Raw genomic sequence first — 72,089 nt, 5'->3', positions numbered from 1 at the left:
AGGTTTCCACTGTGATCCTGACTTCGTCAGGTTTCCTTACTTTCTTGTAGGCTCACTTAATTATTTAAGATATTTCTTTCTCTCATTCTATCATTTAAAATTCTGCCTACACATTTTTAGGTGTCAGTGTCAGGATATTTTTAGCATCTCTATAATACTCCTATGCCAGAAGTGGAAGTCCCATAAGTGCTTTCCAACAACTTTTAATAAACATTTCAAAAATTCAATAATGGTAAATAAATACCGCAAGATAGGGGTCAGCAAGCTAGGGCTCATGGGCCAAAGAGTCTGCTACCACTTTTTGCATGGCCTGCAAGCTAAGAATGATTTTAACATTTTAAAAGGGTGGAAAAACATCAAGGAAGAATACTACTTCATGATGTGTGAAAATTAGATGAAATTCAAAATTCAGTATCCGTAAATAAAGTTTTACTGCAACATGTTCAGAGTTTTATTGGAATACATTCCAGTCCATTTGTTTATGGGTTGTCTGTACCTGCTTTAATACCACAGTGGCAGAGTTGAGTTGTTTTGACAGAGACAGTGCGTCCTGAAAACTTAAAATATTTATTATTTGGTCCTTTACAGAAAATACCTGCTGTAATCTTTCGGGTTCACCCAATTCAAAGAACTTAGAGATACAATTGCTAAGAAAAGGGTAGTTCCTTTGTAATTCATGAGTGTGGGTGTTTATTTACTCCAAGTTATTTCTTGTTCAAACACTCAGCTTCTCTGTGGCATTGTTGATCAATATTTTTATGCTACAAATCACATTATTTTTAATGCTGTATTCTCCTCATTATGTGTTACTGAGATTACCTTAGCTGCATGGCAACCAACAGAATTCCGAAATTTCTAACTATGTTGCTTCTCCCATTTACATTTACCATTTTTTAAAATAGAAAACATCTAAGTTCCATATAGTGTAGGAGTTTTCTATTTACTCAGCAGAAGCATGTGACATGAGAAGGCAGTAAAGTCTACAGCTGATATGCATTAAAGTATCTTGTCTTATTTCTAGGAGTTAAAACCATTTTGTCAAATAGCTCAGCATAACCTTCCTTCTTTGGCAGAAATTGGACTTCCAGCAGCCGATGGCGAAGGTGTTATCCAGAGGAAGGAATGACCTGTATATTTATTGTATACAAGCATCAACCCTATTACAAATGTGCCTGAAATAATCTTCCATAATATATTTTTAAATCTTTCACTCAGCCTGGGTGAGATTTCTAAGTCAATCTGTGTGGATGAACTGAAATTAGAGAAATTAAATCACCTCTTATTCTATACCTTTTGCCTTTCCATTAAACAATAACTGTGGCAATTTAATAAGGTACTTTTGGTACAGAGAGGAGACCCTATAGAGATTCTGAACCACTGATATTTAATTTAACGGGGACCTCACATTCTCCTGAACTTTGATTTAGGATCCCATGAGAAAGCTGGAAGAGGTTTGTTTCCACGATGAGCAGGAGATAATGAAGCATTGGGTCAAACAGAGCCTGGAAAGAAAGCACCAAGGACAGAATGAATTTGCAGAAGGACAGTAACATTGTAGATCCAAGTTAAGAGAGGTAAACAAAAACATTTTTTTGAGACAAAAATTAAACTCATGGCTGTTCGCAGGAAGGATTGTGCATAAAAGCCGTATACATGGTGCTGTCAGTAGTGGGGTATTTTGTGTGTGTATGGGGTCTAGTTTCCTGCTTTTGTTTTTTTGAGTCTGGTTCTTTTAAAATAAGATTTATTTTTATTAGTCAGAATGCTGTTCTGGAAAATGCTACAACAAAAAGTGAATTTAGTAGGATCTCTGAAAAAATTGAGGACTTTCCTGGTAAGTTAGAGAGGGAGAAAGGCAGGAATCCTTCTGGCAAAATCCCAGTAAGGATTTCCTCTCATTGTAACCATCTTTTCCATTTCCTTATTAAAACTAGTTAGCTTTATTTACACCAGTGCTTCACCATCCTGGTTGCACCGTACATTAGAATCACCTGGGGAACTAGGGAAGCTACATGTATGCAAGGTCCACCACAGACCATTTAAGTTCAAATTTCTGGGTTTGGGGTTACCCAAGAATTGTCATTAAAAAGTTCCCCAGGTAATTCTCATGTGCTGCCATGGTTTAGAACTACTGATCTAGACCAGGGTTTCTCAGCCTCAGAACTATTGACATTTCAGGCTGGATAGTTTTTTGTTATGGGTGCTGACCTGTGTGCTAGAGGATGCGTAGCAGCATTCCTGGCCTCTACCCACTAGGTGCCTGTAGCACTTTCCATCTCCCAAGTTGTGTCAATCAAAAATTTCTCCAGGAATTGTCAAATTCCCCTGAGGGATACAGTTACCCCCAGTTGAGAACCACTGATCTATATCAAATCAAACAAAACAAACAAGAGAAAAAAAAACCAGATTTGTGCTCTGAGATGCATTTCAATGCCTAATATCTTAACAAATTCAGATACATTAAATATTGTGGATGGTATGGACTCTTTCTCTATTTTTATCCTCATATTTTTATATTAATCTGTATAATCTAGTGACTCCTTTACTTCGAGATATTCCCACAGGCTTGGCTCATTTGAAGTAACAGGATAATCTGAGGTATGTGTATATCTGGGAAAAGATAAGGAAATACTAAAGTCAGTATCATCTCTTTTACTTATGATATTATATACTGCATGGTATTTAAAACAGATTGAGAATTTCTAGTTATCTACCTTATGGGTCAGGTGAGTAACTTTGATATCCTTCAAAAAATAGCTTAGCAGAGACTGATCAATTTTGAGTATGAAAGACAGAATTCCGTTCTCCACAAGGGTTTTAGAAAGCAAAATGGGACATTGTGATGACGATGGTGATGATGAGTGCTTTTTTTGTGTTAAGTACTAGTCTAAACCTTTTAGATTTTTAATCTTTTTAAAGCAGTCACAAATAACCCTATAAAGGCAAGAAGCCCACATTCACAACTAGCTTGTCCTGCTTGGGAGACACTGTAGTATAATGAGACAAAAACCTTTTGATTTAGAAAATCTGGGTTTGAATCCTAACTATACCAATTGCTATATGTGTGCACTTCAATGAGTAATCAATTCTGAACTCTTGGCTTGCAACCTTTGAGCTGAAAGTATCATGCCTACCACATGTGACGATTAGAAGCCATGTAGGGAAGAAACATACCTAATATCTGGCAATAGTTGTTGACATATAATCAACATTAGATTTCTATATTTCTTTCTTTTTCCTTTTCACTAAATGCTTACTGTGAATTTTCTCATTTAATTTTTACAACTGTGTGAGGAAATTATTAACTTTATTTTATGTTCAAAGAAACCAAAATTTAGAAGAATTAAATAATATTTTCAAAGACAAATGCTAAATCACAACATCAGGATTTGAACCCAGGCAATCACTTGGATTAGAAAACCATCTACCTAGTAGGGCAGTATCACTAAGTCCTCATTCAACAAGCACACGAATACTTTTTGTCTGGACATTCTACTGATTACTACAGGATGTTATACAGAGAAAAATGAAAAAAGTATAGAAATTAAAGACATTAACAAATTGTATCTCTTAATCAGATATAGACTTCAAATAATACCAGAACTGAGTTTTTCATAGCCTATTTCTTGAAATACTTTTCAGATTATTCACTGAAAATCCTCCATATCCACATTCTTGTAATTTTATTCTTGAAGAGAGTGAAAGGAATATTTCAATTTGTCCCCCTTTTTTCCCTTTCTCTTCTCAGAATCTCTTACTGGTTCTGAAAGGAAAGAATGATAAGTGTAAAATCATGGCAATTATAGGATCCATGCCCGGTCAAAGTCTTATTTTTTCTTTATTTTTGCAAAACATATAAGTTCAGGTGTGTAAATAAGTTTCAGATCAGTGATCAAGTTAATCCAAGTCTTGAGAATGTCTAAAGAGAAATTCCTAAATAATCATATATCATTATGATGTTATTTAATGTCAGAGTTCATTAATTGAATATCACAAAACAAAATGCAAGACAGTTAAAGATTCCCACAACAATCTCAAACAGACCCTAAATGAGAGCATGTTGCTAGAAACCACAAGTAAAAGACTGAAAAGCAAGCAAATACAAAGAAAAAAGGGAAAAGATAAAATATGTCATTTTTTCATAGGTTATCTAATTACAATTTTTCAACTACAAGGTGTTGGTACTGCATGTGTATTTTTTTAAATGATCTGAAAAATTTATTCAGTTACCATAGAACTTCACCATACCTCCTTGCTTGCTTAGTAGGTGCAAACTGCAGTGATTACTACTGAACCGCATGTATCTTCAACTTTTGCACTTTACAAACAAAGCCCAAATTTCAACAAAAGCTCAGATATTTGTTTTTGGTTTTCTGGGATGATACGTGTGGCCTTCACATTTAGAAAATACTACCATGGAATATTTTATAACTTGTAGTTGAAATAGACTGAATTAGTGGTAGAAGCAAGAATGTATGTGGTAATATAATATCTTCAAAAATGTCTTAAAATAATGAGGGTATTTTCAATAGACTTTTAATAAGGCAGTTTCTGTATATGTTTATCTACAAAGCTGCCTATATTTTTTTCAGAAAATGAGCACAACAAATATTAATCATAATTACCTTTTAGGAAAAGAACTGAAAAGAATGGAGGTTTTTTGAGGGGAAGGATAGAGAAATAATGCTTAAATTTTTTGAATATTTCTTTAACGTTTGAAGTTTTAAACCACATATGCAGATTAGTTTTTTTAAGTCAACAAAGCAGAATTATGGGTACTGTTTTTGCTTTAAAATGCTCTCTATTAACATTGAAATAACTAATAAGTGTTATGTTGGTATTGTTTCATGGTTAAGGCATAGGCTTTGGAAATCTTAGATTTGTATGTAACAAAATTGACTTAACATTATTTAGATAAATTCACAGAATGTCTTAGTTTAATTTTTCATATGGGTTTTCTATGGAAACGATGGGATATTTTATAATATAACAGCTACCATATCAACTGGAGAAACATCTGATGAGTTATTTGGCATGATGATTACACACATGGCCCTTGTCTCTTAGCCCTAATCCTGTTCTGTTGCAGTTAACTGAAAGTTTCATGAAACTATTCCTATTACCTTTATATTTTGCACTACTGAAACTGGAACCTGTATTATCTGTTGACGTGCTAACAGCCTCATTAACAAATCTGACACTTGAGATTTGCTGATGAGCAAACCTCAGCAAATCTGAGAAGAGTAAATATCATCATTACATTTGTTATTTGCCCCATGTGGCAAGACTCCAAGCTCAGGAATGCCAAGCTAAAATCCACACTTTTATAACATGTTTTGGGAAATTACTTTCTGATATCAGTAGTTAGTAAAACCTATGATAACACTAAGACAGAATTTTCAATTCTTTTCCAAAGTCTTTGGGTCTATGAGGCAAAGATGTTTCTCAAGTGTTGCTTAGGAATGATCTGGCAATGATGTATAAAGGAATTGGGTTTTGGGGTTAGATAGACCTTGGCTTTGTTTTCTATCTACCACTTGGGAGATGCTTAACCTTGAACAATTTGTTTAACCTCTTTTATCCTCAGATTCCTCATCTGTAAAATGCACATAATATTACTTTATAGTGTTGGACTGAAATTAAATGGACAATTAATTTAAAGCAGTTAGCACTCAGTTATTATTGGCTATTAATATTTTCATTGCTCTACACTTTCCTTATATTTATGAAAATTGAGTTAATAGAATGAGAGGGTTGTGTAAAAGTACACTTTAAATGGCTCAAACCTCTGATGATGATAATAGTAGCTAATATTCAATGGGATCCTCCCAAGTACCCTTCTTTCATTAGAATTTTTAAAAATATTGGACTTCTTCTGGCCAAAGTGGACTAGCAACAATGAGATTTACCCTTCTGCTTGAAATAACTAAAAAATAGCAGACATAATATATGATCAGTTTTTATGACATTGTACAATCGGTGGAGAAATACCCCTGAGAGCTAGGAAACAATTGAGGTAACCCCTATCATTTCCCTAGCTTACTGAGAGTGTTTCCATGCCATGGTACAGGAAGAGAAGAATCTAGATATAGCCCGTGATAATTTTTGAGTTGAAAAGCCACAGAGGAACATTTGGTGAGTACACAGTAGCTGGAGTTCACAGCACAGAGTATCAGAGAGGAGGGAGCTGCACAGAAAATTCTGGAGATCTGCAAAGATTCCTTCTTGAGTATTCAACAGGGTACTGATCAGCACATGCATATGAAGAAAACTACTGAGGCAGAGTGAAAAGAACAACTTGAAAGGATTAGAGGGAATCAAAACTGACACCACTCACACAAAGCCAGCAGTAGTTACTGTTTCCACTAGTTGGACTGGAAGACCTCATAATACATGAGGCATTGGATAGAGTAATTAGAAGGGTTTGGCCTCAGTAGTGAGAAATCATTAATCCTAGACTACATGTTACTCTAATTTTTCCCTATAAATCTTAAAAGCAAGGCTCAAAGGACTAAACTAAGTTTAGAACAACTTACAACTTAGAGCATCCTGGAATGAAGTTCAAGAATATTTATTAACATAGAAATATGTAGCAACAAACAAGAATAAGTTTACAAGTCTGGCATCCAATAAAAAAACTATAAGGCATTCAAATAGCAGAAAAAATACATTCTGTAATAAGGAGAAAAATGCACTGACACAGATATTAGACTTAGCAGACAATGACATCAAAACAGTTATTATAACTACATTCTATATGTTCAAAAGCTAAAATGCTAATATTTTAAATAGAGACATAAATGATATTTACAAAAATTAAATTTAACTTCCATAGAGATATGAAAGATATTTTTAAAAATTTAAATTTTATTTCTATACAATGAGATAAAAAATGTACTAGGTGGGATTAATGACAGGCTAGACATTGCAGAAAAAATAGTAAACTTCAATACACAAAAGTTGGGGAAAAAAGATAGTAATAGTAATGAAAAATAAACAGAGCATTAATGAGCTGTGGGACTACTTTAAGTCATCTAATATGTATGTAATTGGAGTTTCTGAAAGAAGAGACGGAGAAAAGTATTTGAAGAAATAATGGCTGAAAAGTTTTCAGATTGAATGAACTCACAGATCTAAGAAATTCAGGGAATCCAGGCACAAGAAACATTGAAGAAAATCACACCAAAGTATGTCATAAATAAATAATCACAATCAAAGATAAAAATAAAAACTGAAAAAGAAAAAGCTATACAATATATAGAGGAACAGGGATAAGAATAACAGCATATTTCTCATTGGAACAAATACATGTGAGAAGATAGTGGAGTAACGTCTTTAATGTTTTGAAAGAAAAAATATGCCAACCTAGAATTATACTCAATGAAATCTCTTTAAAAAATAAAAGTAGGGGAGAAGGGGAGGGAGAACATTAGGGAAAACAGCTAATACACGCTGGGCTTAATATTTAGGTGATGGGTTGATAGGTGCGGCAAACCACCATGGCACATGTTTACCTATGTAACAAACCTGCACGTCCTGCACATGTACCCTGGAACTTAAAATAAAATAAATGGTAAAATAAAGACCATTGTATTCCAAGAATATGAAAGAAAATCCTTCAAATAGAAGGAAAACGAACCCATACGGAAATATGGAGCTGGACAAAATAATATTTGAAATACCCCAATTAAGAGCATAAATTGTTAGATTTGAAAAAGCAAGACCTAAGAATATATTGCCAAAATAAAACATAATTTAAATATAAAGACAGAAATAGTATAAAAGTGAAAGGATAGAAAATGAGAAATATACTAACAATAATCACAGGAAAGCTGAGATTTCAAAGCAGATTTTCACAGCACTCCAATAAGCAGAAGGGTAGGGTTCTCCAGGTTCTCTGGTGAAACAAAGCAATACTGTGTGTGTGTGTGTGTGTGTGTGTGTGTGTGTGCGCTCAGAGAGACAGAGAGACAGAGAGAGAGAAATTTAAGGAATTGATTCCCATGATTGTGGTCGCTGGCAAGTCTGAAATCTGCAGGTCAGGTCAGGCCAGTGGCTGGAGACCAGAGAAAATCTGATTTTCAGTCTTGAGACCAAAGACTGTCAGAAGCCAGAAAATTCCTTCCTCGAGAGATCTGTCTTTTCTCTTAAGGTTTTCAATTGACTGGATGAGGCCCACCTATATTATGAAAAGCTGCCTTATTCAAAGTCTACTGATTTAAATGCTAATCACATCTTAAAAATACCTTACGGAAGCATCTAGGCTGGTGTTTGACCAAACAAATGGGAACCATAGCATAGTCAAGTTGATACATAAAATTGACTAATACAGGTAGGCAATATTTTTAGCTGATGAAATAAACTTAGGCTCAGAGAGATTAGTAACTTTCTCAGGGACATTTGGCTAGTAAGTAGCAGAATTGAGATTCAAACTCAAGGAGGCTACCTCTGATAAATGTGCTCCTTCTCAACATGCAAAGCTGATAAACATAAATGTTACAATACAGAAGTATCTTTTTTTTTGTGGTACAAACTCCATTAGACCAAAATCATCTTTAGATAGTGTGTGTATATACAAAACTTCACTGAGCCTCTGTATATTACACATTTCAGGGCTTACTAGTATTTCTTAGATTATATATGTCAAGTGAGATCAAATTCAACTATAAAGTTTACTTTAGTATTATTCTGCACTTAGCCCATGGATGAATGCAGAGTAAAGGTGAATCCATGGGGATAATAATATCTTATATACATTATGGGTTCATTATGAACAGACACACTTTACATGCATTATATCATTTATTCTTAGAACATATTAGGTGCTTCGTAAACTTTATTTCCATCGTAACTCTGTATATTATGTCAAATGTGATAAAAATGGATATACTATTTAGAAAAAGTATACCTTTTCACGTATTGTATTAGAAGATTTCTCTTATGTATTTCTGCTCACTTTTTTGTATTGTGCAATACAATAATGAAATATTTTGAAACATACTTGATAAAAATTTGAACTGCAGGAATGTAATTTTGTGTTTTCTCCAATACCGGTTACTTAGCTTTTTATGTGCTGTAGAATTCACAGAGCTTAACTGGCATATTGTACATTTATGTTTTATGGTACTGGTCTCAAAATAGTTAAACACTAAAATTCCTGAGCTAATTCATGCAAAGAAAATATTTAATAGAGAGTTACACAAGAGGAATAGTGGTGACCTTATTTTTTCTAGTGTGTTATTCATTTTCAGCTCAGAGTCAAACTTGAAGTCCCTCTTCCTGCCAAAAAGAAGTGGGATAACCCCCTGTCCATCACACAGCAGAGCAGAATACTGATTCTGCAGAACATAGGCAGTCAGCCAAAGAATAAAGAAACAGAGAACAGAATCTGCTCAGCCATGCTAGGAGAAACCAAAATGAACTCCCATGGAAAAATTCTGTAGCAGACATTTATTAGATGGTATTGGAAGGTTTATAAGCACTCTCATACTTAAGGTGAAGTTCTATCAGGTAGAGAATGAAGCTATGGATTTTCTGCAATTAGTAATAGGTATGCTGATGCAAGGGAATATCATTCAGTTACAGGCTAGTATGAGTCAATAATGGAGCTGGACACAAAGACCAGAATCAGCCACAAGTGAATGAATGAGCAAAATCTAGAATAGACTGGAATAGACAATATCTTAGTCAAATCAGGTGAAAAGTTTTCCTAGTTCATTAGAAAAATGTGCAAATTAATCTCCTTCATTTATTTAATCATTTGGTATATATATATATTTTCTGAGCATTCTTGGTCTAGATGCTAAGAGCAAATTGAACAAAGCAAATGTGGTTCTTACCTTTTTTGGAGATACTGTTTAAGGAAGGAGGCAGATTAATACAATGATCAAAATACAAATGTGAAATCACAACTGTGAAAAATCCTTTCATCCTAGAGCATTTGCTCCAGCTGTCCCCTCTGCCTGGAACATGCTTCCCCAGCTGTCTGTTTAATTCTTTCACCTTTTTCAAGCAGTTGCTCAAATTTTATCTTCTAAATAAAGCTGACCTTGATCACTCTATTAACACTACAGCCTTACACTTTTCTCTTAATGGCACTCTGAATTCCTTTGCCCTACACTACTTTTTTTTGCATAAAATTTATCACCTTTTAACATCTGATGTGATTTACTAATTTACAAGCCTATTGGTATCATCTGTCCACTGCTAGAATATAAGCTTCTTGAAGACAGTGACCTGTATTGTTTCATTAGGTTCATATTCCAAGCACCTAGGGCAGTGTCCAACACATAGGAGACGCTCAATATTCATTAAAGGAGTGAACAAGTGAGGTCACAAGACTCTATCAAAATATCTTACAGTGGTCAAAATAGTAAAAGTTGTAATAAATTACTATACATAACTTCACAGTAAAATGTATATTGTTTTCTTGTCATGTAATTCACTGTTTTCAATTTTCTCATGAAGTTCTAAGAATCATAAAGCAAACAAACAAACAAAAAAACAATAAAACAAGACAGTACCTATCTGACTCTTCATTTCAATTCTGATCCTCACATTGTGCCAACCAGGAAAGTGGCTTCCTTACAGAATGTCCCTTTAACATGATTTATTTTTATGTGAGGGTGCCACATGTTACACACATTTAACATGACATACGTAGATGTATATGACATGGGATAGTATACTTTGTTTTCATGATATGTCACAATGCTTCCTTGGCCTCTGATGTCTCAGTTCTTTTGTGGTATTCATCTTGTCACATCTAAAATTTTACTACAATACTTAACTTTCTTGATCTTCTCCATTATTGTTTTCACAAAATTGTAATTTATGAAACATTTCCGTGGTTTACAGAGGAGAATATTTGAAATCACAATTGTCCTGGAAAATGTAGGTTATATGAGCACAATCCCTGTGAAGGATCTGCAGCATAGAATTAAGCATTGATTATGTGCTAGCATCTGGGGATTTAAAAAATGAGAGGACATAGAGGATCCTCAAAGAGTTGCTTGGGTCTATTAGCCTTGGAATTGAGCCATTAGAAATGCTTCACTGCAGCCTAAATTCTGGGCCAGTCATGTGTAAGTGTTGTCATAATTTAAGGAGCCTGGTGAAGCTAACATTTTTTTTTTCCCCTTCTTCTCTAGTGGTCCCCTCAGGAATTACCTATATTCTGTAGAAATCAAACCTACATGTAACTGGTTATCTTTATGCACAAAAAATGGGGTTTATTGACATAGGTTTCCTTAGAAACCCCATCCTTCACCCCAAGACACTTATTAAGAAAGTCCTTTAACCTTAGATACAAGTAGAATTATAACTATTTCATGACATTTGTCAGTCATTGGTCCCTCAGCGGTTTGGCATGAATGGAGCATACTGGTGTTGAGAGGATGAGAGATGAGGTTGGAGAGTTAATGAGGAACCAAATCAGAAGAGTATGTTATGCTACACTGAGGCATGTGAACTTTATCCTGAGGGTAGAAGAGTTTCACCAAGCATTTTATTTCAATGTTTTAAAAAATCAGGGTAATGATATAAGCAGGTACATATTTGGACAGTCAGGATGGATGCGGTGTGAAGAATGGATTGAAGGGGTGGCAGGAGGAGGTGCAGGACAATGAACTTGAGGAATAAAATGGTGACAAGTTAGAAAAAGGGCAAATGGAGAAGGAAATATAGAAATTGCCTTGAGGCGGGTGTGCAGAGAAACTGGAGAAGGGGGAATAAGAGAAGAAACCTGTATTTCTGGCTTGAGCATTTAGGTGTCACTCTCAAAGCAAATAACTCATTTGGGGAAAAATAATGAATTCATCTGTGGACAGATTGAATTTAGATGTCTGTGAGTCATCAAAAAATATCTATTTAGATGGTTAATTATTCATCTCTGGAGTTCATGAGAGATATTTGGATGAGATAAGGATTCGGTATTTGTTAGCACATAGATGTTAATTGAAGCCACAGTTAACTGAGACAGTATTTACGAAGGAGAGGGTGTGGAGTGAGGGGAAAAGAAGTCAACATGTGATTTGCTAATACAGGGATATATAGAGAAGAAAATCTTGTAATGAGGTTGAGATGGGGATGCCAGAGAGTAGGAGGAAACCCAGAAGAGTTCATATTCATAACCAATGAACTCACTGGAGCTCCCATCATCTGTATGGATCTTGAGTTTCCCAGGCAAGAACAGAGTGCAGAGGTGGATAGTTCTTGCCAAGGTCTTTAAAGAAGTAGGAGAAGTAGATTATGTTGACTCACAGAGACTAGAAGAAGAGAGTGTGCTATGACTTGATGGCACATTCTTCATGGTGGTAATAATGAAGAGTTTGCAGCATGAGCAAATGAGAAACCTTTTGAGAGAACTGCAGAAAAAATAATATTTTGAGAAGAGAAACAAACTTAAAGGCATGAAACAGATGAAGAAAATAGAAGACTGGATATAAAGGATTTTTTTTTTCCCACTCAGGATTTGACATAGGGAAAAGTTTGGGATAGAGGGTAGCAATAGGTGACTGTGTTAAGCAAAAAGCAGCACAGAATATTGTGGGTGCTGATATGGGAGATGATAGCAAACCAGAAGGTTTTCCTTGGGTACTGTCTAAAGATAGCAGGGATTTGGATGGGTGGGTTTATCTGTTGGTAAAGCTGATAGATAATCAGTTTTGACACTACCCTGTATGTGGCTAGAGTTCCTGTGTTTCTTATGGCATTATGTTTGCCCAATAGTCCTAGCCTTTGATAGATGAGTAGGTCTAGAAGTGAGATAAATGACCCAAGGTCTGGTTTGATGGCGTGAGCTACATGAGGGACACAATTTTCTCCAGAGTGGCAAAGAAATGTTGGGTTCTATGTGCCAACCCTTGAACTACATGGAACACCTTTCATCTCAATTTTCAGATCACAATCTGAGGTCTGAAGCTTTCCTTGTCCCTTAAGTCATAGTTAACGTAACCCTTTTAAGTGCTTCTATAGTATCATAAAATTTCCTCATCACAGCACTTGTCAAGATATATTATTTCCAGTTCATATAGATATATCCTCCACTAAGTCATACTATTTAATGGACATGAATTTTCTCATCCACTCATCTACTTCAAAAAATCGGCAGAGTGACTGACATATTTCCACACACACACATACCCACACACTTATATACATATATATTTTTGAAGTATGTGGGTGGAACTGGAATATCCTGCAGGGAATGCACCTTCTATCCGAGGAACTGTTATGTGCCTGTGCTTGGGGCACGTGTTTTACAGTAAGGTTAAAGTTTGCTGGGCTCAGGGTCTAGGGAGATGCATGGAGCAGAGGAGTTGAGTGTCTTGTCAGCAGCTCACATGGATTATGGTCAAAAGAGGGCAGCAGAGGGTCACAGACAAGAGGCGATTTGATGTGATGCAGAAGAGTGGGTGGAAGAAAATACAAAATCAGAAGTGAGAGTTTTGGGTGCCAGGGACAAGGGTGGTGCTCTTTATAGAAGCTAATCCTGTTGGAGGGAGGTTTAGTAAGGAGAGAGCTGAGGACTCTCCAGGTGTAAAGAGGATGCTTAAAGGAAAACTACAGTCTTAAAACCAGGGAATGAACCACCCCTCCCCTCTGCTTGTTATGTAGCAGATATCAGAGGTTGACTCTGAAAGTGTGGTCTGCCAGTCATAGGAAGGAGGTATAAAAGGATGAGGAAGTATAGTGGAGTGATATACAAGAGAGATGTGTCCAGGAAATCTTGGGAAGTTTGCCTCTTAGAAGTAGATTGAATCTGTCTGTTCTGAATGGTACAAAGGGGGACAAACGGCCTCATAAGTGGGGAGGCAGGGAGAGCAATTTCAATTCTAAACAAGAACTCTTTACTTCTCTAGTCTTGTCTCATGCTACTGTCCTCCTTTGTGAACTCTGCTGTAGTCACACTGGCTTCCTTTCAGTTCCTTAAACAATTTTCTGCTACTTCACTATTAGCATGGTTGGATTTTTGTCATCCTTCAGATCTTGACACAAATGCTATTTCTGAAGAGAGTTTTTTCAAACTATCCTTTGCTTTTCACTATAACAGCATCATGCTCACTTCCTCTAAACATTCATTATCATTTTTATTTACGAATTCATTTATTTTTCTCATGTTTATTGTCTGCTTCCTCATGGAGAGCAAGTACCATGTGTGTTGTACTCTCCAAGGCATACCCAGCATCTAGTATAATATCCAACTTGTGATAGTGGTTTAATAAATATTTTCTGGACAAATATACTGAATAAGTTGCCTTTGGAGGGAGGAAGTTGACCATGATGGAAAGTATTTAATATGGACTGGACGTACAGTTGTCAAGATATTGTATAATGATTCAAGGATCAGATAGATTGTTACTGAAATGACATTTAAAGTTGCTGTCATTCCAGTCTATTATTCCAAGAAATGAAGAATATAAGATTAATGACTCTAAAATGGAGGCAATAATAACTCCATTGCTCATCAATATGAACAGGAAAGAGAATAAATGTGGCTAATTAGAAGGTAATGAAGATCCTACCAACTCATTAATAAAAGTAGAAAGTGTAATTTATAAAGAATCTGGACCTTGAATAAGTCAGTAGTCTTGGATAACTTTCTAGGTAAATATTTAGGTGCTAATCCAAAAGCAGATTTGAAAATAGTATACACATGTAACAAACCTGCACGTTATGCACATGTACCCTACAACTTAAAGTATAATAATAATAAATAAATTTAAAAAAAAAAAGAAAATAGTTACCTTATTCTCTTTGTAATTTTAATAACTAGCACAGTATCTGGCACATAATAAATTAACCTAGGATTAGAATGGTAACTAATATAAGGGTTGTGCTTATTATTAGTGTCAGGTTGGTTGTTTGAAGGGCTAATGGCAGGGGTAGTAGTAGAGTGATCTCTAAGTCAAACAAGAGGAATATGATGGCTACTAGGAAGAATTTTATGGAAAAGGGGAGGTGGGCAGAAATTATTGGGTCAAATCCACATTCATAGGGGTCGGATTTTTCCATATAAACATTAAGTTGTGGGAGCCAAAATGCTATTATTAGTAGTAAGAGGGCCAGTAAGGTGTCAGTTACTAGGGTTAGTGTCAGGTTGATTACTCTCTTTTGAATATTATCAAAACTAATTGATTGGAAGTCAATGCTACTGTTAACTAAAAAAGAAAGATCCTCTTCAGTAGATAGAGAAGTATAAGAATAGTCATACTACATCTACAAATAACTATTTGTTCAATAAATAAATAAATAAGTGAACTTTTGGAAACGACATCCCTACATTTTCATAAACCTTTTCAGGTATTCCCTCTGCTCAGTATCATCTGCTCTTTTTATAGCTTAACACCTTCCTATAGACAATATATTTACAATGTTACCAAAGGGAAGGGAAAATGAAGCAGGAATGAAGATAGTCGTGCTCCTCATTGCTGCATAGACCATTGTTGCAGGACCAACTCATTGCTGAAAACATTTTTAGTTTTTTGAAATTGTTTATGAGGTGCTGTTATGCTTTGTTGAAACTGATGTTTAAATAAATGCAATAAAAACTAATGCTCATTGAGATGGTAGACATGATTTGGATAAGTAACTTTCCTTCAAGTTTTTTTAGCATACATATATCACTAAATATAAAATATTATTAATAATAAAATTTGTATTTATTTTAGTATTATCTATTGAGATAGAGTTTAAGGTGGCCCCCATGATTCCCATCTCCTGGTGTTCATAAGTTTGCATAATCCTCTCCTGAGTATGAGTAGGATCTGTGACTTTCTTCTCACTCATAGCATGTGGTAAAAGTGATGGAATACACCCCTGTTACTATGTTGTTATATAAGAATTCATCTTGCTAATAGACTTGCTATACAGTCTGTCCCTTGTTTACTAGCTTTGAAAAAGCAAGTTTCCATAAATCCTGCAGGCACAAGTAAATGAATTCTGTCAACAACCTGAGGGAGCACAGAAGAAGATCATCCCCAGTCAAGCCTCCAGATGAGAACCACATTTTGGCTGACATCCTGTTTGCAGCCTTGCTGAGAACTCAAGTGAAAAATACTCAGACTCTTGATTCACAGAAATTGTGAGATAATAAATGTGTGTTATTTTAAGTCACCAGGTTTGTGGTATTTTGCTATAAAGCATTGACAACTAATATAGCTATGAGCACATAGAGCAAAATATACAGCAAAACCCTAAAAGAGCTATTTAGTTATGCTTCATAGCAACAAAGAAACAGTACTGTATCCCATTTTAATACCTGAAATATATTATTTCTACACCTCTGTTCCATGTTAAATCATTACTAAAGTTGTTTGATGGTCTGTTTTCTAGGATCATTCACACCTGATGGCTATGTCTTTCCCTAAATTTCTTACTGTCTGACTGTTGTCTCAGATTGCTACACAAATAGATAGGGAGTTATTAGCATTTGCCATGAGTCAGACTATGTGATAGGCATTGCAATTTGTTGATTTTTGCAATAGGCCTATAAAACTGCAGTTTTCAAAGTCCCAGGGCACTGTGAAAAACTATTAGGGGCACAATTAGATATTTAAAATTTTTGAGGGGAAACACAGTAATAACCAAAATCTTCCAGAAACAATATGAACTACTTGTTCAATATGGTTCATTTTCCCCATTAGATTGTGCAACATTTCTTCGATGACATCATATCTTTAAGAAGCAGGAATTTGAGGGGGATTTCTGTGATTAAATGTTAAATACTGCAGAAACATCAATATAGACCAAAAAATGAGGGTGGGAGTTTTCAATCTGTTTCCAAAATTTGAGAATTATTGCAATGTCCAATAAGCACATTGGATAGTAATAAAATGAACAATATTGTTTGTCTTTCAGTATATATATATCCCAAACGGCTACTAAATAGGATACAAATACTCATTAAGTTATTTGTACTTAACGATTTAATAAACAGAACTGATAGGCGTTTCTTTTGGCTTAGACATGTCATAAAAAAATTAGGACACTGAGGGTTGTGAGCGAAGGAAGATTTAAAAACTTCAAAGCTACAATATCTCTTCCCATCCATTAGAATGGCTACTGTTAGAAAACAAAAACAAAAAAAAACAGAAAATAACAAGCATCGGTGAGGATGTGGAAAAATTGGGTAGTTTTTGCACTGCTGGAGGGAGTGTAAGATGGTATAACTGCTATGAAAAACAGTATGGATTTTCCTAAAAAGTTAAAATAGAACCACTGGCCTACCATAGTGCTCATGCCTGTAATCCCAGCACTCTGGGAGGCTGAGGCGGGCAGATCACTGGAGCCTAGGAGTTCGAGACCAGCCTGGCCACCATGGAGAAACCTCGTTTCTACTAAAAATACAAAAATTAGCTGGGTGTGGTGGTGCATGCCTGTAATCCCAGCTACTCAGGAGGCTGAGACGGGAGAATCCCTTGAACCTGGGGGGTGGAGGCTTCAGTGAGCCGAGGTCACGCCACTGCACTCCAGCCTGGGCAACAGAGCAAAACTCTATCTCAAAAAACAAAACAAAACAAAAACAAACAAACAAACTTCAGGAAGTGTATCCCACAGAACTGAAAGCAGAGACTTAAAGAGATACTTGCCTCCACATATTTATAGCAGCACCTATTCACAAAAGCCAAGTGGTAGAAGCAACCTAAATGTCCATCAGTGGATAAGTATGTAAAATGCAGCATATACATACACTGAAATAATATTCGGCATTAACAAGGAAGGAAATCCTGTCATGTGCTACAACATCGATGAATCTTGAAGACATTATGCTAAGTGAAATAAGCCGGGCACAAAAAGACAAATAGTGTAGGATTCTATTTATATGAGATGTCTACAGTAGTCAAATTCATAGAAACAGAAAGTAGAATAATATCAGAGGCTAGAGAGAGGAGGAAAATAGTTGTTGTTGTGTAATGGACACAGAGCTTCAGATTTGCAAGATGAAAACGTTCCGAAGATCTGTTTTCCAACAATGTGAATATACTTAACACTACTAAACTGTGCACTTGAAAATAGCTAAGATGGTAAATTTTATATTATATGATTTTTTTTACCACAATAAAAAAGTCATCACTTAAATGTCTATTCAGAGAGGCTGATTTCAGATTCCAGATTCACAATATGGAACATTTTAATTTATGAAACTTTTGGACGATGCTTCTTTGCTCACCTATCATTACTGTGCTATGGGAATAATGCAACGGAAGGTCAGGCTTGTTTATGTAGCAATAGTTTTAAGAATACCCACTGTTTCTTCCATGAATGTGTGTCAAAACCAAAGAGAAAAAGAGAAGTATTCTGTATTTCAGGTTTCTTGTTTGAGTTACATTAAGATAAGCAAGATTTTTTATAACTGCAGGACTTAACCCAATGTCTATGGTCATGCTACTATAACTCCCAATTTTAACTTTAATTTAATTTTAAAATTTAAGTTTTCATTTATTTATTTATCTTTGAGACACAGTCTCAACTCTGTCACCCAGGTTGGAGTGCAGTGGCGTGATCATGGCCCACTGCAGCTTTGACATTCTGGGCTCGTGATCCTCCCACCTGAGACTCACCAAGTAGTTGGGATGACAGGCACAAGCCACCATGCCTGGCTAATTTTTTCTTTCTAGTTTTCGTAGAGACTGGGTCTCCCTTTGCTGCCCAGGTTGATCTCAAACTCCTGGGCTCAGGCAATCCTCTTGCCTTGGCCTCCCAAAATGCTGGGATTACAGGCATAAGCCACTACACCCAGCCTAAAATTTAAGTTTTTAGAAAAGTTTTAGAAAATGCATTTATGCTATAAAAGGTTAAAGCAAAACTTAAGAGTGTGGAATGAAATGTGAAAACTATGCTTTCCTTCTACCCATCCATGCCACTCCATTGTGTTTAATATATATCTTTAATAATAAATAGGCATTTACCTGTATATTTCATATATACATATGTACATACAGGAATTTGTGTTTCTTTAAAACAGAGAAGACATAATACACTCATAATTCTGAGCTTAATTTTACACTTCACATAATTATTTGAGGCTTTACTATGTTTCTGCATAAGAGTTACCTAATTCTTGCTTAAAATGGCATTGTATCCAATTCAATAAGTATATCATAATTTAATTGATTACTGCTCCATTGATGGGGTTTTCTGGATGTTTAAAAGAAGACTGTATCTCAGTGCAGCATAGTGGAATAGACATACATTTTCTAGAAACTGGAAATTGCATTGAAAATTGCTGGTCTGTCTTCCAGCTGTAGGTTCCAAGAATGGAACCTGACTGTCATATAAGTGACAAAGGGATCAAAGCCAAAGGCAAAACCCAAACTTTCTCTAATGACATGAATTGAAATTCACTAATCTTATTTTCTTTGAATATGAATACAGAGAAAAAGTAAGTCTATTAATTAATGAAATAAATCACAAGAAAGGAACCATTCTAAATACTCAGAGAAGAAGCATGCTTTTGAAAATTTGTGCTGTAGCACACAGATGATTGGTCTGCCAAATATGATGATATATTAATACACATATGATCAAAAAAGGGCAGAAAATCACAAATAGAACATTTTAGTTAAAAATAGAGATTAGTGAAATAAGAAATCATTATTTGTGATCTAAAACCACAATGTATTTTTGATAGGAAAAAGCAAAATGGATAATTTGAAAAAAATTATATCAATGATAGGAGAATAAACTGAGAAGTTCTACCTGAATCTAGAGGGGAATTAAAAGAGTTAAAAACAATTAGAGCCAATGGATTTGATTGGATTAGAGCCAAGTTTTATACTTGAAGATGGGGGCCATATAGCTTTTTACTCACATTTAACTCAGCACTTCGCAGAGTTCAATAACCATTCGTTGAAGAAAAAGAAATAACTTGGACAAATAATTTTTTGAAAAATATTTAAAGCAAAAGTTTCTGTAGTAATTTAACAGCTAGCTAGCAATCTTTGTGTGCATAAAGGATCTGTTTTCTTTTTCAAATCCCATAGACAGTTGCAAAAATTCCCCTAATTAGGGTAAAAAAGCATCAATTAATTTTTCAAACTAGGAATTTTAAGGCCATATTCTTTAATCATATGTATTACCATTTGAATTTTCCATACATACAAATGGGAAATTTTATAAAGGCATTCTCAATAAGTATTGAGCCAGAATAAATATCAAATGATTATTTGTAAAGTAAATAAGTTAAAGTTATAAGTAAAGACTACTTATAACGAGAATGCTTGCAGAGAAATTTTTAAATGAGATATAAAGTTATAATAGTTAAAAAGTATGTTATTGGCCTGAAGATAATCAGAAGGTCAGTGGATTCAAATAAAGACTAGGTATAGATCATATAATATGTAAATGTTGTATGTGACAGAAAAGGAAACATAATAGGCAGATCTGATGAATGGACAAATCAATAGCTTTTCAAATTAGTGGGATTATTAAACAAATATTATCTCAATAATTGATAAAAATTTTGGAACTAATATGAAGTTAATTCTCTTCATTTCAGATTCTATATCAGAATAAATTCAATGTAGCAGAGTTAAATTAAAAAAATGAAGGAAATAATGCTGAATATGTTTCTGGTCTTAAGGTTAGAAAGTACTTTCCAAACATCAAGTCAAAGACAAAAACATGTGAAAAATAATGAGATTTTACTGAAAATATCTGAAAAATAAAAAAATACTTACTAAAGAGCACGTGGCACACTGGTCTAACTATTTGCTTTGCGATATTTAATGGTATAAGAGTTTAACATCCTTAATATAAAATCAGTGCTAGCAATTGATACATAGCATAGGAATATCCCAACAGAGAAATAAGTTAAGAACATGAGCAAGGCTGGGCGCGGTGACTCATGCCTGTAATCCCACCACTTTGGGAGGTCGAGGTGGGCAGATCACGAGGTCAGGAGATCGAGACCATCCTGGCTAACACGGTGAAACCCCATCTCTACTAAAAAATACAAAAAAATTAGCCGGGAGTGGTGGCGGGTGCCTGTAGTCCCAGCTACTCGGGAGGCTGAGGCAGTAGAATGGCGTGAACCCAGGAGGCGGAGCTTGCAGTGAGCTGAGATCGCACCACTGCACTCCAGCCTGGGCAATAGTGCAAGACTCCATCTCAAAAAAAAAAAAAAAAAACCCACGAGCAAATAATCTACAAGAAGAAAACTAGCCAATAAAATATGGAAAAAAAAGTTCAACTCCAGTAGTAATCAAAGTAAAATAAATAGAAACATATTACCAGTTCTAAATTTTCAAATTTGCAGGCTTTGAAAAACGGTAATACCCAGTTTGGGCTAGGGTGTAATTATGACCATTTTGGAAGAAAATTTTGCAATATTTCATAGGAGACTTACAATCTTTGCACTTTTTGAGTGGGTAATTTTTCCTCTAGGAACATATTTTTAGATCTAAAGAAATCCATGAAGACTTATGTACAATAATCTTCATTGAGGCATTATTTACAATATTGAAATACTCAAAGTAAACTAAATATCTTAACATAAGAATTGGATAAAGTATTGCACAATGATCAAAATCATGGTAATAATAGAATTTAACAACATATTTAAATGCTTAAGATATATTGTTAAATGAAAAAGTAAGTTATAAAAGAATATTTATAGAACGCTCAATTTTAAATAACAAATGTATACTATTTTTGTAGAAAATGTCTGAATGATGTTCTTAGTTAATATCTCTAATCTTTGTAGAGTCACCTGAAAGATTGTGAAAAATTTTAGTAAAATATTGTAAACATATTATTTACATAGAAAAACAGGAAATATACATTAAAAAGCCTAATGTCTTTCAGATAAAACCTTTAGGTTGAAAAATGAAATTCTAAGAGATAATGAGGGTATTTGTGAAGACGTTAATGAAAATATTTTAAATTTATTATTCTTGGCTGCACTGTGAAAATTCTAACTGCTACAGGCAGGATAATTTTATCACAGAATCACATTTGGTGAATTATGAATTGAGAATGTTCATAATTTTCAGTTACAAAACTTTCAGTTACCACAATTATATAATGTCTTTTCAGTATTTTTTTGGAAGGCCCTATGGTTATTCGTCAACTAATCTTGGAAATGTCCCAGTTTTGGAGTCCTAGAGAATCTTAGAGCTAGAAGGAACCTTGGATCATTTGCTTCAATTCTTTTCATTCCACAGCTGAGAACTCAGGTCCATTATATGACCCCTTTACTGAAACAAAGCCAGAAGGCAATGATAGACTTTTATTCTTCCCTTGTTCTATAATGTGCTATGTACATATACCTGAAGATGATTCTGCAAGCCTGTTTAATAGCTCTTGTAGTTGAACTTCTTTTTAGGTAGGGAGGTACATTTCTCATGATTAGAAAGAAATACTAGACCTATTTTTGCCTAATAGTCTATGTGAAAACCAAAGTGTTACTGTATAACATACGGTAACCCATTTACTCAAAATTTCTACATAAGATGTGCTGATCTACCTGGGCATACACATTTTTTTTTTGAGGGAGTATTAAATCTTTAATATTGTACTAATTGCAGAGAATTCCCCATCTTTAGCTGTAAGTTCTCAACTATAAGGCTTGAGGTAGTCCTCATCAATTCTTTATTTAACTCTTACCTTTTTAAATTAGAAATTGAGGTGGTTAATTTTCCTTTGCTACAACCTTTGAACAATTCTTGCAGCAGCTACCTTTGATCCAAAGTGTTTCTGTCTCCTATATAGTGGTATAACAGGACTTAATAAGCTGAGATAGCTTTTGATTAAATGAGAATGACTTCCAGATTGAGTAGCGGAAAAGGTTTTGCATATGATTTGCAAAAGGTATTGGTTTCATGTTCTTCCCTATTTTTATTATTAAATATTGCCCTCAACCTTAGATTAAAAATACTTGGAATTTAACTTAAATTATGCGTGTGTATAGATTATTCTTTTACTTAAATTCTTCACTATATATAAACTACGTATGCTTCTTAATTGCTAATGTGATGAACACCTTTGGTAAATGCATGAACTTAAAAATATTACGAGAACAAATAAGATGCATATGAAATTCAGAGGGCAAGATGTGTTAATTTCCCAGCTTTGTAATGCTGCAATGTCCATTAGAGATCTTGGAGCCATTTAGTGATAGAACCTGGGGACTGAGTCATCACACTTCAGGCTTTAGTCCTCTGCCTTGCAAGGCCAGAAATTTGGTCTTGTCAGAAATCAGAGATAATTAGGCCATATAAAATTGCTTCATTTCGATAAAAGAAAGAAATATATAAACTAGAATTTCAATTTACTCATTTGTAATGAGAAATATATCTTAGCTAAAACTGAATAATTACTCTTTACAGGTCAGCATATTCTTTCCCTATAGTCTATAGACAAAGTCTACAACATTTAATCAGAAGTCTCATCTGGTGAAAATAGATATGTCCAGTTTTAGGGAGTGCCTTTTCTGGATTAAGGATAGATTAGATTAAATTAAGACTTGAAAACTGGTTTTACCCACTAGAATACAGAGAGCATTATCTATTGAATCTATTGGCCTGCAATTTCCATCTCCTGGCTATGCACTGACTATATTTTTATCACTAGTCTTTCTCTTTCTGTAGGCATCCGTGTTTATCTTTCATAACTTCATATCATATTTTTGACTTTTTATAAACATTTCAAATATCAGTTCAGTGATTGATATGCTAGCACAAGATAAACTTGCACAATCTGATTTCCTCACTGGTCATAGCTGTGTTAAGTTGTTGCCTAAATAAATGATTTTTAGCTCAGTATTTTAGGATATTTCACTATATACTTTATATAACCTTCATACAAAAACATAATTTATATTTTGTAGGTCAAACCAGTTTATGGGTCAAACCAGGTTCCCAAATGTGGTCACACCTACGTTTTTAGATTTATCTTCACTCACTATGTTGAGTTCTCCATTCTTATTTACATTAAATATCTGTGCTACTATTTCCAGATGTCTCTGGAAGTTTTGCACTCCCAAGGGCTCAGATGCCCATGAAAGAAGTGTTGCATTTATGGAGATGTCCATCAATCTGGACACTGCGGCTGACCCCGTCTGATGGCACTGGCACTGGTTCCTGCCCTCAAGATGGATGCAGTCTTCTGCCTGCTGCCTGTGTTACCGTTCACTGCAAGCAGAACTGTGCCTATTGCTGCAAGAGCTGTGGCAAAAGCAGCTGGCTAGGCAGATGCAAAAATAGTGGGGTTAAAATATGTCATTAAAGTGGTCAACACCAAAATAAGAAACTTCTGGGAAAAGTCAGACCCTGAGGAAATGGGTCAGCAGGATCCAAAGAGAGAGGTCGACAACTCAGAGTTTGCCTTGGAATAAAAGAGGATTTTGGACGTGGATAGATGAAAAGGAGAGCGAAGAAAGAGAGAGGAGATTTAGTTATCATTGTGAGCGACTGGTGCAGGTCTGACGTCTATAGGTGAATTAGAAAGACTTCCCTCCTTCCTGGCAGAGGCAGCTCCTCCTGAGGGCATGTGACTTGAAAAGGAGAAAGGGATGGATTTGTTTATATTTGCACCTCCTTGGCCAAGTGCATTTATGCAGGGCACAAACTGTACAGTTGTTTAAAGACTTAAACAATTCATTTAGCAAGAATATTAAAGAATGATATAGTTAAAGAAGATGGAGTATTATTAAGAATGTAAAGTTTTTGGTGTTACCATTCATTTTTCTTACTTCCTTATAAAAATAAGAAGGGAAGAGAGTTTTAAATGTTAAATGTAAATTTGATTAGTTTAGTTATCTAGTTTATATTGTACTAATCTTGTAATTCCTGGTACCAAAGGAATCTTAATAGGAAGTTTATTGGTTCACTTCCCTCAGGAAATATAATCTTATAGAATTTCACATTCTGTTGTGCTCTGTTTTCACAATTGTAATTTTTCCTCTTCTTTGTAACTTTAGGTGTGCTTGTCAACTACATCCAAGATGCTACTCTTATTCAGAGTCAGCAATGCCTGGCTTCTGGGCAGTATTCCTGGATAGTATTACTTTTCAAACGTTTGAGGTTAGTGCTATGTTTATTTAGGTCAGGATGAAACTATTTATTCCCCTGAAACCCATTTGAAATGGAGCTTCTGGATTATCTATTTCCAGTTTTACCTAGAGGCAGAAAAGTAAGTGGTTTGGATTTAATCATATCTAAAGGAAATAGAAAAATACTTCAAACCTTTTGATTCTGTAACTTCTTTGAAATTTTCTAGCATGTGTGTGTGTGTGCACAGTTAGATGTGTGTGTATCCACGTATATATGAGTGTGTTTGTATACACACACGCGCGCCAGATTTGCTGTATAGATTTTAGACATTTAAAAATTATAAAGAATCTTATTGCTTCTCCATAGGTAGTTAGTGCCCTAAGATAAATTAGTATTACTGCTTTACAAATTTAAACTGTGAACCTTTTCATTTGAGGTGAATTCAGAATTGACTTTCAGCAGTGTGTGCTGGAGGTGTGACACAATGGAGAGTCTTTGGAGAGAACATGGCAATAGAAGAATTTTAAAGCAGATGCATGCCAGTGGTCAAGTTGTAAACCTTGGCAGAAAACAACTACTTCACCTTTCTAGAAAACTGATTTTCCGGACTCATTTCAAATCAATTTCTAAAATGTCTATGCCCATTTTTAGGCTGCCAGGACTCCCCTGCATGCCCCACCCCCAACTTTTCTCCATCTAAGTCTACCTTTTAGATTGAGACCCTTATCTTCTATCATCCATTCTAACCACTGGATATCTGCTTCCGCAGGAATTGGCTATGAAGTAAACAGTCTCCCTAGCCCTCCCTAGCTAGTTGAAGATGACAACCAGTACTTTATGGTTTTAATATCTTAGCTGCTGATCATAGAGGAAAAGGTAAAATAAAACAGTAGTATGTATGAAGAAAACATAATGTTTCTTACAATCTTAAAAGTTCCCACAGGGATAGTGCTTTATCCAGAGGTGGTATCTGGTGACCTAGGGGAGCAACTAATGTCTTATTCCTAAGTATTGGGCTACTAACAGCATCCCTACCTCCCTGTCACCAATTATAATATTTTTTTGGCCAATTCTCCTTTTAACAACAAAAACAGCAATAATGACAACAAAATATAAGGTTAGAAGCCATTATTTTTCAATGTAATCAAATAAATTTTATTGCAGAACAATTGCCGCAATGGTTAATTTTAGGTGTCAACCTTATTGCATTAAGGGAGACCCAGATAGCTGATAAAACATTATATGTATCAGAGAGCTGGTACATTTGTGAGGGTTTTACAGAAGACATTAGCGCTGAGTTAGTAGACTGAGTAAGGAAGGTGGATCCTTTTATGTGTCTTTAAACATTTCTTTTACCATATACAAAGGAATGAAACTAGAACCCTGTCTCTCTCCATATAAAAAATTCAACTCAAAATGGATTAAAGACTTAAATCTAAGACCCAAAACTATGAAACTACTACAAGAAAATAATAATGGAAACTCTCTGGGACATAAATCTGGGCAAAGAGTTTTTGAGTAAGAAACCCAAAGCATAGGCAACCAAAACAAAAATGGACAAATGGGATCACATGAAGCTAAGAAAACTTTTGGACAGAAAAAAAAGTGAAGAGACAACTCACTGAATGAAAGAAAATATTTGCAAACAAGAAAAACAAATAATCTTATTTAAAAATTGGCAGAATACCTGAATAGACATTTCTGAAAAGAAGACATACAAATGGACAACAGGTATATAAAAAATGCTCAACATCACTATCATCAGATAAATACAAATAGAAACTTCAATGAGATATCACCTCACCGCGGTTGAAATGACTTTATCCAAAAGATAGGCAATAATAAATGCTGATGAGTGCATAGGGAAAGGAGAACACTCATACACTGTTGATAGGAATGGAAATTAGTACAGTCACTACAGAGGACAGTAGAGAGGTTCCTCAGAAAACTAAAACTGGAACTATCATATGATCCAGCAATCCCTCTGCTGGTTATATACATCCAAAAAAGAGAAAAAATAGTATGTCAAAGAGATATATGGATTCCTATGTTTATGATGGCACTACTAACAATAACCAAGATATAGAGTCAACCTAAGTGTCCATCAAAGGATAAATAGATAAAGAAAATGTGGCACATATACCCAATAAAATATTATTTAGGCATAAAAAGAATGAAATCCTGTAATTTACAACAAAATGGATAAACTGAAGGACATATGTTAAGTAAAATAAGCCAGGCCAGAAAGACAAATATCAGATGTTCTTACTCATATGTGGGAGCTAAAAAATATCGAATCATGGAAATAAAGAGTAAAATGATGGTTACTGGATGCAGGGAGAGTAATGTGGTGGGGCGGGGGGAGGGCAGGAGGAGGGATAAAGTGGAGTTTATAATGTGAGGATGATGAATGGGTACAAAAATATAATTAGAATGAATAAGACATAGTATTCAGTAGCACAATAGGAAGACTATAGTTAACACTAATTTATTGTATATTTTAAAGTAACTAAAAGATGGGAAATGACATGTTCTTAACACAAAGATATGATAAATGTTGAGGTGATGGATACCCCAATTACCCTAACTTGACCATTACACACTGTATGTTTGTATCAAAACATCACATGTACCCTATAAATGTGTACAAGTATTATGTATCTGATATGGTTTGGCTGTGCCCCCACCCAAATATTAACTTGAATGATATCTCCCTGAATTCCCACATGTTGTGGAAGGGACCCAGGGGGAGGTAATTGAATTTCTCATTGTATCTGGAAAGTAACTAGCTTGCTTTTGATTTAACAGGCTCATAGGTGGAAGGGACTTACCTTGTCTTAGATGAAACTTTGAACTGTGGACTTCTGAGTTAATGCTGAAATGAGTTAAGACTTTGAGGGACTGTTGAGAAGGCATGATTGGTTTTGAAATGTGAGAACATGAGATTTGGAGGGGCAAGGGGCAGAATGCCCCCAACCAAATCTTAACTTGAATTGTATTTCCCAGGATTTCCATGTGTTGTGGGAGAGACCCAGGGAGAGGTAATTGAATCATGGGGGCCGATCTTTCTTGTGCTATTCTTATGATAGTGAATACATCTCACGAGATCTGATGGGTTTATCAAGGGGTTCTGCATTTGCTTCCTCCTCATTCTCTTTCACTGCCACCATGTAAGAAGTGCCTTTTGCCCTCCGCCATGATTATGAGACCTCCCCATCCGTGTGGAACTGTAAGTCAAATTAAACCTCCTTTTTCTTCCCAGTCTTGGGTATGTCTTTATCAGCAGCATAAAAAATGGACTAATACAGTATACATAATAATTCAAAATAGGCCAGGCACGGTGGCTCATGCCTGTAATCCTAGCACTTTGGAAGGTCAAGGTAGATGGATCACCTGAGGTCAGGGGTTCAAGACCAGCCTAGACAACATGGTGAAACCCTGTCTCAACTAAAAATACAAAAATTAGCTGGGCGTAGTGACACATGCTGGTAATCCTAGCTACTTGGGAGGCTGAGGCAGGAAAATTGCTTGAACTCAGGAGGCGGAGATTGCAGTGAGATGAGATTATGCCACTGCACTCCAGCCTGGGTAACAAAGTGAGACTTCGTCTCAATAAATGTTTTTTTAATTAAAAAAATTTTTTACAAATTAAAATTAAGAAGAAGATGAGCCCTCACCAATGTGGGCATTATACAATCTGTTGAGGGCCTGGACAGAACAAAGAGCAGGAGGAAGGGTAAATTTCCTTTATCTTATGGAGCTGGAACATCCATCACCTTCTCCTGCCCATGGACATCAGAACTCCACTGTGATGGTTAATACTGAGTGTAGATTTGATTGGATTGAAGGATGCAATATTGATCCTGGGTGTGTCTGTGAGGGTGTTGCCAAAGGAGATTGACATTAGAGTCAGTGGGCTGGGCAAGGCAGATCCACCCTTAATTGGGTGGGCACCATCTAATCAGCTGCCAGCAAATATAAAGCAGGCAGAAAAATGTGAAGTGACAAGACGGGCCTAGTCTCCCAGCCTACATGTTTCTCCCATGCTGGACACTTCCTGCCCTCAAACATCAGATTCCAAGTTCTTCAGTTTTGGGACTTGGACTGGCTCTCCTTGCACCTCAGCCTGCAGACAGCCTATTGTGGGACCTTGTGATCATGTAAGTTAATACTCTGTGTGTGTGTGTGTGTGTGTATATATGTGTGTGTGTGTGTGTATATATGTATCTCCTATTAGTTCTGACCCTCTGAGAGAACCCTGATTAATACATCCACATTCTCAGGCTTTTGGATTCCTAGACTTATTCCAGTGGACTCACAGTTTCTCAGGACTTCAGCCTCCGATTGAATTACACCATTGGCTTCCCTGGTTCTCCAACTGGTAGATAGCATATTGTGAGACTTCTCAGCTTCTGTAATCATGTGAGCCAATTCCTATAATAAAATAGCTTATTGCTTCTCTTTTCCTGGATAACCCTAATATAATTGGTATCTTATTTCTTTAGATGTAGGCTGATATGGTTTGGATCTGTGTTCCCACCCAAATCTCATGTTGAGTTGTAATCCTCAGTGTTGGAGATGGGTCCTGATAGGAGGTGATTGGATCATGGGGATGGGGTTCTCATAAATGGTTTAACACCATCCCCTCAGTGCTGTTCTCATGATAGTGAGTAAGTAAGTTATCATAAAATCTGGTTGTTTTAAAAGTGTGTAGCTTCTCCTCCCTCTCTCTTCCTTCTGCTCCAGCTATGTAAGATGCCTGCTTTCCCTTCATCTTCCACCATGATTGTAAGTCTCCTGAGGCATTCCTAGTAAGGGAAGCTGCTTTGCTTCCTTTACAGCCTGCAGAATTGTGAGCCAATTAGACCTGTTTTCTTTATAAATTGTCCAGTCTTAGTTATTTCTTTATAGCAGCAAGAGAATGGACTAATACATTGGCAATAATAGATGTTCTTTTTTATGTACTCAACTATTCTTATTCCTTCCTTTTTTCCCTTCCAGTTACTTCTGTAACTGGACTTCAGGTGTGGTGACTTGTTTTGAATAGAATAATTGAAACAACTTGAGCTCCTGGATCTGCAACCCAGGAAAACATCTTTTCATATCCGTGAGCCAATGTGCCAAGTTTGAAATTTCCTGCTGCTTCTGTTTTTTGTTCTTTTCAACACACTTATCTGTGTGACAAAATAATCTGTACCCTAAACCCCCATGACACTCATTTCTTTTGTCTTTCAGTCTTAAAATGGTTTATTAAATCATGCTGGTTGTAATTATTATCTCACCAAATTTTTATTTGTTTCAGGGACATAAACATTTATTTCAGGCTAGAATCAATATTAAAATAGATCTAGCTTCAGCTTCATTACTTCCTAAGTTGCTGCTTATCTGCAGAAAGCTCAGTATTTAATAAGTGTTAAGAGGTACTTCTAATAGCTGCTCACTTTTTGAGTTGCAGAAAGAGCAAAAGGTTTTGAAAGGAGTTGGAGGGGACATTGTTTGCTTATCTATCTGTTTTTTCTTTCCAACTTTTATTTTAGGTTATCAGGGGTACATGTGCAGTTTGTTACATAGGTAAATTGTGTATCATGGGAGTTTAGTGTACGGATTATTTCATCACCCAGGTAATGAGCATAGTGACTAGTGACTAATAGATATTTTTTTGGATGTCAAGTAGACCCTGATGTCTATTGTTCCCTTCATTGTGTCCATATGTACTCAATTGTTTAACTCCCACTTACAAGTGAGAACAGGCGGTATTTGGTTTTCCATTCTCACATTAATTTGCTTAGGATAATGGCCTCCAGTTGCATCAATGTTGTTGAAAAGGACATGATTTTGTTATTTTTCATGACTGTATAGTATTTCATGGTGCATAAATACTACATTTTATTTTTCGAGTCCACTGTTCTTGGGCATCCAGGTTGATTCCATATCTTTGCTATTGTAAATAGTGCTGCAATAAACACATGTGTGCGTATCTTTGTCATAGGACGATTTATATTCCTCTGAGTATTATCAGGGGAACCAGCCCCCAGTATTTCAGTGTAGGTCCTTTCCATTTTCCCTACGTGTCAGCCAGTCTGAGAAATAAAGAGAAAGAGTACAAAGAGAGAAATTTTGCACCTGGGCCTCCGGGGTGTCATCACATATTGGTAGGACCGTGATGGTGACCCCAAGCTGCAAAATCAGCAAGTTTTTATTAGGGATTTTAAAAGGGGAGGGGGTGTATGAACATGGAGTAGGTCACAAGGATCACATGCTTCAAAGGCAATAAAGATCACAAGGCAAGGCAAAATTAGAATTACTGATGAGGGTCTGTGTCCCATTGTGCATGCATTGTCTTGATAAACATCTTAACAGGAAGCCAGGTTTGAGATCAGACAACCAGTGTGACTAGAATTTACCAGGCTGGAATTTCCCAATCCTAGTAAGCCTGAGGGTATTGCAGGAGACCAGGGTGTATTTCAGTCCTTATCTCAACCGCATAAGACAAACACTCCCAGAGTGGCTGTCTATAGACCTACCCCTAGGAATGCATTCCTTCCCCAGGGTATCAATTATTAATATTTCTTTCTGGGAAAAGAATTCAGTGATATTTCTCCTACTCACACATCTGTTTATGGGCTCCCTGCAAGAAGAAAAATATGGCTCTATTATGCCTGACCCTGCAGGCAGTTAAAGCTTAGGGTTATCTTCCCTTGTTCCCTGAAAATCGCTGTTATTCTGTTCTTTTTCAGGGTACACAGATTTAATATTGTTCAAACACACATGATTTACAATCCATTTGTACAATAGTGGTCCTGAGGTGACGTACATTTTCAGTTTACAAAGATAATGTGATTAAGAGATTAAAGTAAAGACAGGCATAAGAAATTATGAGTATTGATTGGGGAAGTGATAAATGTCCATGAAATCTTCACAATTTATGTTCAGAGATTGCAGTATGGACAGGCGTAAGAAATTATAAAAGTATTAATTTTGGGAACTGATAAATGTCCATGAAATCTTCACAATCTGTGTTATTCTGACTTGGCTCCAGCTGGTCCTTCCATTTGGGGTCCCTGATTTCCCACAACAGGATATATACCTAGTAATGGAATTGCTGGGTCAAATGATAGTTCTAAGTTATTTGAGAATTTACCAAACCACCTTCCACAGTGGCTGAACTAATTTACATTCCCACCAGCAGTGTATACACATTTCCTTTTCTCCCAAACCTCACTTTGACTTTTTAATAATAGCCATTCTTACTGGTGTGAGATGGTATCTCATTCTTGACATCAGTTTCAACCTCATTATTACCACAAAATATTTCTGATGGTGATGAAGTGTAATCACTTAAAATATACTTCATTATTATACATTTGAAACATTTATACAGGAAATCTCATTTTCTTAGTCTTTTTCTAATTTTTGTATACACAAATCCTTGTTGTTACAACTTATGAAGTCTCAAAGAAAAATATCCTAGCACTATGCTGTTGCCACTATTATTCCATAATGATACTATCTGCTTATGCATTTCATTTGGTCCCTGCTGTTGAAGAGAGGAAGTCTGTTATTTTTCAATCTGCACTTTGGAAAGATTTTTCTTAGTTGTTATGCTCTTTGTTTTCAGGCACTTGAATTGATTGAGGCTAACTCTGAACTCAAAATTATAGTGTATACATTGTCCTATTGTTGAAAATAATCTACTATTGAAGCCACCCTTTGCTCATATTTTGTATAGCAGTCTGGTTTGCCTGTCAGTATCAATCAAGGTTTCCATATCTGCAACAATTCAGCCCATGTCATTTTGAGTCAGAGGGAAATAGCGTTATCTACAGACATTATTGCAATATGTTTCAGAAATTATACAACTATTTCAGGTAATTTGAAGCATTCTTCACCTGTATAGCCACTTAATTGTTTTTTAATAGAGAAGTTAGTCTTGACTATGAATTGGATCCTTCTAAGATGCTTATTTATGAGGAAGACAAGTTCCCCTTTTTAAGGATTTGGAGGTATCAATAAACTTTGTCTTAATTTTGAGTTGTCCCCAACTGAAGATCTAAAAATCAATATTAAATAATTTGTTTCAATTGAAACTTATGAATTGATGACTACCTCTTTTGCCACTATAGTTTTTCCTTTGCCTATACATGTATTATCTGGTATTTTCCTTTAGTACTTACACTGCTAAAAGAGAATGATGTTCAGGGTTTTCACAGAAATTTATTACATTAGCTTCTTGTTCTCTTTTTCCATTTTCTGAGGGTGACTCGAACATGATAAAAGGGCAAACTGACTTAACCAGAAACAAAAATATTGACAAAATTTTACATATCTTTAAAGCTTTACCTCCTCCAGGTATGATAAAGTTATTAAATAAAAAGTCTTTATAGAGAATGACATTAACCCAGCTATCATTCAAAGTACAGTAAAAAAAATCTGAATTCAATTTTTGTAATGGAAAAGTGAGTACCTCATTAAATCCAACATTTGTGATGGTTATTACAATGAATAAAACAATTAGTTCACTGATTAGCACTTGGCAGTTCACCACAGCTGATTTTCAACTCTGAGTCAGAGCAAATAAATGAAAGGGAAGTATTCATATATGTTAGCTGGCATGAAGATTTTGAAAATAAAACATAAATGTATTCCTTTTTTCTTTTCTTATATAGGCACAGTTGGAATTCTCCCTTATCCTTTATTCAATCCAATATCAATTTAGCTGTTTCCTTTTAATTTTTGCTTCTCCAACAGGAAACTTTATCAAGGTGACATTTTGTTCTTTTAGTTTTATCAACCAAGTGGCACATCTACTACTTGAATAGCATTATGTTAGGCAGTGGGAAGAATACAAAGACAAAGAACTTGAGGTTTCTGTCTTGGAGGAGGTGATAATTTAGCTGGAAGGACAAGCAAGGCACACCCAAAGGTTCCATAACGTTCAATAATAAAGAGCAGTGTGAACTAAAAAGATTTGCATTTATCCAGTTTATAAAAAGGATAAATAATCTGATGGGCATTCCAACTTTTGTTTTTGGAATTTCTGAGGTATCATAGTAATAAATGGTTCTGTTTTTTAGAAACAATAAACTCAGCATCTGTGAATATGAATCAACAGGCCAGACACGGTTGGAGGAAAGAACATGTTTAGAGTCAGAATACTCGAGCTTCTGGTGCATTCACTAGATTCTTCCTCTCTGGGCAGGGCATCTCTGAAAGATGATGCAGCCCCAATCAGGGGCTTATAGATAAAAATACCATCTCCCTGGGACAGAGCACCTGGAAGAAGGGGAGGCTGTGGGCACAGCTTCAGCAGACTTAAAAACATTCCTGCCTGCTGGCTCTAAAGAGAGCAGTGGATCTCCCGGCACAGTGCCCAAACTGTGCTAGGTGACAGACTGCCTCCTCAAGTGGGTCCCTGACCCCCATGCCTCCTGATTGGGAGACATCTCCCAGCAGTGGTTGACAGACACCTCATACAGGAGAGCTCTGGCTGACATTCGGCAAGTGCCCCTCTGAGATGAAGCTTCCAGAGGAAGGAGAAGGCAGCAATCTTTCCTGTTCTGCAGCCTACCCTGGTGACACCCAGGCAAACAGGGTCTGGATCCCCCAGCAAACTCCAGCAGACCTGCAGAAGAGGGGCATGACTGTTAGAAGGAAAACCAACAAACAGAAAGCAATAGTGTCAACATCAACAAAAAGGATGACCACACAAAAACTCCATCCAAAAGTCACCAACAGCAAAGACTAAAGGTAAATAATCCACAAAGATGAGGAAAAACCAACACAAAAAGTCTGAAAATTCCAAAAACCAGAATGCCCCGTCTCCTCCAAAGGATCACTCCTTTGGAGTGAACTCTCCACCCCAAATCAACAGAATATACCTTCTTCTCAGCACCACATAGCACTTATTCTAAAATTGACGACATAATTGGAAAAAAACACTCCTCAGCAAATGCAAAAGAACGGAAATCATAACAGTCTCTCAAACCACAGTGCAATCAAATTAGAACTCAGGATTAAGAAGCTCACTCAAAACCGAACAACTACATGGAAACCAAACAGCCTGCTTCTGAATGACTACTGGGTAAATAGCAAAATAAGGGTAGAAATAAATAATTTATTTGAAACTAATGATAACAAAGACACATCATATCAGAATCTCCAGGACACAGCTAAAGCAGTGTTTAGAGGGAAATTTATAGCGCTAAATGCCTACAGCAGAAAGCTAGAAAGATCTAAAATCGACACACTAATATCACAATGAAAAGAACTAGAGAAGCAAGAGCAAACAAGTTCAAATGCTAGCAGAAGACAAGAAGTAACGATCAAAGCAGAACTGAAGGAGATAGAGACATGAAAAACCCTTCAAAAAATTGATGAATCCAGGAGCTGGTGTTTTGAAAAGACTGATAAAATAGATAGACTGCTAGCCAGACTAATGAAGAAGAAAAGAGAGAAGAACAGAATAGACACAATAAAAAATGATAAAGGGGAGATCACCAATGATCCCACAGAAATACAAACTACCATCAGAGAATACTATAAACACCTCTATGCAAATAAACTAGAATATCTAGAAGAAATGGATAAATTCCTGAACACATACACCCTCCCAAGACTAAACCAAGAAGTCAAATTCCTGAATAGACCAGTAACAAGTTCTGAAATTGAGGCAGCAATTAATAGCCTATCAACCAAAAAGAGCCCAGGACCAGATGGATTCATAGCTGAATTCTACCAGAGGTACAAGGAGGAGCTGGTACCATTCCTTCTGAAACTATTCCAATCAACAGAAAAAGAGGGAATCCTCCCTAACTCATTTTATGAGGCCAACATCAGCCTGATACCAAAGCCTGGCAGAGACACACACAAAAAAGAAAATTTCAGGCCAACATCCCTGATGAACATCAATGCAAAAATCCTCAATAAAATACTGGCAAACCAAATCCAGCAGCACACAAAAAAGATTATTCACCACAATCTAGTCAGCTTCACCCCGGGGATGCAAGGCTGATTCAACATATGCAAATCAATAAATGTAATCCATCACATAAATAGAACCAATGACAAAAACCACATGATTTTCTCAATAGATGCAGAAAAGGTCTTCAATAAAATTCAACACTTCTTCATGGTAAATACACTCAATAAACTAGGTATTGATGGACCATATCTCAAAACAATAAGATCTATTTATGACAAACCCACAGCCAATATCATACTGAATGGGCAAAAGCTGGAAGCATTCCCTTTGAAAACCAGCACAAGACAAGGATGCCCCCTCTCACCACTCCAATTCAAATAGTATTGGAAATTCTGGCCAGGGCAATCAGGCAAGAGTAAGGAATAAAGGGTATTGAAATAGGAAGAGAGGAAGTCAAATTATCTCTGTTTGCAGATGACAGGATTGTATATTTAGAAAACCCTACCTTCTCAGCCCCAAAACTCCTTAAGCTGATAAGCAACTTCAGCAAAGTCTCAGGATACAAAATCAATGTGCAAAAATCACAAGCATTGCTACATACCAATAATAGACAGAGAGCCAAATCATGAGCAAACTCCCATTCATAATTGCTACAGAGACAATAAAATACCTAGGAATGTAACTTACAAGGGATGTGAAGGACCTCTTCAAGGAGAACTACATACCACTGCTCAAGGAAATAGAGGACACAAACAAATATTCCATGCTCATGGACAGGAAGAATCAATATCGTGAAAATGACCATACTGCCCAAGGTAATTTTTAGATTCAATGCTATTCCCATCAAGCTACCATTGACTTTCTTCACAGAATTAGAAAAAAACTACTTTAAATTTCACATGGAGCTAAAGAAGAGCTCATATACCCAAGACAATCCTAAGGAAAAAGAACAAAGCTGGAGGCATAATGCTACCTGACTTCAAACTATACTACAAGGTTACAGTAACCAAAACAGCATGGTACTAGTATCAAAACAGATATATAGACCAATGGAACAGAACAGAGGCCTCAAAAATTACACCACACATCCACAACCATATGATCTTTGACAAATCTGACAAAAACAAGCAATGGGCATAGGATTCCCTCCATAATAAATGGTGTATGGTCATATGACTAGCCATATGCAGAAAACTGAAACTGGACCCCTTCCTTACACCTTACAAAAAATTAACTCAAGATGGATTAAAGATTTAAACATTAGACCTAAAACCATAAACGTCCTACAGGAAAACCTAGGCAATACCAGTCAGGACATAGGCATGGACAAAGACTTCATGACTAAAACACCAAAAGTAATTGCAACAAAAGCCAAAATTGACAAATGGGACCTAATTAAACTAAAGAGCTTCTGCACAGCAGAAGGAACTATCATCAGAGTGAACAGGTAACCTACAGAATGGGAGAAAATTTTTGCAATCTATCCATCTGACAAAGGGCTAATATCCAGACTCTGCAAGGAACTTAAACAAATTTACAAGAAAAAACAACCCCATCAAAAATGGGTGAAGGATATGAACAGACACTTTTCAAAATATGACATTTATGCAGCCAACGAGCATATGAAAAAAAGCTCATAATCACTGGTCATTACAGAAATGCAAATCAAAACCACAATGAGATATCATCTCATGGCAGTTAGAATGATGATCACTAAAATGTCAGGAAACAATAGATGCTAGAGAGGATGTGGAAGAATAGGAACGCTTTTACACTGTTGGTGGGAGTGTAAATTAGTTCAACCATTGTGGAAGGCAGTGTCGCAATTTCTCAAGGATCTAGAAGTAGCAATACCGTTTGACCCAGCAGTCCCATTACTGGGTATATACCCAAAGGATTGTAAATCATTCTACTATAAAGACACATGCACATGTATGTTTACTGCAGCACTATTCACAATAGCAAAGACTTGGAACCAACTCAAATGCCCATAAATGTTAGACGAGATAAAGAAAATGTGGCACATGTACAACATGGAATACTATGCAGCCATGAAAAAGAATGAGTTTATGTCCTTTGCAGGGACATGGATGAAGCTGGAAACCATCATTGTCAGCAAGGTAGCACAGGAACAGAAAACCAAACACCACATGTTCTCACTCATAAGTGAGAATTGAACAGTGAGAACATATGGGCACAGGGAGGGAAACATCACACTCTGGGGCTTGTCAGTGGTTGGGCAGCAAGGGAAGGGATAGCATTAGGAGAAATACCTAATGTAGATGATGGGTGCAGCAAACCACAATGACATATGTATACCTATGTAATAAACCTGCATGTTCTGCACATGTATCCCAGAACTTAAAGTGTAATAAAATATATGGAGAAGTGGTGGGAATAGGTGGGGAGGCCACAATGGTATGCACAAGACTGCAAAGGGAGAAGTAGGTGAAAGATGAGCGGGAGATATGAAGCGATGACAACTAGTCCCCTTTTTGGAGATGGTGGCTCACATCAAGGTAAATGACAGGAAATGACACATAGAGTTTTCTGTCTTATAATGTGCTTTTGTATCTCAATGCCTTTTTCTCCCTTCAGAACATACATTACTGAAAGGCAGGAAATATGTGTTTGCTTGGAGATAAAATACAGGGGCTTCCTAGTGAGCTAGACTAAATTACTCAAAATGTCTTGAGGATGTTATCTCATATGAGGTGACAGCTTTTTATAGTGGGTGGCTGTTGCCTATGAAAATTCCCCAAAAGATAATGTCTTAATAGAACAATTTTATTTTGCTCATGATTTTGTAGGTCAAGATCTAGGCTTTTCTGGATCCAGAGAAGTCGTTTACATGATAGCTCACTCTCTTAAAAGGCAAATTGGTACTGACTGTTGTCTGGGAACACAGCAGGACTTCAGTCTGGAACTTCCAGTTCTTCTCAATGTGGGCTTCCCCATGGGATGCTTGGTCTTCCTCACAGCATAGTGGCTGGGTTTCAAGAGCGATTATTCTAAGAGACAGGTAGCGGAAGCTGTCAGTTTCATAAGGCCTAGGCACAGAAACAGGTACAGTGTCACTTCTGTAGTTTTGTATTGATTAAAGCAATTGCAGAACATACACACAATCTAAAGGGAAAGGGCATAAATCCCCTACACCTCCATGGTTAGGTTGAAATGCTAAATGAAAAAAAGTGTGTTATTCCTACTCGATTGTCAATAATTTTTATATTTTAAGACCCTCTTGGGTTTACTCCACCTAACACAGTACCTTAAGTTGTCATTGTTAAAGTTAATTCAAAGTTAAATTGAACAATGATTTTATATGGCTCGATATTTGAGGGAAAGTGTGAAAGATGTTTTTCTAAAATTGACAGAGAATAAACTGGATAGGATCTTTCCTATCTTGATTGTTTTACTCCAAGAAGTCCATGTTACTTCCCCAAACACATTTTCCTTTCATTGCAGCCATGGTTGACTGGCCAACTAGACATTTGCTGTAAAAATCAGAGAGGAAGAAATTGCTTTAATAGATTCAAAGTCAGGCAAGAATATTTCCTGCATCGTGAGCCACTAAGCTGCAGGTATTCCATACTGCTGCCTGTTGGAGATCCCCAAACAAATCTGATGGCCCATAAAGGCGAGACAGGCTTCAGGCCAACCTACAGGGTAGAACTGTCAGAAGAATTTTAAAAATGAGTCATGCAGTGTTGATTTTAACTCAATGTTGTGCTTAGGTATGGAAAAACCACTCATCATTATTTCACTGATAAAACCGTGCTCAGTGCTCAGCTGGTGTACAGCCTTCTGAGGCTCATGGGACATCTATCATTCATTTTTGTCTGTACTGGTTAATGCTGTCCAGAGAAGAGTATTCTAAGATAAAAATTTTGTTTTAGAAAACAGAGGTTGATAAACAACTCTGAAAGCAAAGTAGGACTAACAGCTTATGGCTACCTAGAGACAGGGCTTAGTAATCCCTGCATAGTGTGGCAATTCTTCCTTTATCCAGAGGGTCAGGAACACTTTTCAGAGTGAAATGGGTCTCTGAATTTGGGCAAGATTAGGAAAGCCCTGTCCCCGGGAACGAAAGGGATATTTGCATTTAAACATATTTTTAATTTTTGTGGGTACATAATAGGTGTAGATGTTTTATGGGTTACACAAGATATTTTCACGCAGGTGTGCAAAACAATAATCGTCACATAAGGGTAAATAGGGTATCCATCACCTCGAGCATTTATACTTTGTGTTTTACAATTCAATTATGCCCTTTTAGTTATTTTAATTGGATCAGAAATGAGATGAGGAAAAAGGCATTAATTATGAGGCCTGTGATACTATCTTTCGGATGGCCTCAGTTAAAAGTTGGAAACTTAACCTTATGAAAAATGAAACCTAAAAAGATGAAATGCAAAGAAAGGAAGAACTGATATCTAACTTCAGCTGGAGATATTTCTTCCCTGCCTGCGGCCTTTCCTACTGTTAATGAACTGTTTATCTCCCAGCCTTGGCGTTATAGGACTGTGTTTGGAATTCTGAAAACTACTGTCTCCCTTCACCAGCTGGCTCCTATTGGGCGCTATTATTATGGGCAACTAGAGAAAAACTGAAAGGCTGAAGGAGGAAAAGGAGATCGTGGTTTCTTTTTGTTTCTTGATCCTTTCAGGACTACAATAGCAATGGAGCTTCACTCTGAACGCAGTAATTGCTTCCAATAGCACCAGGTGGCTCCAGTTTCCATTTGCCTTTTTATATTCTTGCACCAGCCTAGTTGCATCTCCCCAGATTACCAACAGTAAATGGATGGTCCTCTCCTCGTAAGTCTCAGTCCTAGCTCTGCAGGGGCCCTCCTCTGAGCTCTGGAGGTACTAGGCCAGCTAGCAGCTGCCCTTCCTCAAAGGTTTATGTCCAGGTGGTCAGTATTTTTCTTCCAAGCTTCTAAGTTCTTAGGACCTTTGGATGAGTAGCTGCTTTTGAAGTACCATTTCTTGGTGTCTCACTGTTTGCTTTTTGCCTTATTCTTTTTATCCTATTCACAAATTCTTTATATTAAACCTCCATTAAGATCACTGATGCATATGACTGTGACTGATATCTCTATTTTGTGGGAATGTTTACAGTAGGCCCTAGTGCTACACTGATTTTGCTACAGAGGTGCAGAGCCTGAAGCTTTCCTTTTTCACTAAGATACAATGGTAATGTTAACCCATAAGTATTGCCATAGTACAGTTACTAATCAACCAGCTAAGCATGCTGAAGGAGGGAAACAGGTTGAATTATTTAGAGGGGTCATTATTTAATTGTTTTGAACTTCTGGACAGACCTGGCACTCTAAGGGCCAGCATTTTTCCCATGAAATTCTCTTTATAAACATTTTACTCCTGCTTCCACTCCCCCGCTGTAGGTGCCGCCCCATGGTTGCTGGCTTATGTGTATGACTCTAGGACTCCATTTTGTCCTTGAGTCCTATTGGTACTCTTCCTTGTATTTAAGAGATGGATGAAGAGAAGTGGAATAGGGAAGGAGAATGGGCATAGATTTCCTGAGTCATTAAGATGTGGCACCATTAGGAAGACAAAGTTTCCAGACTACAGATCCATAGTGCGTACATCAAGAAATTCACAGGAGGTACATCTGAGTTAAATCTTGAATGATGAACTGGAGTTTACAAGATAAAAAGGGAGGAGGAGATAGCTTGGTTCAACTAGAAAATATATTTCCAAATATCTGGATAGAAGGAGTAAGCCTGTAACATTTTGGCAAATTGTTGCATAGCAGAGGGTAAGGACAAAATTAAATTGAATTTCTGTCACATCTGTTTTCCAAACACAGAAGACATGCTGGGAACTGACTATTGTTTGTATAAAATGTACTTTTAAGTAGGCTTCAGGATATATAAAATTTTAATTGACTTCCATCACAGTATATATATTTCCCTGTTTACTAATTATTTTGGGTAGATATGTCTTACTTTCCCACTTAGATTTCAATTAGAGACAGTATTAAATACTATTTTGTATCCATCTAGCAAAACTTTACACAGTGACACATAAACGACTTAGTAGATGCATATGAATTTAATAAATAAAAAAATTAATGAAACTTTAAAAACCCCATATTGTGTCATGAAAATGGCCTGTTGAGACTAGTATTCTATTTTGGAAAAAAAGGATTCTGTTTTATTTTGTGGTACAGGTCTCAAAAGGTAAGGAATATACCACTTCATCCAAAGTTCTCAAGAGTTCTCTGAAATACATCCTTACCACAATGTGAACATACATGTAGTTAATGATTGAATCAGGAATGATTTTCAAAATATAATTGGAAGACAGTTTTTTTTTTAACTTGTCATAGAGGGGTTTGAATATAGTAAAATCATTTAGTTAATCTTTGCCACTTCGGGGGTGTTCAGCTTCCACATCTGCTTCATAATGTTATCTTCATCTTAACTTGGAGATCACTTACTTGAAGGCAGCATCCATCTCCAGGTGTGGAAGCCAAAGATGTTTCCTCTTTCTTCATTTTGATGGAATCAGGTGGTAAAACTATGACATACACTTGAACAACAGGTATTCTTTTGTAAGATTTTAGATCTTGAGCAAGTGATATCACAATACAGAGTCTGTTAGAGTTGTCTGACATCCCCTGGTTATCTTCTGCATAGCTGTCCAGAGCTTACTTGGGACCTGTCAGGTTTTCAAGCTGGTCTTCTAGTAGTCCAATATAATTCCAATCAATTCTCTCTCTCTTGTTACTTCGGATGATTTTGTCATGTTCTGTTGTTTACAACCAGATGCCTAGATGATATAGATGGTGTTTAAAATATAAGAGAACATACAGGTCTATGTTCTCTTATAATTTTATCCTTATTTAAACCTGATTATTTTAAAGAAGTATAAATACTTCAAAGTAGAATTTTGACCCACAAAAAGAGTATTTCTGTCTTTAATTTCAACCATCTGTGACAAGCTTCCCACTGGATGCAAAGGTTGTTGAAAGGTATTGTAAATGTCTGCAAGTGACACACACGTTTTTGGATGGAGATTTCGGGATTTCCCCAGTGAATGTCATGAGCTGTCCAGATGGTACCTTGATAGCCACTCAGCAGAGTCCTCTAACGATAACAATTAACAGCTAATTACATTTAATGCCTTGAAAGGAGTCCAGTCACATTTGTTTGATCAGAAATCAATCCCTGGGTAGATCCAGAAGAGAGAAAAGAGTTCCAGCACAGCCATCTGGATACTCTTTTCCCTGCCACTTTTGCCACTGAAGAGGGTTTAGGGATGTCCATGACTCCTCTTGGAATATATATGCTGCTTCTGGAAGCTGTTTAAAGAATGGGACTTGCTGAATTAAAAAGAGAAAAATTGGTTTTTGTCCCATCAAAGGCAAGAGTCAAGTTGGATAAAAATTCTGTTTAGATGGAGAGGACAAGAGAAAAAGCTTAGAAAACCTGCCCTAGACATTTGTGGTGATTCTAGGAGTTACGGCATACAAAACTATGCCGAAACAAAGTTGGAGCATAATTACTGCAAATGATGAATTCAAAGAAACATATGTTGCTTCTTCCCATATCATAAGCACAATCTCTCTTTACATAGCATATACATGGGAAGTGAGCATTATAATGAAACTTAATCAAGTTATAGACTCATAGTTTAATTCTCATAGAAGCTAGTATGGAACATACAGCTTTCAATATATGTCATTTACTTCCCATTCAGAGTGCTAACTCTGCCTACTTGACCCGCATAACTAAGGCCAAGCTCTTCCTCACTGGGAAACAACTGACCATGTAGAGATCATCCATCCAGGAACCATGTCTTGGTGTACCTCATAACTGAGTCCAGAATCTAGATAGTTGAATCATTGTAGGCAGCATATGACTGAGGGGTGAGATGCAATCAAATTATAGTTATTCCCCTCTGGAAATGGCCTCAAAACACAGTGGAGGGCCCTCAAACCCTAAGAGGCCATGTCTGTGTTGCTGAACCCCATGCTTTTGGTCAGATAACTAATTCAAGGTGGACCAATTAGATGTTATTTTCTGGAAATCTGAATCTTAGAGAAGGGAGGCAGAGAGACTTAGGGGTTTTGGAGCTGGGTCACCAAAATGGCAATACTTTAGAAGAAAAGTTCTTCCTGTATATTTTTATGTGTACTTCAAGCATAGCTTTTTAAAAAGCATATTTTCATGGGTACTGATGTTTTTATCTTTTTGAGGGGGCTAGAGTTCTACAATTTCAATTTTAATTTTCAAAAATTATTAAGGTTTATATCAGTCAATTCAGGATAGGTTAACACTAACTTCATAGTACATATCCATTAGGGTCAGTTGGGAGCTGTGCTCTATTGGTCCTCAAACAGAACCATCTGGAATGATGCCAGTCACTGCAGCACACCCTTAAATACTTCTGTTCAGGTTTTATTAGTTAATGCAAGTCCCATAAGCATGAATTCAAGAGTGTTAGGGAACACAGTCCTATTACGTCCTGTAATGACAAAAAATAGAAATACTGGAAATATTGATTAATGGCACTAATGTAATGTATCAGTAGCAGGATTTTTTGTTTCCTGGTTTATCTATGGTCAGAGGATATTTCCTGTAATCTTTAAACTTTGTAAATTTGGAATTTATTGGAATTTGCTAAGTGGTTGAATATATAGTCAATTTTTGTGACTGTTTCATGGACAGGAGGGCATGTTACCTCCTGTTCATGAAACAATGCCTCCTAAAAGAAAGCATATTTCCTATATTTGGGGTATAGAATTATATCTATATATAAATTACATCTACTTTTTATATGTGATACTTAGTTTTAAAAAAATGTTTTCTGTCCATTTGATTTGCTGTGAATTAATAGAGGAAATGTAAATCTGTGATTTCATTTTTTTTTTTAAGAGGTGGGGTCTCATTCTGTTACGCAGGCTGGTGCTATCATAGCTCAATACAGCCTCGAACTCCTGGGCTCAAACTAAGTGATTATAGTCGCTTGCCACCACATGCAGCTAATTTATTTTATTTTTTGTAAAAGCAGGGTCTTGCTTTGTTGCCCAGACTGGTCTCAAACTCCTGACTTTGAAGCAGTCTTCCCACCTTGGCCTCTAAAAGTGCTGAAATTACAGGCATGAGGCACCACGCCCAGCTTCAATCTGTTATTTTAAATGTATTTTCATTTATTGATCTTTGTATCTTCTTTGATTGCTGCTTTATAAATATTATTTAGAGCATATATTTGTAACTCATATATCTTCATTATAAATTGTGCATTTTATAATTATAAAGCACTCTATTTTTATAATTTTATGCATTTTACCTTGAATTCACTTATTTGATACTAAGATCATAATCTCTAATCTCTTTTAAACATGTGCTTGCCAAGTGTTCTCCCCCACTACTGATAGGTTACCTATAATTTCCATCTTGATCCATTGATTATTCTCTCTTTCTTGACATATCATTTTTTGTCTTCTAGAGTATAATATTAGGTAGTTTTACTTCTACCTTACTAGTTGCTAATTTTTTCCCATCTTATTTTTACTATTTTCTTATCATCTCTCTAAACCATTAGATTAGTTGGCGTGCTTGAAGGCTCAGTTCCTGAAACTCTTGCCTTCTCTATTTTTACTAATTCTTTTGGTTGATGCCTTTTAGCCTCTGACTTGAATGTCAGCTATCTTCTATCAGTCAAGGGTTCAATCAGAAGACAGATATCATAGCAGTTATTTCAACAGAAGGAATTTAATATAAAGAATTATTAACTAGGCAAAGATTTATTGACTATATCACCAGTGACTATTATTTTGAGATATTGGGCCACATTTTCAGCAAGTATTGCTTTCAAAGAAAGGGCTAAGTTTGAGCAATTTAAGGTGTTATTTCCCAATGTAATTTTTATTTTCTCACATGTGAGCTATATTGATGCCTGAGAAAGCACTGAGTGTGTTTGAGTATGTAGATTATACCAGCTATCCTCTATGCACTGGCACAAACTCTCTTGCTCCTTTTTCTTTTTTCGTTCATCATGCTATCTCATCATCAGTGTCTTCTTTTTAAGAAGATGAAATCCAAAAGTTACATATTCTTCAGCTATTTTTATAGATACACAAATCATAACCGTGTTTGACTTTAGTGACAACTGTAGTCAATAATCTAATGTTCAGAGTGGGAAAAGTAGAACAGAAGCTTCTCTTACAAAATTGTAACTTAAGACTGGCTTCTATCTGGGCATGCTAAGGGGTGATATTCAAAATATGTAATAACTGATATGATAATACAAATTAATGTGTAAATAAAATGCATTTAAAATTCTTTCTATTCTCTAAATTAGACGTGTGTGACACACATCTATAATTATACAACTGTGTACTTAGTTATATAAATCATTCATCCAATTTAATAATTTCAAATCAGTTATTATTTGTTTAGAAGGCAATAGCATAATCTTTTGTTTGTTATGATTTCACTGAGTTGCTCCTGTCTGAGTCCAGATTTAATATTATGAGCCACATAGCAGTGTTCCAATGACTTCTCTGATAGGTAGTTCCCCTTATCTGTCTGAAAATATTAAATGGAAAATTCCAGAAATAAATGATTCATATGTTTTAAATTGCACACTATTCTGGTTAGTGTGATGAAATCTTGTGCCATCCTGGTCTGCCCTGCCCGGGATGTGAATCATCCCTTTTTCCAGCATGTCCACACTATATAAACTACCTGCTCATTTGTTGTCAATACTGTCTGCTCCAGACATCCAACCATCGACCCTATCATGACTCCTTCAACTAGACTCACCCAAAGCAGATGCTCCTACTTCTGATGTATCATCACAGGGTCAGTAGTAGCCTAACACTATGTCTCAATGCCTACATCATTCACCTAACTTCATAGCATCACACAGGCATTTTATCATCTCACATCACCACAAAAAAAATGAGTACAGTAAAATAAGATATCCTGAGAGAGAAAAAGAGAAAGACCGCAGTCACATAATTTGTATTATAGTATGCTGTTATAATTGTTCCATTTTAGTATTAGTTACTGTTGTTAATCTCTTACCGTGCCTAATTTATACATTAAACTTTTTTCTTTTTCTTTTATTCTTTTTTTTTTTTTTTTGAAACGGAGTTTTGCTCTTGTCACCCAGACTGGAGTGCAATGGTGTGATCTCGGCTCACTGCAACCTCTGCCTCCCGGATTCAAGCAAATCTCCTGCCTCAGCCACTCAAGTAGCTGGGACTACAAGTGCCTGGCACCATGCCTGGCTAATTTTTGTATTTTTAGTAGTGACGGGGTTTCACCATGTTGGCCAGGCTGGTCTTGAACTCCTGACCTCAGGTGATCCACCTGCCGCGGTCTCCCAAAGTGCTGGGATTACAGATGTGAGCCACCACACCCAGCCAAATTTATAAATTAAACTTTACCATAGGTATGTATGTAGGTATAAGAAAAAAACATAGCATATGTAAGTTTCAGTACTATCCACATTGCAGACATCCACTGGAGGCTTAAAACATATCCCCCACAGATATGGGGGATAAGAGCTACAGTAAATGGAAAGTAAGTAGGTACCTGGCACCTGTTACTTTTGTATCTTTTGTGCTGGCTGCCTTGCCTTCATGTGCATATCCGGAGAGCCTGAGTTTCAATCAGACTCTAGCTATCACTGTCATCAACTAGTGACGACAATGTTGCTGCCAGTGTGTGTTTCTGCCATCTGCTCTGCTACCTTGTCCTTGCAAATCTTGAGCTACTTTAAAATAGCAGGTGGGACCAGAAAATGCTACTGGCACTATTGCTGCCACCAGCTCAGCAGCCACCAGGAGTGTCCCATGTCTATACTGGCAAGACTTGTAGGCTCAATTTCCTGCCTTTGTTGATGCTATGTGAGATTATTAGATGGAGTTTTTCCTCAGTAACCTATGTGGCAGAATTTTAGATTTCAGTATAGCATGACTTTACTGGTATAAACTGGTTGAATAGCAGTTCTAGGTATATTGCCTGTGTCAATTAGAAGGAAGTTCAGCTGCATGTAACAGATACATAAACAAGCTAGACATTTACTTTTTGTTGTTGTTGTTGAGAAAGTCTAGAGATAGGGAGTTTGGGGCTAGTATAGTGGCCTGAATAGTTTATACAAATCTCAAGTTTTTTCTTTTGATGTTCTTTCATCCATGGCATTCTGTTCATGGTTCAAAATAGCTGCTGAAGCTCAAGTCCTCATGTCATATTCCAGGCTTCAGGAAAGAGGAAAATGGAGAGGAGACAGACGTGATGTCTCCTTTAAGAAGACTTCACAGGAGCCTCACACAATATACGTCACAGGTAGGAGCAAGGTAGGCTGGAAAATGGAGTCTTTAGGATGCCAAGTTTCTAGCTCATAATCAAGGTGATAGCTAAAGACTAAGTTTGGAGACAATTTGCATCCTGTTACATCGCTCTTTAAATCATGCCCCTGTTTCCTTAAGGTTGATATAAAAAGCACAAGGGAATGAAGATGCAGATGGAAAACATGGAATGCTCATTCAAGCTACAGTTTCAAGGCATTTTGATTCTGGGTCATGAACTTTTGAAAACGTTTTTTCCAATGCCCATATCAGAAAGCTAGAAAGATCTCAAACTGACACTATAACTTCACAATTAAAAGAGCTAGAGAAGCAAGAGCAAACAAATCCAAAAGCTAGCAGAAGAGAAGAAATAACTAAGATCAGAACAGAGCTGAAGGAGCTAGAGACATGAAAAACCCTTCAAAAAATCAATAAATCCAGGAGCTAGTTTTTTTGAAATTATTAACAAAATAGACCACTAGCTAGACAAATAAAGAAGAAAAGAGGAGAATCAAATAGACACAATAAAAAGTGATAAAGGGGGTATCACCACTGACCCCACAGAAATACAAACTACCATCAGAGAAAACTATAAACATCTCTCTGAAAATAAACTAGAAAATCTAGAAGAAATGCATAAATTCCTGGACACATACACCCTCCCAAGACTAAACCGGGAAGAAGTCGAATCCCTGAATAGACCAATAACAATTTCTGAAATTGAGGCAGTAATTAATAGCCTACCAACCAAAAACAAACAAGAACAACAACAACAAAAACAAACAAAGAAACAAACAAACCCCAGGACCAGGTGAATTCACAGCCGAATTCTACCAGAGGTACAAAGATGAGTTGGTGCCATTCCTTCTGAAACTATTCCAAACAATTGAAAAGGAGGGACTCCTTTGTAACCCATCTTATGAGGCCAGAATTATCCTGATACCAAAACCTGGCAGAGACACAACAAAAAAATAAAACTTCAGGCCAATATCCCTGATGAACATTGATGCAAAAATCCTCAATAAAATACTGGAAAACTAAATCCAGCAGCACATCAAAAAGCTTATCTACCACGATGAAGTCAGCTTCATCCTTGGGATGCAAGGCTAGTTGAACATACGCAAATCAATATAACGTAATCCATTACATAAACAGAACCAAAGACAAAAACCACATGATCATCTCAATAAATGTAGAAAAGGCCTTCAATAAAATCCAACATCCTTCATGTAAAAAACTCTCAATAAATTAGGTATCGATGAAATATATCTCAAAATAATAAGAGCTATTTATGACACACCCACAGTCAATATCATACTGAATGGGCAAAAGCTGGAAGCATTCCCTTTGAAAACCTGCACAAGAGAAGAATGCCCTCTGTCACCACTTCTATTCAAGATAGTATTGGAAGTTCTGGCAAGGGTAATCAGGCAAGAGAAAGAAATAAATGTTATTCAAATAGGAAGAGAGGAAGTCAAATTGTCTCTGTTTGCAGATGACATGATTCTATATTTAGAAAACCCTATCATCTCAGCCCCAAATCTCCTTAAGCTGATAAGCAAATTCAGCAGTCTCAGGATACAAAATCAATGTGGAAAAATCAATTCCTCTACACCAACAATAGACAGCATAGAGCCAAATCATGAATGAACTCCCATTCACAGTTGCTACAAAGATAATAAAATACCTAGGAATATAGCTAACAAGGGATGTAAAGGACCTCTTCAAGAAGAACTACAAGCCACTGCTCAAGGAAATAAGAGAGAACACAAAGAAATGGAAAAACATTCTATCCTCACAGATAGGCGGAGTCAATATCGTGAAAATTGCCATCCTGCCTGAAGTAATTTAGAGATTCAATGCGATTCTTATTAAACTACCATTGACATTCTTCACAGATTTAGGTAAAACTACTTTAAATTTCATTTGGAACCAAAAAAAGACCCTGCGTAGTCAAAACAGTCCTAAGCAAAAAGAACAAAGCTGGGGGCATCATGCTACCTGACTTCAAAGTATCTACAATGCTACAGTAACAAAAACAGCATGGTACTTGTACCAAAACAGACATATAGACTAGTGGAACAGAACAGAGACCTCAGAAATAACACCACACATCTACAACCATCTGATCTTTGACAAATCGGACAAAAACAAGCAATTGGGAAAGGATTCCCTATTTAATAAATGGTCCTGGGAAAACTGGGCTAGCCACATGCAGAAAACAGAAACTGGGCCCTTTCTTTACACCTTATACAAAAATTAACTCAAGATGGATTAAAGACTTAAATGTAAAATCCAAAACCATAAAAGCCCTAGAAGAAAACCCAGGCAATACCATTCATGACATAGGCATGGGCAAAGACTTCATCACTAAAATGCTGAAGCAATTGCAACAATAGCCAAAATTGATAAATGGAATCTAACTAAACTAAAGAGCTTCTGCACAGCCAAAGAAACTATCATCAGAGTGAACAGGCAACTTACAGAATGGGAGAAAATTTTTGCAATTTACTCGTCTGACAAAGATCTAATATCCAGTATCTACAAGGAACTTAAACAAATTTATAAGAAAAAAACCAGACAACCCCATCAAAAAGCGGGCAAAGGATATGAACAGACACTTCTCAAAAGAAGACATTTATGTGGCCAAAAAACATGAAAAAAGCTCGCCATCACTGGTCATTAGAGAAATGGAAATCAAATCCACAAGGAGATATTACCTCATACCAGTCAGAATGGCAGTTATTAAAAAGTCAGGAAACAATAGATGCTGACAAGGCTGTGAAAAAATAGGAATGCTTTTACACTGTTGATGGGAATGTAAATTAGTTCAACCATTGTGGAAGACAGTGTGGTGATTCCTCTAGGATATAGAACCAGAAATACCATTTGACCCAGGAACTGCATTACTGGATATATAGCCAAAGGAATATAAATCATTCTACTATAAAAACACATGCACATTTATGTTTATTGCAGCACTATTTACAATAGCAAAGACATGGAACCAACCAAAATACCCATCAATGATAGAATGGATTAAAAAAATGTGGTACATATACACCATGGAACACTATGCAGCCATAAAGAGGAAGGAGATCATGTCCTTTGTCGGGACATGGATGAAGCTGGAAGCCATCATCCTCAGCAAACTAACACAGGGACAGAAAACCAATCACCACATTTTCTCACTCACAAGTGGGAGGTGAACAATGAGAACACCTGGATACAGGGAGAGGAACAATGTACACTGGGGTCAGTCGGGGCATGGTGGTCAAGGGGAGGGAAAACATTAGGAAAAATGGTTAATGCCTGAGGGGCTTAAAACCTAGATGAAGGGTTGATAGGTGCAGCAAACCACCATGGCACACATATACCTGTCTAACAAACCTACATGTTCGGCACTTGGATCAGGGAACTTAAAGTGAAATAACAAACAAAAAGAAAACATTTTTTAGGAGCAACTTTCTTCCATCAGTGCTCTAAAAGATCTTCATTCTCTAGTCCTTCCCTCACAGAAAGCCTTGCCCTGGACTTGAATGCTAATTATAATCATTACAATATTTTCAGTGTATGTACTTTGAAGGCTTTATGGAAAGGAAATGGAGACTTGAAGTTCTGGATATGGCTGAGTGTGTCTGGTGTGCTGGAGAGAGTCACAGTGAGAGTAATATTGAATATACAGTTGTTGACCCATACCCATCATTCTAGACATATCAAATTGTGAAGTTTTTTTTTTTTTAATTTGAGATGAAGTTTCTCTCTTGTTTCCCACGCTGGAGTGCAATGGCACTATCTCCGCTCACCACAACGTATGCCTCCTGGGTTCAAGCAATTCTCCTACCTTAGCCTCCCAGTCAGTGGGATTACAGGCTTGTGCCATCACTCTGGCTAATTTTGTATTTTTAGTAGAGGTTGGGTTTCTCCACGTTGGTCAGTCTGGTCTTGAACTCCTGACCTCAGGTTATCCACCCGCTTTGGCCTCCCAAAGTGCTGGGATTACAGGTGTGAGACATAGCGTCCAGCCGAGATTTTACAAGAAACTACATTTTCCAAAGATTATCATTCTGAAGAAGAAAAATGATGAGAATAAATTTATATACATAAGCATATCAGACATTTTCAAGAAGCTCTCTTACTGATGTGTTTTAATCGCCTCCTATTCACTCAGTTGGTGAGAGAGGAATTACCACCCTAAGGTTATGGGGATGGCTGAAGATACGACACTTGACACTAAAATGATGAAATGGACAGCATTTATTAATCACATACGTTCACAGCTTGCGGGGAGGAGGACATCGTATGTCATGCAGGGTCACACAGGGGTTGAACTCAGAAACAGAGTGAACAGCCAGGGGCTGCAGAAGGCAGATTTTGTAGAATTAAAAGGGTGATGTGTCCCCTGGTTCCTGTGGAAGATGTGATCAGCTTATTTGAATAACTCTACAAGTTGGCAGGAAATTGAAACCCAGTACTCAGGAATAAGCAGAAACTGTGTCTGGTGCCTTTGATAAGGAGGGCCATTTGGCTAGGAAATCTTATCTGTGGGAGCAGGTTTGGGAGGAGACATAGCAGTTAGGCTATTCAAAGCCCTTCTGATTTCACCAGATGTCAAGGCAGTACATAATATTGAGCCTCAAGTTTAGACCTTGCATCACATACTGAAGATTTATTGGGCAGGGGTTTTCCTTCTGCTTCTCATTGGAGATATATTTAAACAGGGAGACTAGATCTTTGTAATTTTTCCCTTTGTTTAAGTACAGTGGCCATTCAGTGCTTGACTAAATTTCCTTTTCTATGAAAAGTATATTAATATTTACAAAAATCCAAACTGATATTGTATCAGGTAAAGAGAAAACATTATGTCACTATTTTTTTTTTTTTTTTCGCTCTCAAAGGACAGGTCAGCAACAGGACAACTATCACCATGAAGCATGTAGGGACTTTTGTAGTATGTGTCTCTGGCAAAGGAAAGAAAGCTGGACTGGGGTAGGGAAATTGACATAGCTCTAGAATTGACCCACAATGAATATGATTGAACAATTCAACTGCAATATCCAAAAAGGTATGACAGGGGCACATATATTTTAGGATTGACATTTATATCCTTGGGAGTAAACATCAATGATGGTTTCCATCATGGGTGATTTCCAAACTCAGGCAGGTGGTAGTACTTTGACATGGGTAATTAATCCAATAGTTCAGGTCAAGGGGAAAAGTTCAGTCCTTGTTGATCTGAAAGGTATTTGGTATAGCATCACAGTTAGTGCTTCTTACCTAACAGGAAACACTGGCAATACTCAGCCACTGAGGATTGGATGATCCCAGCAGATTATGGACCAAAAAGCTTAGGGAGAGTTTTGGGTGTCCAGGTTTTATCAGAAACTTTTCTTCTTTTAAAAAGTGTTGAATGGGATCCCCCTCCTGATTTTCTGGTTTTCTTTTATTGTATTAGTGATACAAAATGTAATTAAACATACTTTCTTCTTTTAGAATTTTACTTTTTAAAAATATCTGTCAATCGTACAGGGAAAAAATATCTATGTTTGTTTGGAACATAGAACCTGTTCTGAAATGAGTTAGGCTTATTTGACAAAAAACATTAATTGATCACCTACTATAATTTAGATATTGAACTACATGTTAAAAGTCCTATAAAGAAATATACATGACTGTCCCCTTTGCTATGCTCATAAAAAATTGAAAGTAAAGTAGCATGTTCAAAGTTCTGTGAGAATTGTTGTGCAGTGCTTTAGAAGTGAAAGAGCAATATATAATGTTGGTCTGATAAAAGAAAGAAAAATCATAGGGGAACCAGTATTAAGGTGAGACTTGAAAGATGAGTAGAATATATATATATATATAATATATATATATTTAATATAGCTTATTTTTACACAAGATAAATATGCACTCCAAATAAAATATTTCTAAACTCTGAAAAGAAAAAATAAAATAGAAAAATAATGTCATCACTTCTGATCACTACTGATAACATTTTTATGTGTTTACTGTTGTCTTGTACATTACCTATAATTCTCTAATTTGCATTTTCCAAATTCTAAAAGCCTCTAGGATACATAGATTTCACAAAATATATGTACCATAATTTAAATCACTACCCACTCAGACAATCTGAACTTTATATAAATATATACAAATTTAAATGGATAAGTTAATCAAATGGCAAATGGCAGATTACTTTTTTTTTTCTTTTTTTAGACAGAGTCTCCTTCTGTCATCCAGGCTGGAGTGCAGCTGCCCAATCTTGGATCATTGCAACCTCTGCCTTCTGAGTTCAAGCGATTCTCATGCCTCAGCCTACCGAGTAGCTGGAACTACAGGCATGTGCCACCACACCCGGCTAATTTTTGTATTTTTTTCAGTAGAGACGGGATTTTACCATGTTGGCCAGGCTAGTCTCGAACTCCTGACCTCAAGTGATCCGCTCGCCTTGGCCTCCCAAACTGCCACTGAGCCCAGCAGGAAGATTACATTTTCAGTGCTCTTAGTATGTACTGCCAAAATGCTCTATAGTAGAACTGTCACTTTTTAAAGTCATTGTTAAGGAAAGTGTTCCACTGCGTACTTGACATTATTATTATAATTTTAAATATTTACTAATTTATAGGTTAAAATAATGTATCATTATTTAAATTGAATTTACTTAGTTGCATATTTATCCTTATTTTTTTCAGTTAAATTTTCTTTTTAGATCATTTGTACATTTATCCAAAGTCGTCTATGTGTTTGTCATTTATATTAATTTTATAATTAGACATTAACCTTGTAAAAATATTCTTTTGTTGTGCTTGTCTTACATATTTCTCCCCATTACTTTTAAGCATTCAGACAGTTGAATATTTTATATATGTAAATCTATTTATTTTTTTATTAATGTTTAGAAACCCTCTCAGATAAGAGAATTTTATTATGCATAGATGTATTGGAGATATTAACTTTCAAGAAAAACGTAGCAATGTAAACTAGGCAAAAACTCAGTCTAGTTGGAATAAATATCTGTGTGATCAGTACTGATGCCTAAGCTTGGGAAGGTGACTGGGGATAACGTTAATAATTATAATTTCTAGCTCAAGAATAGATTTTTCCATTTGAGGATTGAGGGACCACTGAAAGTTTTAGACAAGAAGTGCTAGGATAAAAATGACTTTTTAGAGAGGTTAATTAGACATGATGTACTAGGTCAACTGGGGGCTGAAATGAATGAATGGGTGGGGACACAAGGTGGATGAGTTTTCTATGTCTGCTATAACAAATTACTGCAAAGTTAGTAGCTTAAAACAACACAAATGTATTATCTTACAATTCTGAAGGTCAAAGGTATGAAATGGATTCCACTGGTCTGAAATTAAGGTGCAGGCAGGGCTGTGTTTTCTCTGGAGGCTCTGGGGAGAATAGATTTTCATGCCTTTCCTTTCTTCTAGAGGCCACCTGAATTCCTTGGCCAGAGTCCCCTTTCCTCTAGCTTCAAAACTAGTAGCAAAATACACTGCATTTTTTCTGACTCTGACCCTACTACCATCATCACATCTCCTCTGACTTTGACCCTTCTACCTCCTTCTCAGGAGGACTCCTGTGATCACACCGGACACAACGGGATAATCCAGGATTATCCCTGCATGTCAAGATGCTGAACTTAATCACATCTGTAATCTTCCTGTAATATAGTTGTAGGTTCTGGAGATTAGGATATGAATTTCTTGGGGGGCGGCATTATTCTGACTGTCATACAATGATGCAATATAAATTCATATATGAATTAGTAAAGAAAAGATCTATAGTGATATCCATGAGATTGGAACCCCTCTGCACCTCTCTCTATAACTAATCAGACATAAAAATCTATTGTCTCTTCTTATGTGAGATTCCTTGAAGATGCTTATTTCTTCCTTTTCGTTCTTGTGGAACTATTCTTGAATTTACCATTTGTGCTTAAACTGTTCACTTCATCTAACAATTACTTTCTACATTCTCTTCTGCTGGCCAGATTATTCATTATTAAATTGCATTTCATCATGTAGTTAAACTGCAATGAACCATATTTAGGCTGTTTTCTTCCCTGTTCTATGAGAATTTTGTAGAATTTTTATTGTTTTGTCATTTTTCAGAGTATGAGGCTTTTCCACATACATGGCAGGTGATCAGACTGAGTTAATTCATTACAAATCACACAGGAAATTAATCCAAATGGCCAATTTTATCTTAAAAAATAAAATGAGCAAATATATTTCCAAATCATACTCGTATGCAAAATCCAAGCTCGGAATCATTTTTTTTTTTCACTGCCCTCTAGTCAACAAACCATTTCCATTAAAACAAAAACAAAGAATCCGAAAAGACAGCTAGCTATATTTCCTCATTTTAGAAAGGAAAATCTGAAGAGTGGAGATTTCATGATGAAGTCACTGAATTATTAGGTGACAGTGTAACATTGAAACAAAGACTCCTGACTCATTTTTGTAACAAAGAGCTTGCTGTTTTTCTACACTGCCTCATGTCTGAATCACTGAAATTAAATCCTCATATATCTATCAAAGAATTCCTTTCTTCAAAGCTTTGTGAAGAGAAGTGAATTTATGATAATTTTTATTTGTTACTTTTCAATCAGTTGTGCTGGGATTTTGTACACATAAGATGTAGTATCTAAAAATGTCGAGAGAAAACATTATTAAATTCCCTTACTTTATCGTGAGCATGTACCACTAGGATGAGGCTTGTTGAAAGCAGCAATTTGATGCCATCCTTCTTCCCACTGACAAAAATCAAGTAACAAATCCAATATTTGCCACTGAAATAGGAAGAAGTTTCTTGGACTTATCATAGCAGATGTTTAGAGTTAGTAACACTTTTTGGCTTTCCGTATCTGTCCCTGACATCCAATAGTACCCGGTCTATGAATCAGCCTGGTCCATTCCACAGAGCGCAGCCAGGTAAACAATGTGATAGTGAGTCTTTGCTGGTTTGTGGACAAATGGATATTATTCCTCTCACTCATTTACCAGATCTAGCTTCAGAGTCCTGCACATTTGCCAGTGGACTTCTAAAACTGCTAGTCTGAGATTGGGATGGAATCAAACCTTTCATCACAAAATGTATAAGAAGGAGGTGATAAAGTGAAGGGTGAAAAGCGGCATCTTGTAAAGTCTAATGTTGGTTTCATTCTCATTGAAAAACAAGGCAGTAAACAACTTAGAGAGATAGGCAAAATAGAACATCCACAATTTGTTACTGATGAATGTCTTCCAGAACATCTATGTGGTCAGGAAAGGATCATCAACTGACTAGTGAGGTACTTAGAAATAAGGTTACATCTGATATCTCTCTATCGTTATCTCTTTATACACACTGCTTCATTTTTCTCTTGTCTGGAATATGGGCAGTTCCTGGTGATTGGGTTTTAGCTATAAAGGAAAAAGGAAAAGTACGCACTGTTAAGTGCCCTAACAGATATTCAGAGTAGTGTGTGTGTATGTGTGTGTGTGTAAACCCTGAAGTGTGACTCTTGAATAACTATAGCATGCTCCACTCTTCCCAGGAAAGACAAATTTACAGTGTGTCACTTACTGTCGATGTACCAACACTACAGAGTTCAAAAGTATAAATATTATGGCCAGAAACAACAGGTTACTGGGAAGTGTGTTTGAGAAATCTTTTAAGATTTTTGCCTGCAAAGAATTTTCACATTGGTTCTGTCATATACCATAAAAGACCAGTTCATTGTAAATGGGGGAACAATTGTTCTGATACAGAATGATTGTATTTTAGTACTCAGTGTGAGAGGCAAGAAACAAGTAAATCTTCCAGAGGGCAGTGCTTTATTGCTCCAAATACCTGCCCTAGGCTAACTTCACCCTAAATCACTATAGTAAATTACCACAGAAAGTCAAAAGGAACAAAAACTTGCTGAACATTTCGACACCTATAGCTAACACAGTACTTTAACTGACGAGAGGCCTAAGCATGATGAAGTATAATTGTGACAGCTCCGACAACTTTGCGGTCCACAAATTCTACTCAGGTAAATGCAGACCAACTGTATGAAATGAAAATATGTGGCAGTTCAACTGTGGCAAATATAGCAAGACAACAAAGTGATAAACTGTGGTGATGGATAGGAAGCTGAAGGACTGTTGGAAATCCAACTGGTGCTAAGAAGTGACTCTGGGGAGTCAAGAAAATCTTCGAAGGAAAGAAGAAAAATTATGTGGTGATTCCATAAAGTAATCAAGTTATCTTTCTGGGTCCATTGGAAAAGGGTTACCAAGTTTGGCCCTCACATGGAGAGGAAGCTAGTTAGGCATCAGTTAGGTATGGTCTGTGCCTCCCAGGATATAAGCCTATCACAATCCCTGTGGAAATAAGAAGGTGGTTTCAGTCCTTGCAGAAACAGGAAGTGATACTCATTTGAAATCAAGCTGAGAAAAAAATTGTGATCACTTTAAAGATTCAGTGCATGTGAGCAAGTTCTAAAATATTGCAAGGTTAAAGAAGCAAGCAGGTGCAACCAATGTCTTGCCTGTTCGTTAAGAAAAAGGAATTAAATCAATAGTCATGTGCAAGGGACTGTTTCTGTCTTATTCTTGTTTATACTTCAAGAATCATGCAGAAAATATTTTTTGAATAAACATAGGTAAAGGAATTTGGTGTTCAAACTAAAGTTGATTAGAAATTTGTATTGTTTGCATAAGACATACTTGAAACTGTATCTGGGCAATGTATGTAATTCTCTTTTAATAGGTGTGTGTATATATATGCATACATTTGATATGATTGATAGGAGTTCTAAGTAGTTGTGCTTATTAAAAAGGCATTACCTAAGGAAAGATAAAAAGGTACATACATAAATATACTATTTGAATAGCTAAGACAAAATGTGATAATACTAGCAGAAGTTTCAGGGGGCATTTGGAGAATTTAGTACCACTTGGTTAATAAAAATGTATTTTCTTTTAAAATCCAAGCAGTGAAAAAACGAATAAAAATCAGCTGATTTTGTTACCTATGATAGTGTACTCTTTACACAAGTTATCTATAAACAGATTTTGTGGCATAAAAAAGAACATTTAAGCTGGGTGCGGTGGCTCACGCCTGTAATCCCAGCACTTTGGGAGGCTCAGGTGGGTGGATCACAAGGTCAGGAGTTTGAGATCAGCGTAGCCAATATGGTGAAACCCCGTTTCTACTAAAAATACAAAAATTAGCTGGGCGTGGTGGCAGGTGCGTGTAATCCCAGCTACTAGGGAGGGTGAGGCATGAGACTCCCTTGAACCCGGGAGGCGGAGGTTGCAGTGAGCTGAGACTGTGCCACTGCACTCCAGTCTGGGCAATGGAGTGAGACTCTGTCTTGAAAAAAAAAAAAAAGTACATTTAAATGCAGGTGCATACATGATAATAACAGATTGTAGTACATGGAAGGAAATTTGAAAACACCTCGTTTTATAATTTTAATAATTCAAAATGTGGACAATGGAAAAAGAGAACAAAGAGGAAGTAAGGCAATAAGGCAAAAGACTGAGATGAAAACAGAGCCAGACAAGGTAAGTAAATATTAGAATGATGCTAAAATTGCCATTTGAGAATTTTAAAATGCATTAGAAATAATAAAGATTAAAGACTGACACCACAAAAAAGGGAATCAGTGATGTGAGGCACACATTAGAGAAGCTATTCTAGGATATAAGGCAAAAGGATTGAGATACGGAGATGACAGTGAAGATGAAACATGAAAGATTAAGGAGAATCAACATAACAGATAAATGAACAGAGATCAGAACAAATGGTAAAAAATCAGTAACTGAAGTCGTAGCTACACAAAACTTTCCTAAACTGAAGAAAGCATTGAGTCTGCAGAATAAGGGGTCTCATTGAGATTCTCATTGAGAATCAGGCAGCATAAATGAAATGAAACCAGTATTTAGACATATCATGCTGAGGTATCTGAATTTCACAAGATAAATAAAAAAAAAATTCCACAAACATCCAAATAAGAAAAATCAGATCATTTGTATAAGAAAAAACATTTAGTGAGTCTAGGATATCTTTGTTGCTAGATGGCAATGCTAGAAGCAATACTGATGGTGGTGAGGGAGAGGATGACAATGTTATGACTAAAGATCCCACCTGTGGGCGTATTGCCTCTCTTATACGGTGGCAACAAAAGCACATTCTACAATATGCAAAACTCAGAAAATGTACTACACAAGCTTCATACCTGATATTACTCAGAGATCGCCTCTAACTGACAAAAAGTTATATCACCATTAAAAAACCCTTTGAGAACACTGGAGTTGTATTGTAGAAACACTGGTAGTGAGTAGTAAAACCAGTTAAATGATAAATACAGTAAATCATGCTGATTACCAACATAACCAAAAGACAAATTGTAAAACAAATTTTAAAGATAAGATGAATGAAGTATTAAAATGTAATACTAAAATTCTAGGTTTAAAATTTTAGGTCAGCGAGTGAAATAGAAGCATAAACGGTTGAGTAGTATTGATTTTATATGCATTTTTATATGTAACCGCCCTGATGATTAGCTTATTAAGTTCACTTATTTGTGTTTTTCAGTACACGATTACTTCAGCTATAGTTGTTCATGATACTATATATTCCTTTACAGTGGTTTTATCTCTTAGTTCTGATGCTATTTTTTAAAAACAGTTTTTGCAGAAACAAACACAAATGCCACTGGAACAGATCAACAAGCTCTGCATTCCAAAACTCCTGGTTACCAAGATTGGCTCACTCTTTTCTTTGTTGTTAGGCCCAGTCGGTCTCATAATTATCACCGGCAAGGCTGTTTCTGGCCTGGAGGATCCAGAATACATTCCTAATGCTTGATTTCCTAGGACTTCGAAGGTATTCAGAGGCAGTCCGCTCACAGACTGCTCTGTGGTGAAAATACTCCCTTTGATTGTTAATTAGTTCTTTGACTGCATTAACAAGGTCAATCTAGCAAATGTCAATGCCATATTGAGAACACAACCCGAGTTTTTCACTTATGCGCTTGTTGGCAATTTTAGAATCATTAATGGTCACTGCTGTCCTGGTCTGTGAGTGAAATGCTGTCCTCATTAGGAACCGGACAATGCATTTAAAACAGCAGGAAGAAAACCAAGATTGGTCCCCCAAGCAATTTTGTGGTGGAGGCAAGTTGCCTTCCTTGTTCTGATCACAGGGTCTCATAGGTCTTGCCCACGTGGGTTTGCACTGTGCAGCTTCTCCACCAGCATCCCTCCATTGAGCTCTCTCCTGTTCAATTATGGTCGCTGTTGTCTCCTCTGAACTCAGACTTAGAGTCACCAAGCTTTCTCCTTTCACTGATTGTTTGATTCTCCATCTTCCTTTACTATTGATCTAAGTGATCCGTGTAGTCGGGACCACTTACCTTTTAAATGCAGTGTCTGTCCTGTTCCTAATTTCTAGAGCTGACTCTGACTGGAGACGGGAGGTACTGAAACAGTTCTACCTCCAAAATTTTTCCATTTGCAGTTAGTCTGAACCTTACATGTGCCCAACTTCTCTTACCTGGAGTCCTGATCTCATAACAAGGGTTTTGGGTTTTGATAATCTGGCATGTTTCTCAGGTACTGTAATGCTGCCATGCTCTCTCAGGAGCCCTGCCCTAAACCCTGTGTTGGTGGCTGGGCCCTGACTTCCCTGACACCAAATGATTCCAGGCTTCTCAGGAAGTCCTGCCTCTGTGCTCTGCCAACCTATTGTGATACTCTGCTGCTTCCCTTTGAAGATTTTCTGTTTAATACACACGTGGATCGGGGCCTGATATTATCATATCCTTCTTCTCCACTTGATTGTTTTGTTCTTTGTTGTATAGCATGGCTCTTCTCATGTGTTAGCTTTTTGGGGGTCTCAGCTGAGTGACTGTGGTGCTTAGCGAGGCCTCTCCATTCTGTTTGGGCCAGAATTCCAAAATTCCCAGTACTGTATACCATCTGCCATCTCAGTTCAGCGTTAGGTCCCAGAGTCACTATTTCTCTTAGGCCTTACAGAATTTTGCTTTGCACATGTGCAGTCCAGCTTCCCCTAAGGACCCTTGGGGGAAACTCGTGCTTACTTCTGTATGCAGCTCCATCCTTTCTAAAGCCCTGCTCAGGAAATTCCAGCCACTTCAGCATCCTAACCTCCAAATTCTGCTTCCTCAGCTCAGCAAGTCCATTGCTTTCTGCTGGGGGTTTAACTCCCTGCTTCACGACTGGGAAATTTTTCCTGAAGGAGAAAGCCAGGAAAAATGTGGAATTCTCCACATGTGCCTTTCTTCTCTCAAGAATCAAAGTCTTGTTTGTAGTTTAATGCCCCATTATTAGTTATTTAATATATTTGGCACATTAATAAGGTTGCTTTTTATGGGAGGGTAAAGTCTGAACCCAGTTATTCTGCCATGGATGGAAGTACCAAATTTTGTGGGTTTTAAAAAATTGATAGTGGATAAAAGCTTCTGGTAGTTTCACAACTTGATATTGGTTATGTCAGGTGCATTTTTAGGAATTGTCAAATTTGGGAACTTCTATATGATTCATATATTCATATATATTTCATATATGAGGTAAATGTAACTCCAACTAAAATTCCCCTCAGCCAGGGCCACAACTACTCTAGTATCTCCAGACAGGAAGCAGAATGGGATAGAAGGAATCAGAGGGTATACAGAAGTCTTCACTGACTATTTTAAAAATATTTTACTTTTGAAAGTTTTACAGAAATTGAGGATCATGTAAATACAGTGTTGGTTTCTTGTCCAGACTTTGGAAGGGATTTGTGCAAAAGATGGGCCCTTAAATTGATTGCATTAGCTTCATGACTGGGGAACTGGGTGCATGTTTCTTTTGTCATCTCCTGACCAAGGATTTCTGCCTTTGCTACTTGCTATATTTGTGGAGTCTTCTACCCTTTGTCCAGATTCTGAATCTGGAACTTTCTTGGTTCCAAACAAGTGAATATTTTCTCACATATTTTTGACACATCCTTTTTAGTCATTTTCTTCCCCCAAATGACCAAACCCAGCTTCTGACATCTTTTTAAGACAGTAATTCAGGTAGATGATAAACTATCACACAAATCCTTTGACTCACTTTTCCAAACGGATCTCTGAGAGTTCAGCTACCTCAGAATAGAAGAGCCTTGTGCTGTTGCTGGGAACCCAAAGATTTTGACAGTGAAGTAAATTTTGTTGGGCCCCTCAGGGTATTTTTATTAAAATAAGATTATAGGATACATTGTAAGAGCAGAGATTATACATCCTGAAAAACAGTGTTTTACAAATATGATTATATTATTTTGGCATGCTTTTGACACCCATTTGTGAAACTGAAGTTAGTTACTTAAACTTAATTGATTTGAGAAATTTTACATTGTCTCTGGGATTAAAAAAGATGACAAACATTGAATTTAAAAAGCGTTGTGTTAATTCATCATTTAGTTCAAAGACTGTCATATGGAGACTTTTTTCAAGTTGAGAAGCCATTATTTATACACATACATAAACATTTTCTTCTATAACGTAAGTTTGATATGGTATGATAGTCTGATAGATTTAAATTTCCTTGGATTAGTTAATGTAGGCTTTCCTAGATAAAGAAGCAAATATAATTTTTGTTGTAATCTGCTTGAAATAACATGGATTTAGAAATTCTTCCTTTGATAGGTGAGAAAACCCTGAAATATCACTTAATTAAAAAGTTACAAATTAGTAGATAACCCATTGCTCATATAGGAAAGGTAGGTTGGGGGTTTATATACAGTTTTAGTTCTCTGATTTGATTATTCTACAATGTATGCCTATATTAAAAGATCACATTGCACCCCATAAATACATACAATTATTATTTTTCAATTAGAAATAAAGCCTAAAGAAATTCAGATTTATAGTGACTATTTCTAAATTTATTGGTGAACTTCTCATGTATCAGATTTGTTTATATATCAGAAAGTATCTTTGGGAAGGTGCTTGAAAATATTACCTTTCTTAATTAAAAAAGTAAAAAAAAAATCACTATTTCATCAAAGATATGTAAAATAAATTTTTAAAAAATTAAAATTTGGCATTCCCAGAGCAGTGAAACTAGATGACTTATCTTAGAGCAGTAGTTTACAACTCTGTTGAAGTGATACTTTTTATTCTTTATACCTTTCCAACGTATGAAAGTTTTTAGAAAAGTTATTCAATAACCTGGCTTTGGCTTTGACTCTGTTTGGCTGCAATTGACCTCTCTGTTTTTTTTTGTTTTTTTTTTTTTTTTTTGAGACAGAGTCTCGCTCAGTCGCCCAGGCTGGAGTGCAGTGGCGCGATCTCGGCTCACTGCAAGCTCCGCCTCCTGGGTTCTCGCCATTCTTCTGCCTCGGCCTCGTATGGCATAATATCCATTTGTTTCACTCCACAGAACTCACAGCTGGTATCACCCCAAAAGCAATAGCAGGAGGGGAGTTTCCACAAGGGAGTATCCCAAGCCATCCCTGGATGAGGCCAGTTAGGATTCTAAAGAAAGAAGCACTAAAGGCCAGGGTGATCAGTCTAAAACCTTTATTAGGGTAACTTACTTACAGAATGCTGCAGCAATGCTCCTGACATACAGTAAGAGAAAAGGAGTGTTCTGCCTGCATATAAACTCCATTCCCTGACCCCCTCGCATGTCCACAGTGAAGGGGTCAGAGTATGCGAGTTTCTATGCAGGTTTAAGGAACCATATTGCTTGTTCCATATTCCTTAAGGAAATATATTCCTGGCTCAGGGCCATGGCTAGTTTCTTTTAGTGTTTTGTGCCACAATCTAGGTACCATTATCAGTCCCTGGGAATGTTCAAGGCCCCAGTCGGGGTTCAAGCCTGCTGGAAAAAAACTTGCAACTGGCTGGGTCACAGACCAGTCAACACACTCTGTGATTTTCAGTCAGGACACAAACAGAAAGCAGGGGGCCTCTGGGACCCTACAACATTCTTCACCTTTCTGGGATTTCTTTGGAAAGACTCATCTCTTATTTTCATTGTGCGATTCAGGGAAGATTACCTCTACCACTGGCTCCCTGGTGGATGCTTACAGGCTTTAGTCAACCAACATATTTTCCTCTTGCTTCCTAACCACACAATGTGGTCAAGACGTTTCTGTGCCTTGAGAGAGAAACCGATTCCTCTTACCCTGGATGGTGTGGTGTGAAGTTGCAAGATCTGGAACTGCTGTAGCCATTTTACTCCTATGAGGAGAGAGCCTGAAACTGCCAGCCGAACAGAGCAGGGGTTACTGTGTGGAGACTAGGCATGGAGCCAACATCGTAAAAGTCAAAAGTAAAAGATGAAGAGAAGTTGAGCCCTTGATGACAAGTCTGTGGTGTTGTTTCAAGCTTTTCTTGAAGCCAGAAATATCTCTGAACTTTGAAGCACTTAAGCCAGTGCTTTTGTTTATTATTAAAGCCAGTTGAAGTTGGTTTTCTGACATTTGCTAACAGATGATTCATCACAAATACAAAGTTTGTTGCTCAGAATAGGGAGATATAAGTGATAGACTCCCATATATGCATTTGATGGAACTAAAGTTAAGTGAAAGTCAGAAAAAAAAAAAATGAGTAGATTTGATAATGGGAAACCAAACAACAAGTTAAATTGTCATTTAATTGTACTCCGAACTTGTAATACATACTGACTAGGTTATAGTTTTAGGTAATCTGAAAGATAAAAATTCAGAATATTGGAAAGAGTTCTCCACTTATTGAAATATGGTCCCATAAAACAAGAGCCAAACTTAGGGTGAAGCTGGTTTGTTGTAGTACAGAAAAGGGACAAAGGTCCTTTCTGCCTGCAGCCTGTAATCCAAGGTGATAAATGAGTAATAACCACAAGGTAGAGAGGAGGGAAATATAGCAGGAAACATAATGGCACTGGAAAATGCCTAGTCTCCTAGGTGCCTCTGAAGCATTTCTGATGAACAAAGAGGTCATTATTCCCATAGAGAACATGTGGACAGAGCGCAGTAAGAGTGTATGCTTTGGAACCAGGCTTACTCAGTTTGAATCCCAGCTTGGCTATCTATCAGCTGACTGACTTTTCCAAGGTCAGTCAGGGAAAGTCACCTAACTTTTCTGTGCCTCAATTTTCTTATCAGTAAAATGGGAATAATAATAACTTCAAAAGCTTTTGTGAAAAGTAGTTAACTTATATGAAGTGCTTAGAACAGTGCCTTATATATAGTAAGTGCTATGCAGCCTGTGGACAATAGAAAAATGATGCCTCCCACTTACTCTAGTCTGTCATTTGGAATTGCCCTAAGTCAGGGGCCAATATAGAGCCTATTTCCCTGAGGTGTAGGTAAAGGTCAAAGAACTGAGACCTGTAGTATTAGACCTTTGTGGTAGGTTCTTGACAAAGACTCAAAAGGTCTTTGGATTTGGTTAATTAGTTCATGAACTTTTCCAGACTTTACAAATTGGAGTTCAAAATCTAAGGGGGTTTTTATCACCAGACAGATTTCAAGCCTGGCTTATGGTTGGCGATTGCTCAACCCCTCAGGCTATTTCCAGGATCCATTTCTGCACCAGTAGGAAATAGGCTGCTAAAGAGCTACAACTTCAGAAGGGAGGTTCCTCACCTAAGCCCTGCCAAAGTGGCTGTGGAGGACCACGGATAAAGGAGATTCAGAGATAGAACTTGGGGCAGACAATTGGTTGACCAAGAACTCTCTTCACTGTTATGTCTGATATTTGTTGTTATTCCAGTCTAGAAGAATGTGGTATGTACTTTTTTTTTTTTTTTTTGAGACGGAGTCTCGCTCTGTCGCCCAGGCTGGAGTGCAGTGGCCAGATCTCAGCTCACTGCAAGCTCCGCCTCCCGGGTTCACGCCATTCTCCTGCCTCAGCCTCCCGAGTAGCTGGGACTACAGGCGCCCGCCACCTCGCCCGGCTAGTTTTTTGTACTTTTTAGTAGAGACGGGGTTTCACGGTATGTACTCTTAACAAATGACCACTATTCATTCTCAAAACCAAAGTGTCCCAAAATTTTCAGTGGTGTAATAACCACTGACAGTTGGAATATTAACAGTGGTTACACTTTCTACTTAGCTTTAGGTTTCCAGGCTGTGAAGAGTTATATTGTGACCTGAGAGAACTGTATTTTTTACCTGCCTTGGAGCTGAATATAGAAAATGGATATGACTTTCAGTGTTTCTCCCTTAAAACAGATACAGACATTTGAAAAATAGGAAGGTGTGCCTATGGAGACACTGGATTGATGTTTGCAGTCCAAGCCGCATTTTTCTTCATCCCAGGAATAGTGTCCTCCTTTTGTTTTGGGAAATTGTTTGTTTCCCATTTTCAGTTATAGGTGGGCTCCAATTGGCTCAAGCTCATTGGTATATCCCACTTCCTCATATATAGTAATTATTTCTCAGATACTCAGGCACATAATCCAATCATAACCAACACAACACAAGGAGTGGTTTGTGGGGACTTTCCATAAAAGGAGCTTTTTTTTTTCTTATTCCTCTAGAAGGTGTGTTGTGAGCATTTGAAGTCTGCAATGGCTACAGTCATTTTACTCTGAATAAAAGCAACTGAAACTAGGAGGGTAGTTGGAAGAAGCATAATGTTGGGTTTGAGAATGGAGTAAATGCCATGCAAGGCAGAACAAGAGTGACTCCTCGGCAACATCATTTTTAACCACTAGATCAAGCTTCCCTTGAAACTAGCATTAACTTCAGATTTTTCAAATAGGTGAGCCAATAAATTCTTCATGGTAGAGTATGGTGGTTAAGAGAAAGTTCCTGGAGGTAGACTATTCAAATTATAGCTCCATACTCACTAATTGTGAGACCTTGGAAGTAATGCCTTCATTCCTTAATTTTTTCACCTGTACTATATAGGTAAGAATATATTGACCTCATAGGATTGTTGTAGAATTAGATTAATAAACAGGAATGTATGTATGTATGTATTTATCTATCACATTGCTCAAAACCTAATACACACTAACCAAGAGTTATTTTATTTTGTTATTATACATAATAATACAAGCCATTACAAGCCATTTTGAGTTATGTCATCTGTCATTTGGAACTGAAAGAGGATAGCAACTGTTATAAATGTTCATTTTTTTTCCTCATATATGATAACATCCACAACACCTGTATCTGGATAAAAAAGAAAATATTGAAAAGCACTACATCAACAAGCTTCTGAAAGGCATAACCTTGCAGGAAAATTACATTTTTTATGAGGTTGAGGTTTTATTATCCATACTATATTCCTGGCCCAGTGAAGAATGTATTTTACTAATAGTCTACAATTTTGCCAGGCACTTATATAAAAACTTAGATACATAAAAGCTAATTATTTAACATGTAAGTGCAATTAAAACATGTAAGGGGCCTACCTTCATGCTGCTTCAATTTTTCACAGCTCTCATCAATTCTATCATTCATGCTGATGCTTTATAATTTAAAAATGCTCTTGACGTTTTCATTGTGAAGTCTTTGCCCATGTCTATGTCCTGAATGGTATTGCCTAAGTTTTCTTCTAGGGTTTTTATTGTTTTGGGTTTTATATTTAAGTCTTTTCTTTTTCTTTTCTTTTTTTTTTTAAAGACAGAGTTTTGCTCTTGTTGCCTAGGATGGAGTGCAATGACACAATCTCAGCTCACTGCACCCTTCTGGATTCAAGTGATTCTCCTGTCTCAGCCTCCCAAGTACAGGTGCCTGCCACCCCGTCTGGCTAATTTTTGTATTTTTAGTAGAGATGGAATTTCACCATGTTGGCCAGGCTGGTCTTGAATTCCTGACCTCAGGTGATCCACCTGCCTCAGCCTCCCAAAGTGCTGGGATTATAGGCATGACCCACTGTGCCCAGTCCTTAAGTCTGTAATCCATCTTGAGTTAATTTTTGTATAAGATGTAAGGAAGGGGTTTAGTTTCAGTTTTCCGCATAGGGCTAGCAAGTTTTCCTAGCACCATTTATTGAATAGGAGATCCTTTCCCCATTGCTTGTTTTTGATCAGATGGTTGTAGATGTGTGTTGTTAATTATGATGTCTCTATTCTGTTCATTGTTCTGTATGTCTGTTTTGGTATTAGTACCATGCTCTTTTGGTTACAGTAGTCTTGTAGTATAGTTTGAAGTCAGGTAGCATGATGCCTCCAGCTTTGTTCTTTTTCTTAGGATTGTAGTTCTCCTTGAAGAGGTCCTTCACATCCCTTGTTAGCTGTATCTCTAGGTATTCTCTTTGTAGCAGTTGTGAGTGGGAGTTCATTCATGATTTGGCTCTCTGCTTGTCTATTGTTGGTGGGATCTAATTAAACTAAAGAGCTTCTGCACAGCAGAAGAAACTGTCATCAGAATGAGCAGGCAAACTACAGAAGGGGAGAAAATTTTGCAATCTACCCATCTAACAAAGGTCTAATATCCAGAATCTACAAGGAACTTAAGCAAATTTACAAGAAACAAACAAACAAACAAAAAAACCCCAACCCCATTAAAAAGTGAGCAAAGAATATGAACAGACACTTCTCAAAAGAAGACGTTTACATGACCAGGAAACATGAAAAAAAAAAACCCTCAACATTACTGATCATTAGAGAAATGCAAATCAAAACCACAATGAGACACCATCTCACACCAGTCAGAATGGTGATTATTAAAAAGTCAAGAAACAATAGATGCTGGCGAGGTTGTGGAGTGCTAGGAATACTTTTACATTTTTGTTAGGAATATAAATTAGTTCAACCATTGTGGATGACAATATGGTGATTCCTCAAAGATCTAGAGGCAGAAATACCATCTGACTCAGCAATCCCATTTATATACCCAAAGGAATAAAAATCATTCTACTATAAATACACTTGCACACATATGTTTATTGCAGCACTATTTACAATAGCAAAGGACATGGAACCAACCAAAATGCTTGTCAGTGGTAGAGTGGATAAAGAAAATGTGGTATATATACACCATGGAATACTATGAAGCCATAAAAAGGAATGAGATTTTTGCCAGGACATGGATGAAGCTGGAAGCCATCATCCTCAGCACACTAACACAGGAACAGAAAACCAAACACTGCATGTTCTCACTCGTAAGCGGGAGGTGAACAATGAGAACACATGGACACAGGGAGGGGAACAACACACACTGAGGCCTGTTGAGTGGTGGGGATTGAGGGGAGGAAAGTTAGAGGGTGGGTCAATAGGTGCAAGAAACTACATATGCCTGTGTAAAAACTTGCACGTTCTGCACATGTATCCCAGAACTTAAAGTACAGTTTTTTAAAAATGCTCAGGTATGCCTTAATTTAAGCATCTTGAGAGTAAAGATTTAAACTTAGCACCTCCTGTGCTCCTCAGTGACCCCAAACAACTTATAGTTGGTTTTATGTATGCTCCCTGTTAAACAGATAAGAAAGGTACATATACTTTTATCTTTTTATATTATTTCATCATATGCTTCAATAGGCATTTAGTCCTGCCTTTTAATTACTGCCAGAAAAATGGCTTAATAGCCAATGTTTTAAAACTAAAGTCATTTGGTTTTATACCAAACGCCATTTTTTTGGACATACATTCTTTCACAATTATTTGGCTAACAGTCAACAATTCTATATATCAGATCAAGTCTTTCCATTATTTGCAAGTACACTTTGCAACTCAGCTACCTTGAAGGAATAATCAGGAAATTTTATTGCTAAAATTAGATATTTTTTTTGTTTAGTAAATTGTATAAGAAATATGAATAAAAGAGTCAGATGAATGAATGGTCCTTCTGCTGTCAACATTCTCCAAATAGTTCTAAGTGCTCCGTCAGCTGCTTTGCATTTTTCATCCCTGCTCCACTTTTGCTTCTGCGTCTGATATTTCCCCCAAATCATTCTTATTAAGATCTCTGACACATCCACATTGCTGAATCCAGTATATGCTTTCTATTTTCCTTGTACTTGACCTCTCAGCATATTTGACATTAAGGATATCCACATAACATCTTTCTTGTTTTTGTAACCTCTCTCTTTTCTAATGTTCTTCCCATCCATGTAGCCCATTCTTCTAAACCTCTGTTGTTGATTTTCCCTCCTCTACACTGACCTCTGTTTGAGTTCTTCAATGTTTGGTAATAGGCTTTTCTTTATGCCCTCTAAAGTCTTTATACAGTAGATCTCCTGTGTTTCTACAGATTTAAATACCATCTACATGTTGGTGACATTCAACTAATATCCATTTTTTTTAGATTTCCAATTTTATGTACCTATTTTCCCATTTGACATCTTTATTTGGATATTTTATGGACACCCCAGATGTAACATCAATCTTGCGAATCCCATTCCATTCATAATCTTCCTCATGTTAGTAAATGGCACTTTCTTTCTCTCCAGCTGCATTATCCAGAAACTTGGGAAAGATCCTTTATTCTTTCCTCTCCCAATTCCCCTGCTTCCAACGTGTTAGTATGGCCTGAAGGTTTTATCTACAAATTACATTTTATACGCTTCTATTCTCCACATACATTACCAGCACTCCAAGTCAAGCCATATACATAGCAGGTCATAAAACTACTTTAATAGTATTCTGAGTTTCTTTACGCCCTTTCTCACTCCATGCTCCTGTAATCTATTCTCTCTATAGCATCCAGAATGATCTTTTAAAAATAGATTTTGCTACTCGCCTACTTAAAAATAGTTCAATAGATTTCTATTGCAATTTGAATTAAACCCAAACTTCAGATGTTGGCCTGAAAGACTTGGTATGGAATGACCCTAGCTTATCTCCAGTCTCTTAACTTACATCTTGAATGTGCTCTGGCCATATTGCCTTTTACCTTCCCTCCCAAGATTTTACCCATTT

The sequence above is a fragment of the Theropithecus gelada genome, chromosome 15, assembly GCF_003255815.1.
Source record: "Theropithecus gelada isolate Dixy chromosome 15, Tgel_1.0, whole genome shotgun sequence".
Lineage (NCBI taxonomy): Eukaryota > Metazoa > Chordata > Mammalia > Primates > Cercopithecidae > Theropithecus > Theropithecus gelada.
This window is presented reverse-complemented; position numbering follows the sequence as displayed.